General features: G+C 43.9%; 5 protein-coding genes and 1 pseudogene across 5 annotated transcripts in view; all 6 read right to left on the bottom strand.

Moving 5' to 3' along the window:
- Window positions 1-30,352: 30,352 nt before the first annotated feature.
- LOC129152305 (uncharacterized) lies at window positions 30,353-31,686 on the bottom strand. Its single transcript, XM_054750735.2, has 3 exons — window positions 31,563-31,686; window positions 31,426-31,484; window positions 30,353-31,348 (listed from the first exon to the last, which is right to left on the bottom strand). Exons 1-3 carry the CDS (start codon window positions 31,589-31,591, stop codon window positions 30,432-30,434), a joined length of 1,005 nt encoding a protein of 334 aa, XP_054606710.2. The 5' UTR covers window positions 31,592-31,686; the 3' UTR covers window positions 30,353-30,431.
- A 2,851-nt stretch (window positions 31,687-34,537) lies between these two features.
- Window positions 34,538-35,885, bottom strand: LOC129166938 (uncharacterized). Its single transcript, XM_054750734.2, has 3 exons — window positions 35,754-35,885; window positions 35,617-35,675; window positions 34,538-35,539 (listed from the first exon to the last, which is right to left on the bottom strand). Exons 1-3 carry the CDS (start codon window positions 35,780-35,782, stop codon window positions 34,623-34,625), a joined length of 1,005 nt encoding a protein of 334 aa, XP_054606709.2. The 5' UTR covers window positions 35,783-35,885; the 3' UTR covers window positions 34,538-34,622.
- A 149-nt stretch (window positions 35,886-36,034) lies between these two features.
- On the bottom strand, window positions 36,035-41,590 carry LOC129166978 (uncharacterized; annotated as a pseudogene).
- A 332-nt stretch (window positions 41,591-41,922) lies between these two features.
- Window positions 41,923-43,268, bottom strand: LOC107376300 (uncharacterized). The gene is made up of 3 exons (XM_015945330.3): window positions 43,139-43,268; window positions 43,002-43,060; window positions 41,923-42,924 (listed from the first exon to the last, which is right to left on the bottom strand). The coding sequence occupies exons 1-3, from the start codon at window positions 43,165-43,167 to the stop codon at window positions 42,008-42,010; spliced, it is 1,005 nt and encodes a 334-aa protein (XP_015800816.2). The 5' UTR covers window positions 43,168-43,268; the 3' UTR covers window positions 41,923-42,007.
- A 6,614-nt stretch (window positions 43,269-49,882) lies between these two features.
- On the bottom strand, window positions 49,883-52,169 carry LOC107376299 (uncharacterized). The gene is made up of 3 exons (XM_054750733.2): window positions 51,091-52,169; window positions 50,954-51,012; window positions 49,883-50,876 (listed from the first exon to the last, which is right to left on the bottom strand). The coding sequence occupies exons 1-3, from the start codon at window positions 51,117-51,119 to the stop codon at window positions 49,960-49,962; spliced, it is 1,005 nt and encodes a 334-aa protein (XP_054606708.2). The 5' UTR covers window positions 51,120-52,169; the 3' UTR covers window positions 49,883-49,959.
- A 9,099-nt stretch (window positions 52,170-61,268) lies between these two features.
- LOC107376301 (uncharacterized) overlaps window positions 61,269-70,400 on the bottom strand; it is a 12,434-nt gene continuing 3,302 nt past the window's right edge. The window contains exons 2-4 of the mRNA XM_015945331.3: window positions 62,027-62,127; window positions 61,705-61,831; window positions 61,269-61,610 (exon numbers count right to left, since the gene is read on the bottom strand). Coding sequence (XP_015800817.3) covers window positions 61,338-61,610; window positions 61,705-61,831; window positions 62,027-62,127 — 501 coding nt within the window. The 3' untranslated portion in view covers window positions 61,269-61,337. The remainder of the gene's footprint in view (window positions 61,611-61,704; window positions 61,832-62,026; window positions 62,128-70,400) is intronic.

Below are 70,400 nucleotides of genomic sequence, written 5' to 3'. Positions count from 1 at the left end.
CACCTCTTCTAGGTTGTCTGGCAGTCCTTTTTGAGATGCAGATGAAAACACACATGCTTACAGTAATTGTTACAGGACTATCATTCAAAACTACTTTCTTTACAGCATTACTGTATTGTACCACAGCACACTATGCCACACCTGGGCCAAGTCTGCGCTTCAGTTACAATACGTCTATAAGTAAAGATCTATAAAGTCATGCCCTAATGCAAGTCTCCTGTATGACTATGAAAGTGCAGAGCAAATTAGTTTGTGCTGAATAACTACATTACATTATGCTCACCTGTTTTTCCGACAAAATGTCTGAATAACACAACTTACAGTAAGTAGTTCTCCCAACATTTGGCTGCACCCTTCGACCAGCCTCGGCCATTGTGAGGCCATGGTTTATCACATGATCCACAAGTGTGGCCCTGATTTCGTCAGGAACGTGTCTATGTGGTTGGCCTCTTCTTCTCCGGTTTTGTCCTCGTCCTCCACGGATCCTCACCCCTCTTCCACAAGGCTGACGTTCTATGTTCTGCAGTTTTGTAGATTCAGTACGCACCTCATGCCAATCCTGTCTGTTGGTTTACATTATATAAATACTTGTAGAGTAGGGGTTACTGTAACACGATTCACCTGTGACTGGGTAGAAGAGGCTTTTCATTGGTTGCAAGTAAGAGAACAAACACCAATTTTCATTAGTGTGAGCTAAGGTTCACCTGCGAAAAGTAATTTATGGAGATTTCCATGGAAACTCCTTAAAAAGTGGGTTTTCAAGATGGGTGTACAAATTGTTTGACAAGATGTTCAACAATTTTGAGAGCAATGACACAAGCAATGAAATGAAGACTATTAGTTGTAAGGACAATGACTATTCAGCCGGTACAAGTATTAATAATTGTGACATTCATGATAAAAGCAAGGAGATAGTGATGAATAGCAGGTCAAAAGTGACCATTCTTTAGATATTTGTACTTACTCAACTGCTTCATGTCCAAAGGCACATGAAACCGCCACTAGGCTGATGAAAACCCCACATTCAAAATCTCAGACAATTGGAATGTTGTGAAAAGGTTGAACATATTGGGACGGCAGTAGCTCAAGAGATAGAGCGGGTTGTCTAGTAGTTGGAAGGTTGCAGGTTCAGTCCCGGCTCCCAGAGAACTCTGCTGCAGTGTCCTTGGGCAGGACGCTTAACCCTTCCTGCCTGCTGGTGGTGGTCCGAGGGACCGGTGGCACCTGTGCTCATCAGCCTCGCCCCTGTCAGCAGCTGTGGCTACACTGGAGCTCATCCTTACCAGCAGGTGAATGCATGAATGATACACTGTAGTGTATAACGTGTTGGAGTCCTCAGTCATTTATCATTTATCATTATAGGCCAATCTCTGAATTGCCTTTTCTGTCAAAAAGTCCTGAGAAAACTGCACGAGCAGCTAATGACATTCATTGACAGGTAGGGCATAATGGATGAGTTTCAGTCTGGTTTCAGGACCCATCATTGCTCAGAAACTGCTCTGTTGATGGTTCTGAATGATTTAATTTGGGCTACTGATACTGATACAAGGGATACGGTACTTTTAGACTTATCTGTGGCATTCGATACTGTTGACCATGATATTCTGATAGACAGACTAGAGCAGGGCAATTCAGTTCCGGTCTCGAAGGCCGGTACCCAGCAAGCTTTAGTGGTTTTTCTGGTCCAACACACTAGATTCAGTGGCTCAATCACCCGTGGAGCTGCTCATCAGCCTTTGCAGAAGCCTGTTGATCACCTGCTGATTGAAATCAGGTGTGTTGAAAGCATGCTGGATACTGACCCTTTAGGCCCAGAATTGAACATCCCTGGACTAGAGAAACGGGTGGGCATTAAGGGAGCAGCTCTCAAATGGGTGAGGTATTTTCTATCGGGAAGAAGCTTCATAAATATGTTTTGCAGGGTTTACATCTGCATGTGCAGACCTGTGATAGGGGGTACCACAAGGGTGTGTTCTTGGCGCTCTTTTTTCTCCCTCTACCTTTTTCCTCTTGGAGCCCTTTTTTACAAACACGACATCAAATTTCATTTGTATGCTGATGATTGTCAGGTGTTCCTGCCCAAGGCACAAGGCTCCACTACCTCGATTCAGCCATTTTTAGATTGCATTATGGATGTGAAATCTTGGATGGCCTTAAATTACCTAATGAGAATAAGACTGAGGTTATTATGTTTAGGTCAAATGACAGTTGGCCCCTATGAGAAATTGGCTGTGACGAACTTGGGAATTATTATAGACACTGCGCTGAAGTTTGATATCCAAGTGAATAATATTGTGAAGACGGTATTACTGAAATAAATGACTTTTTCACATATTCACATTATACTTAATTTCATCGGCATTTGTTGGTTGATTGGCTGGTCGATCGAGTTGGTTGGTTGGATAGTTGGAAAGACGGTGCTACAAGATATCAAAAAGACCTGTTTTTACCACCTTTGCCACATTGGTAAGATCAAGACGTTCTTGTCTAAGCAATTATTAGAAGCTGTCATTCATGCCTTCATCATCTCCAGGCTAGACAATTATGATTCAGTCTATGCTGGTATGAGTCAAAAGGCTATTGCAAGACTCCAGAGGGTCCAGAACAGTGCAGCTCGTTAACTGATGGATACACCAACATGTCACCCCAGTTTTGGCATTCTTCCTCTGGCTTCTGGTCTAATTCAGAATGAACTTTAAAACCTTACTCCTTGCATATAAGACTCTGACCAGCATTGCTCCATCATGTGACTATCTCCTATCTGGGTTGCTCTACCCACCCGGCTGATGACATCACATCCTCTAAGCTCAAACCTCGAGAGCATCGCGTATCGAATATTAGGCAGGATCCATGCCTCGCATACTTTAATTCACACTTGAAATCTCATCATTTGTCTTTAGCTTTTGGTTACATTAAACTTGAATTTACCATCTTAAATGCGTTTCTAAGTCTTATTGTATTGTGTTTAATTTTATTTTAGCACTACTGTTGTGTATGTGACTGTCCTGATAAGTGTCCAGTGCTTTGGTCTCCCAGTCAGGCGTGTAAAAAATAAAAGAATGAAAGAAAACAGTCTTTTATATAGCGCCTCCCAAGATAAAAATCACAAGAATGAAAATCTAAAAAATAAAAGATTTTTTTTGAGAAAAATATAAAAGTAACTTGACATGAAAATTCTACACTCTAATCAGCTAATGGATCCAAAACACCTGCAAAGGGTCCCTGAGCCTTTAGATGGTCTCTCAGTCTGAGCTGAGTTACTGACATAAATGACTTTTTCACATATTCTCATTCTTTATAGTTTCACCTGTAGTTGGTTTTTGTTGGCTGATTGAGCAAGCTAATTGGTTGGCTGGCTGGGTAGATAATTGGAAAGAGGGTGCTACAAGATATCAAAAAGCTGAACAGTTTAGTGAAAATTGTGACTGATTTTTCTCTATGGACATTTTAAAGTTAGCAGTTTAAGAGAAAAAGTCACTGAACGATATCTCTATTAGAGGAAAAAGGTTATAATAAAAAGTCTAAAAGTTTTGCATTGCATGCTCTAAAAAACAGAGCCAGTTGCTGATTGACTGAATGAATTCCTTTTCAGATTTCTAAAATATACAAACTTCTTTTGACTTTTCATGTGGTCAAACATTAGAGGGGAACTGCACTTTGGGCTTATTTTTAGCACCCCTGGTGTTCGTTTTAGCACATAGTGGCTCAAGAAACTGATTTACGTAATAATATGAAAACGTGGCTCAGTTTGGTTTAAGTTTTCCTTTGTTCCTTGTTGGATAAGAAGAACTTATTCTAAAGGACTTGTTGAAACTTGTTGAGTTACAACATTAGGCATGAATTTTTATTTTTATGTTACATGTTTCTTCTTTATTGCAACAGGGTTGACGTCATTTCAAAAGACAGAAACAAAACAAACCCTACTGAGCATGTGCAGACTGCGTGCTGATGCACCCTATTAAAGGTTCCCATAGCTGTGTGTGTGTGTGTGTGTGTGTGTGTGTGTGTGTGTGTGTGTGTGTGTGTGTGTGTGTGTGTGTGTGTGTGTGTGTGTGTGTGTGTGTGTGTGGTTGATGGCTGCTTATTCTGAGCCAGGATCCTCTGGAGGTTTCTTCCTGTTAAAATGGGTCGGATTGGGGGGTGAAACCACCAAATGGTTCGCGAGCGCGGCTGTTTCCGCAGCTCACCACTCCCCCAGGGGATGGGTCAAATGTGGAGAACAAATTTCACACACCTGTGTGTGTTACAACTAATGGGACTTTAACTTTAAATTTAAAAGGGCCTTTTCCTCTCCACTGTCGCTACATGCTTGCTTATGAGGATTGCTGTAAAGACTCTGACATAACAAGTCAGTGCCTCGATGCAATCTGCTGGACTCTTTATATAGGACATTTTTAGTTAATTGGTTCAGTGAACTGAACTTAATGGGAACATTTACTTTGTGAAGTGCCTTTTTAGGATTAAAATAAATTAATTGAAAACTTAATTGGCTTGTTTTGGTCTTGCTTGTCAAGGGTTTGAGGTTTTTAACTTGGAATTTGCAGATCTGGATAAAAATTAAGTTACATTTGAAAAGATTTACAGGTTTTTACATGCAATTTACAATCATAAGTAATGTAATAGTTGTTGTTATTAAATGATTGTTTTTGTTGGAAGTGTTGGCCACACCAGTTTTTAATAAATATAAATGAATGTAGTTAAATTAATTATTAATCATCCAGACCATGAAAAAAGCTATGAAAACTTAATATGATGATTTTTTTCCCTATAATAACAACAATACGTAAAATATTAATAAAAATGCTGCATTTGTTGGCCTGCATGATTCATTCATATTCAGAGATAGAAATCTGCTGTTCTGCTTATCAAAGAGTTAAAGTAGCGGTAGTACTTGTTAGGGGTTGTATGAACTAGTCGACTAGTCGACTTCACCGCTCTAAAGTGACTTTTTATGCTTGTCATCGACTAGTCGCTGTCACGTGATAATGACAAGATGCAGTCCTCAGAAAAGACAGCAGGTGATGAGCCCCTGTGCGTCGGGAGGCGGAGGCGACGCACTGTGCCAGAGCGTCGGTACTGACACCCGCCGTAAAACGGACATTTAACCAAATTGTGACGTTTACCCTCTTGCAATTTTACCTTCCCCTCACCCCCATCCTAACCTTAACCAGCTTGCGCATGCAAAGCTCTGATCGTTGACACGCTCCTGACATCTGCGTCCTGAGCACGGCCACAGTAACATTATCAAATCAGGTGTCGCCACCTCAAAAACAAATTTAACACGCGATCGTTCATGTCGGCTCATTTCCTTTTATGTTTTCTGTCTTTTATTCTTTTATTTGTGCCTGATGTGTTTCGCTGCTGTGGATCAGGGCGCATCACCTGTTTTGTCCTCCAGTGACTCACCTCACTGATGCGGCTGGCGAGCAGCGCGCACCCTGCTGTTTTAGCGGTCGGTAGATTTTTTAGAACTGCAGTTCAAAGGTAACTCATAAGGTGAATATATATGAACGCAGGTAGCAGTTTTTCTTTAGGATTGAGAGGAGATGCAGGAAGATAATAAACAGACAGGACAGAAAAATAGTCAAATAAAAACAAGCTAGTTTTTGTACCTGGTGGTTGCAACAAACAGACACCATTGAAGGTAATCAGAAGTGAGGAACAGAAAATGAAATCATTATTTTAATGTTTAGAGCAGCAGGAACTCCGAGAGGCTGCAGGCGCATCAGTGAGTTTGCGGCCGCTGCGCAGGGGGAGGGGGGAGAGGGCTGAAGCAGAAACTACCGTTGTTAAAAGAGACGTTTAACTTAGAAAATGTGGGTGGATGCAATTTTAATTGTCAAAAACTCCAGCGAACCTACCGACCCCCCCCCGCCGCTTCAAGTGTATGACGTCATCAACGACTAGTCGAAGTCGCCACGATTTTCATTACTTGACTGTCGACTTAAAAAAAATTAAGTCATGCACCTTCTAGTACTTGTTCATAGTGTTTATTTATTTATTGTTTTATTATTGTTACAATAATATCAATTCTTTTTTATTATGTTGCATTTTATGGATTTTATGTAGTTTTTTTGCATTTGATTAACCAGTTAACCAGTCTTTTAACTACCAGTACACCCTGCTGGTGCGTCCTACATGGATGTAAATCATCGTTATTTGGCTGAACACAGGTGACATTAAATGGCTCATGTGCACCCTCACAAACCTCGACCTGTGTCCGTGCGTGCGCGCATTTTTTCTGGCACCAGTAAAGAGCGTTTAAAATCAAATCCAGCTGACTGCATGGAAAAAGACAGGATATGATTACCAATCCAACATGAGCCCCTGTGTCACGGCCGGAAACCCCAGTCAACCCCAGTCCCCCCCCCCCCCACACACACACACACACCTGCCACCTCTCTCTTTTCATTTTTTAAATTTCAATTGTGAATTTCAATTGTGTGATCAAACTGCGCTTGCCCTTTCTCCCTCACAAAAGAGCAAAAGGCAGTTTGTGCGCAATAAGTCCACGCTATGAATCTGTTCTTCCAGCTGCTCTTTATCTTTGCTCCGGCCCTGGAAGTTGCGGAGTGACTGACCGGTTCCTGGAGCTTCACACCGGGGAGAATCTGAACGCTGCTGCAGGGATTCTATCCAGCTGGGGCTGAGGATGAGCGGCCGTCATCGGGGAGCCGTGAGTCTAAACCGGGTTTTAGGTGATGGTGATGGTGATGGTGATGATGATGATGATGATGATGATGATTATGATGATGATAATGGTACTGATGGTGATGAAGATGGTGGTGGTGATGATGATGGTGATGATAATGATGGTGATGATGATGATGATGATGAAGATGGTGGTGATGACTATGATGGTGATGATGGTGATGATAATGATGATGAGGATGATGATGATGATGGTGATGATGATGATGATGATGGTCATTGTGGTGATGATGATGATGGTGATGATTGTGATGATGATGATGATGATGATGATGATGATGATGATGATGATGAAGATGGTGGTGATGATGATGATGAATATGGTGGTGATGACGATGATGGTGATGATGATGATGGTGATGATGATGATGATGATGGCCATTGTGGTGATGATGATGTTGATGATGATGATGATGAAGATGATGATGAAGATGATGATGATGATGATGATGATGATGATGATGATGATGATGATGATGATGATGATGATGGGACTGATGGTGATGATGATGGTGATTGTGGTGGTGATGATGATGATGATGATGATGATGATGATGATGATGATGATGATCATGGTGATGATGATGATGATGATGATGGTACTGATGATGATGATGATGATGAGGGTACTGATGGTGATGAAGATGGTGGTGGTGATGATGATGGTGATGATGATGATGATGATGAAAATGGTGGTGATGACAATGATGGTGATGATGGTGATGATAATGATGATGGTGATGATGATGATGATGATTATGATGATGATGGTCATTGTGGTGATGATGATGATGAAGATGGTGGTGATGACAATGATGGTGATGATGATGATGATGGTGATGATGATGATGATGATGATGGTGATGATGATGATTATGATTATGATGATGATGATGATGATGATGATGATGATGATGATCAGCACTTTAAAAATGTTTAAATGTGTGTCGATTGGAATTAATAAACTGCAATCAAACTATCTGAAATGTCTTATAATAAGTGGAGGTTGTAGTGTTACGTCATACATACGTTTATGTTTCAAACATCTGAGGAGAGAAAGAAAGAAAGAAAGAAAGAAAGAAATTTGTTTCTGATGAGGCTGAATATTTTACATGAAAAGCTGCAGCTGCTAAGATTATTTACATTTTATGTATTTATAGGATATTTATTATTTCTTAAAAGTTAAACAGACATAACACCAACCCTCTAAACTGTATCATATTTAATTCACGTATTTTTGAGTGCATTTGGTTCACCTTTAATAACACCTCTTTAATATTTTCTTAAGAAGTTTAACATCCGATCAAGTATTCTGCCCTCTGGTGAAAATGTAAATATAGAAAGTCCCACTTTATCTTTTTTTATAAATAGTTAAATAATAAAAAAAGTAATTTAATATTTCTTACATCAGTTAATAAAATAAAATAAATGATTTCAGGCTTCAAAAGGTTAAAGCGTTGGCATTTCTCGCAGAAACCAGAGTTTTAAGCTAACTCATTATGGAATTAGAACCAATTTGACTAAATTTTATCGATCATATGGAAAATATGAATGATCTCACATAATGATTGAAGATTTAGGCTCGTTGCTGAATCCATAAGTTGTGAAAGACCATCAGCTTCCACCCATCAAAGAGCCAGCTCAGTGACTGGGTCAGAACCACTTGACCTTAAACTAAAATGACTTCAGAAGAATGTGGATCAGATTGAAACCTCAGATGAAAACTAAGCAGGTATCAGGGAAGCGACCATTTCAGATTAAAGCCAATAAGAAAACTAGACAGACTTCAGGTGTCAGAAAACACGTGATGCTGAAGTTAGCTTCAGATCCAGGATTTAGCCAAAGGAACTTTTTACCATCAGCAACATTTTTCATCAACTGAAGTTCAAAAACACAACGATTAATTTTCAAGTGTAACGGAACGGAATGACTCTTATTTTTCCCATCTTTGCTCAAGACTAGTCTGCATGAGATGGTCTCAAGGTCTCATGTATTCCTTCTAACCTGCTTATTTTCAGCTCAACAGAAGAACGAAGAATGAACTCTTTTCTTTTAATTAATCAAAGAACTCTATTTTAATAAAGCAAATCCATCCAAGTGTTAGTCAATAAATAAGATGTGACCGACCTGTGAAATCAAAATATTAATTACTTTATTATGATCCTATAGAATATGATAAGTAATATGACTTTAAGTGTTCCAACAGGACTCATTTCACGTAGCGTTAAAAAGACATGACACATTACTTTCACTGATCCAATCAGAATCTGACAGATCTGACGGAGGCGTGGTTTTGGTGGTGTTTGGTAATTTCTCATTCGACAATAAACCAAAACATCCGAAGTATAAAAATTTGCCACGTCATCTCTAACGCCAGTTCAAAGCGTTCCAGAGAAAGTGACGGAGTGGCCGATCCTGATCTCTACTCTTTAACCGAAAGAACGACAAGCTGAAAAATCCAGTCGCTATTCCAATAGCGGCAGCAGTTCCTTTCAGAATAAAAGCTCAACCATCCGGACCCAAGGCTTGGGTCTCACCAGACGCCAACAGAATAGAATAGACTTTATTGTAATTGCTCATGGCAATTAAATTACAGATGGTCCGCCATCAACAGTGCACAAGACAATAAATGTCAAAAACCATAAAGGACTAAAAACAATTTTAAAACATTTAGCAAACAACAAGAAAGTACAACCAGTGATTCAGATCTGCTAAAACAACAATTTAAAAGGATTTAAAACAGATTAGTCCACATTACTGATGGGGATGTGGGGGGTTGAATGGTGCTGAATGTTCTGATGGCCCAAGGGAAGAAGCTGTTGGGAAGTCTGGTGGTGTGTGATTTAACTGACCTGAAGCGGCGCCCTGAGGGCAACAGTTCAAACAGGCAGTGGGCAGGGTGGGTGGGTGGGGTCACGGAGGATAGCAGCGGTTCTCTTCAGGCAGCGGGTTCTGGAGATGGCCTCCAGGGATGGCAGGGTGCAGCCAGTAATCTTCTGGGCAGTGTTTATTGTCCTCTGAACAACCTTCCTGTCCTCAGCAGTGGAGCCTGCATACCACACACTCAGGGAGTAGGTGAAGGTGCTCTCCACGGAGCAGTGGTAGAAAGCCAGCAGCAGTTTCTGATCCAGGCCACACCTTCTCAAGACCCGGAGAAAGTGCAGCCGCTGCTGAGCCTTTTTCACCAGAGCTCTGGTGTTGGCAGACCAGGACAGGTCAGCAGAGATGATGGTGCCGAGGAACCTGATGGAGGGGACACGGTCCACACGCTCTCCATTTATGAGGAGAGGGGCGTGTGTGTGACGGTGTCTTCTGAAATCCAGAATGAGCTCTTTTGTTTTTTTATATTCAGAGTGAGGTTGTTATCTGAGCACCACCTTGACAGATTACTGACCTCTGCCCTGTACTCTGCCTCGTCTCCGTCTGTGATGAGGCCGACCACAGTGGTGTCATCAGCAAACTTAAAGATGGCAGTGGATGGGTGGGATGCGGTACAGTCCGATGTGTACAGAGTGTACAGTAGGGGGCTCAGCACACAGCCCTGAGGAGAGCCAGTACTGAGCAGGATGGAGGAGGAGAGATGGGAGCCAAGTTTAACATGCTGTGGTTGATTTGTGAGAAAGTCTTTTATCCAGTGGCAGGTGGAGGGAGGGATCTGAAGGCTCAGCAGTTTTGAGATAAGAATGTCTGGGATGATGGTATTGAAAGCCAGGGCTGTGCAGAGACCTTTGAAGGGGCGGGTGCTCTTATTTAAAAAGGGGCACACAGAATAATATTTTCTAACACCATGACATAACCACAGTATACCCGGCTGAATAACAAATCATATTTATTAGAAATTCAAAATGGAAGTGAATCATTATATACACCATAAGGACAATGTAAAGCAAAAGTAACTTGTTTTGGTAAATGGTCTGTATTTGTATAATGCCTTCTTAGGGTTCTACAACCCCCCCAAGGCACATTACAACACAATCAGTCATTCACACAACCACATTAACACACTGATGGTGATGAGCTATGATGTAGCCATAGCTGCTCTGGAGCGCACTGACGGAGGTGAAGCTGCTGAGCACAGGCGCCACCAGTCCCTCCGACCACCACCAGCAGGCAAAGCAGGTTAAGTGTCTTGCCCAAGGACACAACAGCATCAATCTCTGATTACAGTCAGGATCAAACCTGTGCGCTCTGGCGTCAGGAAGGGAAGGTGGTCACGTGACTCACGCCAGCTATATAACTTTATTAAACAGAAATTTTATGAATTATTATTTTTGTTATTGTTGAGGGGGCACAGACAGAAAATTATTAAAAAAAATAAAAACAATAAAATAAAAAATATATTTAAAAATCATTAAACCTCAAAAAGGGCACTTTGGGCACATGGGACAAAAGGGGCAGGGTCTCAAGCACCCTCCGCCCCACCCCTCTGCACGTGCCTGTTGAAAGCTGAACTGAAGTCAACAAAGAGCATCCTGACGTAGCTTCCTCTGGTCTCTAGGTGGCTCAGTGTTGTGTGCAGCGTCAGGGCGATGGCATCCTCTGTTGATCTGTTTCCCCGGTAGGCAAACTGAAGGGGGTGGAAGGAGGTGGGGAGACAGGCTTGGATGTGATTGGAGATAGGTCGCTCCAGACACTTTGTGATTACAGGTGTGAGGGCAACCGGTCGATAGTCATTTAAGCTGTCTATGGAAGATTTTTTGGGGATGGGAATAACTGTTGCAGACTTGAGGCAGCTCGGGACTGAAGCATGAGACAGGGAGAGGTTAAATGACTTGGTGAGGATACCTGCCAGCTCATTGGCACACTCCTTGACCACGATTCCTGGTATGCCGTCTGGTCCGGCAGCTTTCCTGGGGTTTACTGCTCTCAAGGTTCTTCTCACCTCATGTTCCTGGAGGATGAGAGAGGGAGGAGTGGGGTTGCTCACGTTGTGGGGGGGTTACAAAAGTGGGTGGGCAGTGGTTTCAAAACAAGCAAAGAAGTTGTTTAGCTCCTCTGCCCGTGTTCTGCTGCTGCCAGTATTGGACAGAGTGTGGCCTCTGTAGTTGGTCAGAGTCTGAATCCCCTTCCACATCTTCCGGGGACTGTTGTTGTGATAGAGGTCTTCTATTTTCCTCCTGTAGACTCTCTTTGCCTGGCGAATGCCCTTCCTCAGACTAGTTCTGGCTGTGTGGTACAAGTTGCTGTTACCTGACTTGAAGGCCACATTGCAGGCTCTGATTAGAGCCTGGACCTCTGATGTCATCCAGGGGACTTCCTATTTGGGAAGATCCGAATCGGTTTGGTCGCTGTGACATTTTCTACACAGGTTCTGATGTAGGATAGCACCGTCTCTGTGTGTGCCTCCAGGTCCTGTTGTTCAAACACTCTCCAGTCTGTGCGGGCAAAGCAGTCCTGTAGCTGAGGGAGGGCTACAGTGTATTTTTACCCCGGGTTGCAAACTTGACATGTTGGTGGAGTTTGGGGAAAACAGTCTTTAAGCATGCTTTGTTTAAGTCCCCAGATATTATGTGTACTCCATCTGGATGAGCCTGCAGCTGTTTGGTTAAAAAGTGATGAAGCTGGGTGAGTGCAGCGCTAACATTAGCATTTGGTGGGATATAAACAGCAGTAGCAATGACTAGCGTTAGCTCCCGTGGCAGATAGAATGGTCTGCACTGGACAGACAGAGCCTCCAAGTCAGATGAGCAAAAGGTATTTATTACTCTGCTGTTTCGGCACCAGTCTTCATGCACATAAACGCAGAGTCCTCCTCCTCTGGTCTTACCAGAGCTTTTATCCCGATCGAGGCGATGGAGCACATAGCCGGTTAGCTCAACGCTGGCGTCTGGAATGTGCGGGTGGAGCCAGGATTCCGTAATAATCAGCAAACAACAATCACAAATGGTGCGGTTGTAAGCAAGCTGTGATTGCAGATCATCCATTGTTTTGGCAAGAGACTGGGCATTTAGGAGCAGAATGGATGGTAGCGGCGGGCGGTGTGGTTTCCTTCTTAGTTGTGCTAGTAGGCCTGCTCGGCAGCCTCGCTTCTGTTTCCTGTCTCTACGCCGTCTGCGACGCCTTGCAGAGCCGACAACAGTCCACGGAGCTCCGGCTGGTCTGACTATCTCTGGTGGAATATCGTATGTCCAGGTGAATTCAGCTGTTACTTTAGCTGAGATTTGATGGCCAATATCTCCTGGGGTGAGTATTTAATAAGTCCATGGCAGAAGTGGGCTGATAAAACAAGACAAACTAAAAGACAAACAATTGTGCCTAGTTGCTGGTAGCCACGAGCCGCTGCGTCCGTGCGCGCCGCCATTTCCGTCAATAACTTGTCGTGTACCTGGAAGTAACTCAAGACGGGTTTGATCGGAACCGCGGCTTTTCCTACCGGCTCGGTTCCAGAGAGGGTCCACTGGACCTCAATATTCCTGATCTACAGGGGACTTCCTGAAGGGTAGGTAGACCGACATGATGGTGTCTCATGTGTTTCTGAACCTCCGAACAAAAGCTTAATGTGAAAACAACACCTTCAGTTCCCGTCAGAACAATTGCTTCTTCGGATTTGTTGGTTCTGATTTAAAATCACACGTCATCCATTTTAGTTACACCATACATTTAGTTTTAAAGTCAGTCTAGTTTAATTTGTTAGTAATAAAATTCTTAACTTTTAAACTTGACTCTCTCTCTTCTGTTGTCTCTGAGTGAATACGGAGCGGTTATCTAATCCCTGCAATAAAAAGATCCAATCTTCTGGTTTAAATAATCTCACAGATCTGTAAGGTGGATTCCACGCCTTATAGCTCATTAAATAACTGTAATCTAATTCATTACACAAAATAAAAGAAGTCTCCATTCACCTTTGTGCTGGTTTAAATCATATTTCTATTTTTAAGCAGAGAATCACGACATGAAAGTCAATCCTCCCTCTCTCTCTCTCTCTCTCTCTCTCTCTCTCTCTCTCTCTCTCTCTCTCTCTCTCTCTCTCTCTCTCTCTCTCTCTCTCTCGATGCACCTGTGCAGGAGAACACTGGTGTGTGCCTTAACCCCCCCACCCCCCCACCCGCAGGAGGATCTGATCCAGCATTAACTGCACCTTTTAAGTCCTCACTAATCAATTCTGTCTTATTTTATGGAGTAATTAGCTTGACTTCCTTGTGGCAGTGATAAACAGAAGAAGAAGAACCAGATACCGATGGGTACGTTTTCCCTACCCTAGAGCAAGGACAGAGGGTGGAGTCAGCCGAGTGAGAAATCTGGAAAAAATCCAACAATTCTCTCTTTTTGTTTGTTTTTATTTTGGTTGTCGAGTTGCAACGATGCTGTTTATATTGTGTGTGTGTGTGTGTGTGTGTGTGTGTGTGTGTGTGTGTGTGTGTGTGTGTGTGTGTGTGTGTGTGTGTGTGTGTGTGTGTGTGTGTGTGTTGCTTTAATAAATAGCCCATTGTGTGTTCTGTGTCATGTATCCTCTGACCATCCAAAGGAAAGAGTCGAGTTACCTCTGTTGTGTGTGAGGGGGAACATCTACAGGAAATTGAGCCTCTGCACTCTCCCCCTGAACACACACTCACAGGTGGGGGTGTGGGGGGTTGGGGCAGACGACGAGGGTTTTGGGCTCTGACCGAATTTGTTGTTTTTGAGACTCTTTATAGATAAATTTATTGGATTTCATCAGTTTTACTTTATGTTAGAGTTGAATCAAAAGCAGTTACCTGGATTCTTCCACCTGCAGGTTCTGCAGGCAGCTCAGCTCAGCTGCTGCAAACGACATCTGTCAGCTGGGAAGCCTCAGCATCAACTTCATCCTGAATAAATTAGCATATTAATTCAGATGTGATGAGAGATGAGGCATTCTGGTCCAAACAACCAAAAGTCAAAAAGCATGTTTGTGTGTAATATGAGCTAAATATTTTATTGTGCATTGAATGAATTTTGTTGCAACCCTTACAAGTGATCATTTAAATAACTGGTCACTAAAGCGTATTGGCCTTAGCATAAGAAGAACTCAGTCCAGTTTACATTGAGTCATTTGCAACACCTTTTCCGAGCGCTGACAGGTAACACAAACTTCTGCGTGAGAAATCCGGAGGTTCTAGGGGCAAAAAATGTATCGCACCTCAAGCGATCTCCGGCTTTTGCTGGAGCGGTTTGCAGCCGAGTGTGAAGCAGCCGGGATGAGAATCAGCTTCCCTAAATCTTAGACTACGGTCATGAGTCGGAAAAGGGTAGAATGCCTTCTCCGTGGGGTTAGGCTTAGGGTTTAAAGAGGAACTAGGCAGCTTTGGCTTGCTTTTAGCACCCCCTAGTGTCCATTTGTAGACCCAAAGCTAACAGCTGAAATGTCTCCCAGCCTTCATTAGTGTCTACAGGAGTGTTTCATCACCAAATCAAACACATCAGCTGTGTTCCTGATCTGAAACGTGCAGGAAACAAGCTGGAACCAGACTGCAGCGCCAGGTATGTCAGCTCAGATCCCAACCGAGCAGACCGCCAGTCTGAAGTTGCGAGTGGAATATTCTGGCCACAGGGGGGGAAAGGGGCTGTGTGGCCTTTCATTAACCCCGTAAAGGGTCATTTTAGCACATAGTGGCTCAAGAAAAGTGTTTAAAAATATGAACATTTAGCAAAGTATCCCTTTAAGTATCTCGGGGTCTTGTTCATGAGTTAGGGAAAGATGGAGAGTGAGATCGACAGGCTGAGCCAGAGGGGGAAGCTCTCGCTTTACCGTTTGATCTACGTTCCTACCCTCACTTACGGTCACGAGCTTTGGGTAGTGACCAAAAATACAAGATCATTGACACAAGCGGCTAAAATTAGTTTTCTCTGCAGAGTGGCTGGGCTCTCCCTTAGATAGGGTGAGAAGCTCTGTCCTCTGGGGCTCAGAGTATCTTCTGCTCCTCCACATCAAGAGGAGCCAGTTGAGGTGGCTCGGGGATCTTGATAGGATGCCTCCTGGACGCCTCCCTGATGAGGTTTTCCTGGCACGTCCAACCGGGAGGAGACCTAAAAGAAGACCCAGGACACACCTGGAGGCACTATATCTCTCGTCTGGTCAGGGAATGCCTTGGGATTCCCCGGAGGAGCTGGCTCAAGTGGCTGGGGGGAGGGAAGTCTGGGCCTCTCGGCTGAGGCTGCTTCCCCTGCAACCCGACCCTGGATAAGCGGCCGAAAATGGATGCATGGATGCACCTTAAGCCCCTCTCCCTGCTTCCGTGATTACAGCTGGAAGCAATGCCTCTGGTTAATGAACATGCACCTCAAGCTGGCCAATGGAGCACCTTGTTTTCCGATTATTATTCTCACGTCTCACGCTCCAACATAATATTAGAGTGGAAATTTTTAATATCGTGTGTATTAATGGAGAATCAAATCAACAGGTCCCATCCAAATTACAAACTCCATCCCAAAAATCAGAGATTGTGATTTCTTGCACACACACACACACACACACACACACACACACACACACACACACACACACACACACAAAATCATCGGCGCGTTCCTACAGTAACTTATCATTTCACTATGAAAGCAGAAATAAGCTCATTCTTTTCAGTCCACCTTTTGATTTAAACTCATCTTTAATTATCTCACACATTTGTGGACAAAGTAGATTTTCTTAATAAAATTCTGCTTTTCAAAGACTTTTGTCAGCGCTGAGCCGGGTCTAAATCCCCCACTGGAACGGCTTTATTAACCAAATTTGTATTTTATAACCTTTTAATTAAAAACCACGACACATGGACATACATTAACACATGATTTGCAATAGTGTGAAGTTGCTTTTGCTATTTTTAACTGTACTTATTTATTTCTGCTCTTTTCAGTCAGCTTGTTATTAAACCAACTAATCAGAATTAGATAGAAACTCATGTGTTTTTTTTTTATTTTGAGCACAGTTGCAGAAACTGTTGACAGAGAGCCATTATGTGTTAACACAACAGCGGCTAAATATGAAGAGCTGCACATTCATCCAGTGTACAGAGCCTCACTTGTACACAGTTAACTGTAGCTGCAGATGCACTGAGCTGCACACTGACCAACATTACATCCTTTCATATCAACCCGCTCCTAAAGCTGTGGGATTCTGCAGCTGTGTTCAGCCAAAAGAGACGACTAAATCAGGAGCCTCGGTGGTCCATTTTGTTCCACTTCTCCTAACTCAGACTCGTTGTTTTGGCTCTGAGCATCTCCATCCGCCATGATTGTTTTGTTGATATGTATTATTCCTTCTGGTAAACTGACCTCCTCCATGCTACCAGATTTCATGGTGAGACTTTTAGCTTCTCCCAAACTGAGCGGACATGTTTGGAAAAACGATAATTGGACGGAATGGGAGGCGAGGGACGTGGAGATTGAGTCATTTGATGGAAAATGTCGAAAATGATGTTGAAGAATTCAGCCGGGAAACAAGAGCGTCCTTTGTTGAGCCGGGTCCTGCTGCATGTCTGGCTGATGCTGTTTGAGAGTTTATCACCGAGCCACGATGTGCTCCTCTAGGGAATAAAAAAGCCTTGTTTTCAACTCCCTCCTTCATCAAAATGATCATCAAATCATTATTACAGCTCCAAATCGTTGCTGGGAGCTGAAAACAGCATGTTCTCGGGGAGTGATCTTCTTTAAGTTTTGGAAATGACTATTTTAGAATAAATGAGTGGAGGTTTATTTTGATGCACGCAATCAAAAGCAGCTTAGACTGAAGCTAGTGCTTATCCATGCTTGACCCGGATGACTTGTAGGTATTCATAAATAAATCAATTATTTTCATCACAAAATGCCATAAAGAAGGGACTAACATGCTCTAAATTAATCAGAGCACAGTCCTAAATCTAATAGGTCATGTGGCTAATCCATAAACACGATTTTCTTAAAAAAATTAAAATTTCAACAGAGTTAGGACTAAAGAACATGAACTATGGACTATGAAATGCATAAAAGAAACGAATAATACGAAAATATGTAAACTTTATTTTCAAAAGTCATTTTTTTAACATTACATGCTGATTTTATTTATTAAACATTCATGATAAATAATCGATTTTCATACAAAACCCTGAGGAATCAATTTCAAAGGCATAGATCATGAAATAACCTTATGAACGTGTAAAGCAGTCATTACAACGCTTAACACTCGTGCAGATTTGATTCTGCTAGCTTATTTTCATGCTAATTTCAATTATGCATAATAAATTTATCTTAAAGGACAATCAGAGAAACCTTTGACCTCATCAGCTTCTTGGTTTTGCTTCATCAAGAGAGTAAACAGAGAATAAAGAAAGCAAAAGCTAATCAAACCACTAACGTGCAATAAAGGAATCGGAGTTGGGGAGTTGGACAAAAAACAGTTTCAGGAGGATTCGAACTGATTTAGAAGTTTGCAAGATGTTTGCATGTGATGGCCGTGCAGCATTCATACAAATGTGGAATTTTTCCTGTTAGAAAAGTATCTTAATGAAGTCTGATCTGGTCTCTTAGAGTTGTTTCACGTTTGTCAAACTGAAATGCAATTTGATATTAGAGCTAAAGGAGTGAGAGGCACTGGCCTTGTGCGAGAAATCCAGGATCTGTGCAAACATTGCAGAAACATTTTCCTTTTGTTTTTAACTTTCTAGCACATTCTGTGCTATAGCCCTATCAGACTGGTAACCATTGGAGCTTGGTATCCTGCCTTTTGTTCAGGCTGAGTGAGGTTTCAAGTAAAATCAGCAGCAGTGTTGCCAGACGGAGTCAAAGCGTTTACAAATCCAAAATCTGTTCTTTTCAATGCATTTGCTGTGGTCTCTGGTGTAAACGGATGCCTTGTGAGTTGATCTCTGTGGGTAGAAGGATCTGGCGCTCCTGTTTCAGGAAGAAAAAGTTAGCCAGAGAAGAGGGGGGCAGAACACAGCTGGATTCGGAGTCTTATTTCCTGATGTTTGGACATCTTGCCTCTGATTGGCTAAGAGCAAAACAACTCTGCCAATGAATCAATTTGTTCTCTGGCATGGATGTTTTATCTCCACAAATAACACAAACCTGAAGAAGTTCTGACATGTTGTGGAGTTGCTAATGCGAGTGGTTAGCTTCTACTAGCTGAGGTGTGCTCTACTCTCTCCTGGATGCTAAATCAGCAACAGCCTGATGGGTGAGTCCATGAATGCTAATTTTCTGTGTGACGTAGATCTGAATGTATTTCCCATTCCGAGCATTTCCAAGTCTATTTCCTATCGACAGAAAACACAGGTAACGTGGGTAGAAGACTACTTCGTGTCAAACTGATCGTATAATCCTGAAACGATACGTCCCACCACGCTCCTCTGATCAGGGCCTGCTACCCTGCAAACAGTCAACGTCGCATGGACGTGCAGATCATGTCTTTATTGAGTCCGTCGGTCCAGACCACGTCTGTAGGACATCCAAACGAGGTCTCTGCACAGTGGGTAGTTGTCCCTCCTGCTAGGTGTCAGACTCGTGGAGACCGGGCTTTTTCATTTCTAGCCCCATCACTCTGGAACCAGCTCCCACAGTCAAGTAGGCAGTCTACTTCTTCAAGAGTCACCTAAAAAAAACCTTTTTTTGTTTAGCATTTCCTGAACATGCTTGAAGTTGGCTTACTTTTTATGTAGTTTTGATTTTTTTTTTTTTTTTGCTTTTAATTCTGCAGTTTTGTGTTCAATGTTTTAATCTCTTTTATCATGATTCTATTTTGTTCTTCAGCGCCTTGGCCTCCCGTAATGTGTGAGGAAGGTGCCATGTAAATAAAGCCTTGATTGATTGATTGATTGATTGATTGATTGATTGATTGATTGATTGATTGATTGATTGATTGATTGATTGATTGATTGATTGGTTGGTTGGTTGGTTGGTTGGTTGGTTGGTTGGTTGGTTGGTTGATTGGTTGGTTGGTTGGTTGGTTGGTTGGTTGGTTGGTTGGTTGATTCATTGATTGATACTGATTTTCCCTGTGGGTGTGTTCGTTTGTCTGCTAGCAAAATATCCCATGAACCACTCGTGGATTTTAGTGAAACCAACTGATTTACCATTTGCCAACACAAAAATGGCCGCAGTTTTATTTTCAATTCAATTCAAGTTTATTTATAAAGCGCCAAATCACGACAAGAGTCGTCTCAAGGCACTTCACATAATAAACATTCCAATTCAGGTCAGTTCATTAAGCCAATCAGAAATAATGTTTCCTATATAAGGAACCCAGCAAATTGCATCAAGTCACTGACTGGTGTCAGTGACTTTACAGCAATCCTCATACTAAGCAAGCATATAGCGATAGTGGAGAGGAAAACTCCCTTTTAACAGGAAGAAACCTCTAGAGCATCCTGGCTCAGTATAAGATGTTATATGTTATATGTAATATGTTAAGATGATGTAGATGTTGAGCTACATTTTTAGTGGCAGAGTCTGGGTCCAAACACTGACTGCTGGGCTTGCAGTGACTTATATGAGATCCCTCATAATTAGTTTCAAGATTTACCCCAATATGGCTTTAACTCCATAATTTCCCAACAAAGAAAGATCTTTGTCTAAAGCTCTGGCGTGACATGCAGTGGGCGACATGCATTCATTCAAGGGAATGCCAGACCTTTAATTTTTGATTGAGCAGATAAGCCGATCTGCATAATTCACTCCCTCCGCAGCTCATTAACCTCATCACACGAGACCCTGACTTTCCTCAACCAGTCGATGAGTATTTCCATGCCAGTAATGCATACCACCATCCTGCGTGTTGATTGACTCTCAAAAGGAACTCAGTTGTCCAGAGATGTCCTGCTTTTCTGTTTGCAGCAGAAAATACTGGATAGTGTGAGCGGTGAGTTTGAGCAGCAAGAAGGGGTGACATTTTCAAGAAGAGAATGAGGATTGAAAAAAAGAAGTCATTTTAGAATCATGAGTTTTTCTCAGAACATTGAATTAAGCAGCGTGAACGGGTGGGAGCCTCCGGGGTCTGGGGGTGGCTGGTGGCAGCGCTGCCTGAATCAAAGGGGTCGTTGTTTGATGCTGGGAGTCAGAGATGAAAGGGAAGAAGGGAGATGGCAAGTTTGTGGAGCATCGGTCCTATCGCCTCTTCAGCCCGCAGCCCGCCCTAAATCTGCTCATGTGAGCCAGGGTTCAAACACGGGGCCCACAGCTGCACACACACACACACACACACACACACACACACACACACACACACACACACACACACACACACACACACACACACACACACACACACACACACACACACACACACTGATGCTGTTCACATTCACCTGAAGGTGTTCACTGGTAAACAACAACTGGTTACTGAGATGAGATGAAGACACTCGTTTATTGGCTATAACAAATAATTTATCCAGTGGCAGGGCGCACATAATGGATAAGTAGGCAGAGTTCCTCGGGGATCAAATAATCAAACATCAAATGAAATCAAAGCGACAGTCACCAGCTCATTCCTCCAGTCCCCAGCGGTCCAAGTCCTTCAGCAGTAGACCCATCGGTCCCTGATGTTTACTTCTAGGAGAAAAGTGGCCTCTTTGCTGCCCTACTTGAGACCAGAACGTCCTCCAAAAATCTCCTCCTTACCTAGGATCCTAATGCTGTCCCACCTGTTTACCTCCAAGGAAGCTTTAAAGGGAGCATGTTGTGCGAACCTCACCTTTTGCATCCTTTTGTGCTGCCGTGGTGTGCCTTCAAACGTGATCCATCTATTCATCTTCTGTCAAAGAGTCCTCGTTCATGATGTCACAGTAGGGGAAAGAAGAATAGAGCCACCTCTCGTGTGCAAGAGAGAGCTGCTGCTGGAGGAGGAGCAGCGGCTCTACTCTAAGCCCCTCCCAGATAACAGAGCTTTCCTTTCAACATTTGTTTTTCAAGTCCAGCGTAAACAACAGAAGGATGGAAGCAGCTGAGGTTGTTTAGGCATCTTGTTAGTATGCCCCCTGGATGCTCACTGGGAAACGTGTTTCAGGTATGGAAGTGAGGAAAGTTCATTTATACAGCACTCATCACAGCTTCACAAAGTTCAACAACACAAATCCTAAAGTCATGAAATGATCATTAACACAAACAGCTAAATGTCATAATACTAAGTATGTCCTTCCAGTAGGAGGCCCTGGGGCTAAAAGCAGGACAACCTAGAGGAACAATAGGCCCAATTCCACTATCGGAACTTTTGGGTAATTTTACCGGACCTTTGCAGAATGCGTGTCTCCGCTTTATCATACTGACACAGAAGGACCATTTTCCATGCCATTTCAGGAACCACCTGAGTAGCCGAACAGGGGTTTGCACTTGGAACGGCCCTGTAGAGTCACTGAGTGTGTTTACATGCAGCCAGTAACCCTTTTAAAACCCGAATATTCACAATAACCCGGTTCCGCACGGCCATGTAAACACCGCCAAAAACCCGGATATGCTCATAACCGGGTTTTTTAAAAACCCGGTTACTACACCTGGGGTAACCCTTTTCTAACCCGAATGTTTGGTCGTGTAAACGCATATCGGGATATTCCCATCAAAGCGTGTGTTCTGCGCATGCTCTGTTCGCAAGGAATCTTGGTCTTTTGAGTAGCGAGACGTCTTGTATGCGCCAGAACACCGGAGGTAAACCACAAGTTGGGAGCAACATGGCGAGTCGCGGCACAGCACCACACTTTTGGAGTGACGAGGAAACCTCTGTCTTCATCGGTCTGGCGAAAAGTATGAACATTATGTCTTTTATTGACGGCCGAAAGTACAGAGACAGAGAAATATGACGGATATTGCATCTGGACGTAGTCCATACGTCCTGACGCTACCCCAACGCCCACATTTAAATCAGGTTATGCAAGTTAGGGGTAACTCTTTCTATTTATGCTTGTAAACGGGTTATTCTGATCAACTCAGAAACCCGAATACCAACCTTAACCCGATCATAACCCGGATATTGGCTGCATGTAAACGTAGTCACTGAGCGGGACATGAGGTTAACTCTAGCTGATTGGTTGTAACTCAGGACAAAATTACGTTGGTAGATGTGGCCAAACAACCAAGAGGTGCTGGTGATGCTGAACGGAAGGAAAAACACCATCAGCACTGTTTTAAAATCGCCATTTCTAAACTCCCAATGTGGAATTCCCTGTCACTGCCGTAATTCACAGATTTGTGGTCTCACAGCAGTAAAACGCCACATTTGAATTCACTTGGTCCCCTGAATACATCCAATCACGGTGTACTTTTACAGGATAAAACTTCTAATGATGTCCTTGGATGCTTTTGGGCTCTGATCAGTGACATCACTCACTGTCGAAGCAGTTAGCAAATCCTGAAATTTCATATAGAGACAGAATGGCTGAGAGGACAGAACCATCGTCACGTTTTTCCAACCCTGAAATTTTCCGACGCTCCTATGGAAACACGCCTTTTTGTGTCTAGGCCAGCATTGGGAACGTGTTGGGGACCCAAGGAGCTGGTGAAGGTAGCTGGGGAGAGGGCAGGCTGGGGCTGGTGCCTCCACGACCCAGACCCAGATAAGTGGAAGACGACCAGTACTGTACTGTAAAAACATACAAAGCAGTAATAAAAAAACAACAAACAGCCATATTCCAAACATCTTAGTGAAGATGGACACCATTGGCAGGACTGGAATGATGAAACGTTCAATTTCTGACTAGGTGGAACTAAAAGCTTTTATTTCATGAAGTTAATGACTACGTTTACATGCAGCCAATATCCGGGTTATGATCGGGTTAAGGTCGGTATTCGGGTTTCTGAGTTGATCAGAATAACCCGTTTACAAGCACAAATAGAAAGAGTTACCCCTAACTTGCATAACCCGATTTAAATGCGGACGTTGGGGTAGCGTCAGGACGTATGGACTACATCCAGGCGCAATATGCCTCATTTCCGGTTCTTGTTCCGGTATCCGTGAAAACAACATGTTTCCCAGTTCGGAAGAGATAGCGACCACGTTTGTTTGCGCTTTAGTTTCTTCGTCACTCAAAGTGTGGTGCTGTGCCGCGACTCGCCATTTTGCTCCCAACTTGTTGTTTACTTCCGGTGTTCTGGCGCATACAAGATGTCTCGCTACTCAAAAGACCAAGATTCCTTGTGAACAGAGCATGCGCAGAACACACGCTTTGATGGGGATATCCCGATATGCGTTTACACGACCAAACATTCGGGTTAGAAAAGGGTTACCCCAGGTGTAGTAACCGGGTTTTTAAAAACCCGGTTATGAGCATATCCGGGTTTTTGGCGGTGTTTACATGGACCTGCGGAACTGGGTTATTGTGAATATTCGGGTTTTAAAAGGGTTACTGGCTGCATGTAAACGCACTGAATGAAGATAACGGTCAGCAGGACACGCACCCCCATGTCTAAATATTAACCGACCATCTGAACTGAGGGCCTTTTGTGCTTTTCTGCAGGTGCTTCCTGAGGAGATGAAGAGCACAACCGGGTCACATCACTGAAATCTGCAACTGCAAACCTTTGTCCATAGTAGAGGTCAACCAATATTGTGTTTTCTGCTGCTGATACCGATGCCGATAATTAGGGCACCGGACGGCCGATGTGCAACATTTTCCACCTTATTTTCAGGCTAAAATGTCACCAATAACATCAACTGATGCACAAAATTTCTGAAGCTGAATCAGTTTTTGAACTCTGAATTTAACCAACTGTTAAACCTGTTAAAGTCGGACACCTAAATAAAATTAATTTAGAGTATTAATTATGAAGATTTAATTAGTGGATGAAAAAAATACATTCAAATTAAATTCTGCAACAGTGTCGGGCTGTCCGAGAAAGCGCCTGACTCTAAATCGGCTTTACTAATTGGCCGATGTATAAAAAAGCGGTAAACATCGTCCGATATATCGGTCTACCTCTTGTCCATAGTAGTGGCGGAAGTATTTCGTCAGTTTCTAAGCGTGTAGATAAAATCCATGTGGTTTGTGAGTTTGCATGACGGTACAAAGGTGCGTTTGTTCAGACAGCATCAAGCTAACTTTCACAAGATTTCACTTGCAGACAGAAGAGACCAGCACCCATCTAAACATAGAAATACATCAATAAAATCAACAAAAGCATTCATGAAAAAGTGTTGCCTAAAATACTTAAAACAACAAGACGTCACAAAATGAAACGTTCTACAATAAACAGAAACCTCCTGGAAGAAAGAGACTCAGAAGGGGAAGAAATGAGAGCGACAGGAATGAGCTTGATGAGAAGAAAAAGGTCAGACTCAGAGACCAGCGGTGCATTAGTGCCTTGAGGAAAGATGGACAAAAGAAATGAGGATTGGAGGAGTGTAAATCCCAGGAGAGAAATGGGGAAAAGACTCGTTTTGATGGATACTCAATGACACAGACAGAAACACGCATCCCATAATTAGCATGCTAACAGGCAGTAAAATGTCCCACACAAAGGCTCACTGTTGGGCCTCTATCGCTCACTTTGGAGACAATGCACAATGGGAGTCAGTGGGAGCCCCAGGATCACCCCGCGAGGCAGTGTGGCCCAGCACGGCCTCTCGTATTTTACCCTTCCACCCATCACACTCCTCCACTCACCCACTGACTCGCAAATGAAAAGCTGATAGCCTCCAGGCTCGAGGTTACGGAGTTGCCTGCCCCTTTTATCCTCATTTCCATCTTTTCATCTCTTCTCCCACCAGCGGAAGAGGCCGTTGGTCTGCTGAAGTTCGGAGGTCCAACACGCAGGCTGCATTAGCATTTATGTGCACAGGAACTTCCTGAGACTCACCATTAGAGAAATATCAAGACTGGACTTTACGGGTCCTCGGGGCAAGACTTTGTTTTTGTTCACAAGGAGATTTTAAATCTTCGGGCGACGCCATTTTTAGTTGAAGTGTAACTTTGTTTCGTCACATGTTTTCAAACAAACCAAACGTGTTTCAGAGCTTGTTTAAGATGTGTGTGTGTGTGTGTGTGTGTCCCCAGCTTTTCACATAGTTGCACAATTTCTTCCAACAAAAGAAAAGTCCGTATAATTTACAGGAACTCTGAAATTTAGAGTACAATATTGGAGTCCCCACGTTTCAGACTTCCGGAAGACTTCAAGTTTTAATTTGAAATTATTTGTTCTAATTCTTCCTGATGTTGTTTGTTGTTGTGTGTAAAGGGCAAAATAAAGCATTTAACTTTAATTTAAACAAGCTTGTGTTCAAAGGTAGCATAGCTCAATGCTGCCGCTTGGTGGTAATTACGGTGCATTGCAATTTCCCACATTACACCAGCACGGATTTCCACCAAATATTAAAATAAAACTGAATACAGTACGTAATACCTGGATTAAGGTATACTTATTCACTGCTGCTTTTTTTCTTCCTTGTGTGATTTGGTGTTAAACTAACACGGATAAAGGGCAAAATAACCGTTTAAAATGTGTTTTAACTGCTGCTGGAGCTTGGTGCTGCCACCTGCTGGACATTATTGAACGTTGCAGATTCCTTCAGTACAACAGCAGTGATTTCCATCAAACAAGAAATAAGAGATTAATTCAGAACATACAACCTGGTTTCTAGTAAATTTTATCCATGTTAAAATATTTAAAACTTAAATAAATAGCTCATGTGATTTGGTGTTAACGCAACAAGGACAAAATTCAAAATACAGCTATCCACTAAAGCAGGGATTCCCAAAGTGTGGTGTGCGCACACCCCGGGGGTGCTAGGGGATGCGCGAGGTGAAAAGTGTAATGGCTGCGGAGCTCAGAGAAGTCTGTCAAAAGTCACCGTTAGCGTAGCCAGAAACTCATTTGTGGGTGGGCCTAAGAAAAAGTAAGTGGGCCCAATAAACGTAATTGAAAACAAGTATATTTTGCTTGTGTGTGTGTGTGTGTGTCCTCCGCACATGCCCTAGCTCAGGGGTCAGCAATCTGCGGCTCTGGAGCCGCATGCGGCTCTTCCATCCATCTGATGCGGCTCTCTGTGCTTGTAAAATAATGAATGGATATTTAAATAAAATGCTTTATATTTTACTGCATTAATTTTACACCTGTAAGCTAATTCTAAATGTAAAGATTGTCTGCGTAAACCTGAACAGTTCCAACCCGGTCTACTGTGTGACCGGGTTGACGCGTCACGCTTGTGGGTAATCATATAGGCGCTTTCTGAGCTGAAGACGATGTCAGATTCTGGGACTCTCCTCAGACGCCACATTGGAGACAAGAACAAGCACAATTCAGCCAAAGTTTCATCATCAGGGAACATTTTCTAAGTGACAAGTCTCGCTTCAGTCGGAGGAATCTTCCCGCATGTGCTCTGCAGTGTTGGGCAAGTTACTTCAAAACTGTAATGCATTATTTATTACTTGTTACCCTCATTTTAATGTAATTGATTACATTATAATATTACTGATTTTAAAATGTAAGGCATTACACTACTTTTGCATTACTTTAAGTTACTTTTACCAAAACAATTCCAATATGAATTAGGTCATGTGATGCTCAGTGAACTCATGACACATCCAGAGGAAGGTGATGTGGTGTCTGAGCATTGCTGTTAAAAACAGTCAGATATAATAATAGTTCTTTATTAAATAAATGCAACAACAAACTACTCTCAGCATGCTGCCATCTTATATTAACTGAGCAGGGAGTGAGGTGGTGGGGGATCCAACCCTACTTTGCCTTGGTCCCCAAATGCCTTGATACGGCCCTGGATGTGGGACTGACTTCTGGGGTGATCTGATTCTATCACATGTATAAATATTAAATGCTTATATATTATTGCTTTTCACTGGTAAAAATGTGTATTGGGTATAAATCTGCCTACTTTTTTTCTTTTCAAGCACTTTGTTTTGTTTTCTTGATTTTATTTGAATAATTTCCTGCTCTTTCTCTCTCTAACCTTCCTGCATGCTGCATGTTTTCACCGTCTTCCAGAAAAACAGTTTCCTAGATTCCCTACTTTCTAACCAATCAGCCAAGGGATCTACCGAACGCAAAAAAAAAAAAAAAAAAAAAAAAAAAAGCTTAATATGCGCTGCACTTCTGCAGCAATGAGTTGAAATCACCGGGCGAGGGCACAGATTATGAACTCAGCTGAGGCAAAGCACGTCAGAAAAGTACAGAAAGTACAGAGAATATGGGCTGATATGAACGATCGCAAGTGAATTATTTTGTTTTGGTGGAGCGATTTTGTGAATAAAACAGCGGCCGCGCACAGGACGCAGCTGGAGTATTTGAGCCATTACCGCTGCGTCTTCTCTGCTCATAGAATGCCTGCAAAGTGGAGTTCATAAATGACGTCATATATGTAGATACCGGATCTTTATTTTGAGCTTTCTGCAATTTAAATTTTTAAGAAACCCGCATCTTGATTCTGGGTTTAAAAATGCGTTGTAATTACCGCGTTACTGACAATTGTACCGAGTTAAATATTACCATTTTCTTTCCCTGTAATGCCTTACATTACCACATTACAGCTAAAAGCAATGCATTACAGTAATTAATTACTTTTGTACCGTGTTACTCCCAACACTGGTGCTCTGGTTCTGCAACGTGCTCCAAGCCCCTCTCCACATCTTCAGCTCGCTGTGCACCGTACATACGCGCTGACAGCGAGCTGCGCTGAGCAGTGTTCAGCTCAGATGTTCAGAAGGAAATCTTTTCTTGAGTGATTTAGCTACATCTGCGATTTGCAAAACGAATGAAGTGTCAGTTCGTCTGCATGCGTCGGGGTAATTCTTTCTATTCTTTCTCTGTCAAAATAAACGGTCAAATACGGGAACTGTCCGGTCAACACAAGCCCTGCTTTTAACTGTTCTGTTTTCTTGTGAAAATAGATAAAATTAAACTTGATTAACACCAGAGCCAGGCGCACTGCGCCCAGTGGCGTGTCCAGATCTTTTAAAATGGGGTGGCCCAGGTGAGGCACAACTTTGTGCATGGGTGGCACCAATGGTTATGCTTTTTTTTTTTTACCCCCAAGCCTTTTGTGGACAATGAAAAAATGATTTAAAGGTAAATTTGTGTGGTGGCACCTGGGGTGGCCAATCAGGTTCCAGGGGTGGCATGTGCTACCCCAGGCCACTCCCTGGACATGCCCCTGACTGCGCCGTTATCTCCGTCGCTGTAAATGAGGGGAAAACAAAATGATCGGATCCTTTTCTGACCTTCCCCACCTACAAAGTTTAATTACAACAATCAAATGTGACAGAGCCTGGATTTGTATTCTGAACAGTCTAAACATGTTTTAAAAAGAAACGTATGACAAAAGTGGCACCTGCTCAGTAAAACCACCAACAGGGTGAAAAATATCAAAATATTGTCGGCAGAGACGGGCTACAGCTTCTGGATCCATTTTATATAAATCGTTTTATTGATTATCTTCTCATGAAAGATAGCTTTGACGTACACGAGCGACCGGTACCGGCTGCTGTCACCTGTTGTGAGCAGCGCTCTGCTGTCTGAGGGTAGGCCCCGCCCACAACGCCGCGGCTGCTGCGGTGTTTTCTTTACTGTGGGAAACGGGTAATAATGGCTCTTTGATGGAAACAGGTTGCCGACCCCTGGTTTAGCGTGACGTCTGAAATATATACATATATATATATATATATATATATATATATATATATATATATATATACATATATAGCCATGTCCTGATGTGGGGCTGGGGGGTGCGTCAACATGGTCGGGACATAGAAGGGGGTGCGCGGCTTAATAAGTTTGGGAACTACTGCACTAAAGCTAGCATGGCCTAGTGCTGCCCCCTGTTGGAAGTTTTGGTGCGTAGCAAAACAATACATCAAAATAGCTAGAATACACAAATCTGCTTTTTAGTAACTGCTTGTCATGTTTAAACAACTATTTGAAGCGCAAAACATCCACATGTGACTTATTAACACATCAGGGGTCATATTCAAAAAAAAGCAAATACATTTATAAAATGTTTTAAAGCTAGCACAGCTGAGTGCTGCCACCTGGTGGACATTAAAGTGCATCACGGCTTATCAAAGATTTCCATCATATATTAATGTTCATTTCCAATGCATAAAAGCTTATTTTTGAAATTCAAACTTTGTCTGTGTAATTAGTTTTGTGAGCAGAAAAACTGAACAGTTTAAGCTTTGAAGCTTTGTTTTGCAAATTATGTGTGTTGGGTTATTTGTAACAAAATAAGTCTGGGTTTAGTTCCAACAGGACAGTTTGATGGGACATTTACCACAAAAGCTGTGCCAGCAGATCACTTCTGCTCAGCTTTCCTTTTCTCATAAGACTGAACTCTCCACATCATTCCCTCTGCCTCTTGCAGGGAGAAACCAGGACACGCATTTCCCTGTGGAAATGTTGTCTTGGCTATGATTGGCACAAAGCTGTCCACTGGATGTCTCGGTTTACACACAATGACAAGTATTGCACCACCAACCCTCAATTCTGCTCCTCCACAAGCACAGTTCTTTGCTGGAGTGTGTCAGAAACAACTGATACAAGCACAATTGCTACTTTAACATGTTTTCCTTCCTCAAGAAACCATTGTAGCTTCTGCTCTTTAAATCCTAGAAAGCTGCTGCCTATTAACTAGGTTTCCCTTTTGCCCAGCTCAGTTAGAACCAATTTGCATCACTTACAGCATTTCTTCCAGACAGCCGTTAAGAACCCAACTCTGGTCCTCCATAAATACATTTTAATTAGCCGTTTAAGTAGCTTTTCAACATGGGACACAAAGTTATAAAAATTTCTTTATTTTCAATCACATTTCTATAAAACAATTAAAAATTCACCAAGCCAGCAATTTTAGAACCAAGTTACAGTTTGTGCTGTGTGAGCCTGCTCCACTTGGTCTCCAGATGACCATTTGGGAAGTTGGGATAAGCCACCATCAACTGAGGAGCAGGTTTAGAGATCTGCTGCAGCATCTGGCCTTCTGCTTGCTTCTGGTTGTCAGGCTCCTTCACTCGTCTGATAGCAAAGCCACCATACTGGCTGGGGATCTCGTAGACCGTAGCAGAATCCTGAGGAACACCCATCCTAACGCTCCTGGGGACAGCAAGGCCCAGGGAGGTGCGACCGGGTGCAGAGGCGTGCAGCCAACTCCTTGCCTCGGAACCTTGATTTGGTGCAACATTCCTTAGAAATGAACTCCCAGCCCTTCGTCCTGGAGATGCACTGTTGGAGTAGACCCTTTTCGCAGGACCACGAGCATATGTTTGCATCTTCACAGACCCACGAGATCCAGGAGCAACTGGGCCAAATAGGAAAGCTGGTGAGCCCATTTCACTGAACTTGGTCGGTTTCTCAGCTGCAGACAGAGAAGCGGGACTGGAGTAGCGTTCCCTGGAAGTACTCAGAGATGTAGAGTAAGAACGTGGCGAACCCCTCACATCAGCCCAAGCCCTCTTCCTTCCAAGATGCTTAGGTTCAGCTTGGGCATTGGCCCGGAGGGAAGCTGGGCGTCGCCCACTGGTTCTGGGCACCAAGTGACTCTTGACCAGCCTTGCTGAACCCTGAGCTGGCTGGGAGAGGACTTCCAGGTAGCTGCTAGTGGAGAGTCCTTTGCTAGAACCTTGATTAACTGAAGGCCCAACATTGGAGACGTGGTTTTTGAGCAAATTTGGGGAAACAAGGATTCGTCTGACTTTGTTCTGGGGATTACTGAACTTTCTTGGTTCCTCATCCAGTCGCTGGAGGCCAGCATATGTGTTGCCATGTTGGAAGCGCTGGGCTGCAGGAGGAGGGACAGCATTACAAGGAGCAGTGATAGAAGGCTAGCCAGTGTTTTACCACCAGTAGTACTCCTACCTTCATTTGGCAATGAACACCACACATGCTCTGCCTGAACCAAGACAATTAGCAAGAGCCTGTTCAGGAAACAAGACAGTCAACATTAGAACTACTGAGAAAAACCACAGACACACACTAAAGCAGCAAGACCTTACCCCAAACCAAGTCCACAAGCCTTTCCCATGGTTCTGCAGCCTGGTCAACAGAAGAGCAGCTGAATGAAATAGGAACGTCCTGGTTTGGTATTTATTGGAACCTTTGACCAATCACTGCTTAATGAGCTGATTGTCTGCAGGTGCAGCTCAGGTGGAGCCTGGGTGGAGCCTCTGATGTTTATGAGCTAGAGAACAGAAGACCTCTGCAACTGTCCATTCATTTCAATTCAACCTCACTACTGACCAGTTTAAAGGCTGAATGCAGACCAGATGTTTTAATCACAACAGCTTCTGTAAAGAATATCCATGTTGGAATTTGAATACACCTTCCAGTGCTACTTGGACATGTCATCTAGGGATGAGCCAGTACACCACTCTGTATCTGTTCCACCATCTAAATTATCTGTATCTGTACTCAAAGTGGGCGTGGCCTAAGCAGGAAGTGGGTGTGGTTTACATCAATGCATTATTTAAAATCTGAAATTGATATGGATTGATCAGGAGTTGCTATGTTTATTGTTTATTAGAAAACTGTTTACAGAGCAGCCTCAGAATTGAGATTAAATATTTTGATCACAATAGTAAAGGAACTATTACAGAACAAGTTTTTCAGTGAAGTCAGAACATTAATGTTTAAGTGCATGAATTAATACATACAGAGAGAGAGAGAGAGAGAGAGAGAGAGAGAGAGAGAGAGAGAGAGAGAGAGAGAGAGAGAGAGAGAGAGAGAGAGAGAGAGAGAGAGAGAGAGAGAGAGAGAAACCCGACTGGAGCGGAGGCAGTGACTGACGCAGCATGAGCCATTTTCAGCTCTGTCTTGTCAAATGCATCACGTACGTTATGACAAAAGTAACTTTAAAAAGAAGCAAACTGAAGAAACGTGAGCAACAATGAAGCAAGCACAGAGAGATCCGTTACTGTGTGTGTTACAAAATAAAAGTCTGGGTTTAGTGCCATCAGGACAGTGTGATAGGACATTTACCACAAAAGCTGTGCCAGCAGACCACTTCTGCTTTCCTGCTGCTCATCTTTCCTTTTCTCCTAAGACTGAGAACTCTCCACATCATTCCCTCTGCCTCTTGCAGGGAGAAACCAGGACACATATCTCCCTGTGGAAATGGGCTGTCTTGGCTTTATGATTGGCACAAAGCTGTCCACTGGATGTCTCAGTTTACACACAATGACAAGTAATGCACCACCAACCTTCTGAAATAATTCTGCTCCTCTACAAGCACGGTTCTTTGCTGGAGTTTGACAGAAACCAGCAGAGGTGGAAAGTACCGAATTACATTTACTCACGTTACTGTAATTGAGAAGCATTTTTGTATATTTATACTTTTTAGGTCATTTTTAGAAGTTGTACTTTTAATTTTACTTGAGTAAGTTTTAAAAAAGAATTGTAATTTGCTACATTTTAGATCATATCCGTTACTGAGTAACAATAAAATAGGCTGCTTCAGCCCCTGTCATCCACTCGCTGTTCACCTCCTCTACTATGGATTGGAACCCGCACCTTCGCGCACCGGTGTGACGTCATCAGAAATCTGCTCGGTTCGGTAGCCGGACTCCGTGTTTGCAACGTGTTTCCCTACCGCTCCGCACGGATCGTGGCAAAATAACGTTTAGCGCTCCTACAAGCGGATTCTCAGCGTTCTGCTCATAAAACAGAAGACCTGCAGGCCTCTGTGAGTTAAAACATCCTGATACTGTTCAGGTGTAAACATTGAGCTCCATCCCTGTGTTTGAACTCAGAAGATGCTCCTTGATGCCACAGATATGTGATGATGTAGCTTGTTTCTTTATTTTACTCCAGAATAAGAGATTAAATTATTACTAAAGCAGTTCAATGTAGTTAAATTAGTCATGACGTGTGTGCGTGTGTGTGTGTGTTACACATATAGGACTGCATGAGACAGCGTGGTTTCATCAAATCCATGCAGTCCTATATCTTGGCTGAAGTAATGGCTCAGGAAAATAACATACATTTCATACATAATGACGTCTCTGCAGTGTTTATGATAATGTTTTATCTTATCTTTGGTCTGGGAGGTGTAACATATCATGATACAAGCCTTTTAAAACATGTTAAAGTGTTACAAGAGGAGATAAAAGCATGAATTTAAAGTTCATGTTTGGAGGCTCACGCTGGTGAGGAGACCCCATTAGTTCTAGTAACACCTGGGCTCCCAAGGCCTGTTCTGACAGGATGGACATAACGGGAACCTTAAGGATTCCAGTTGGATGATTGGATTATTTAGGATTGGAATGAACAAACTGATTTCAGTGGTGAAGGGTTAAATAAGTGAGTGAACCCACTACCAAGGATGAACTTTAAAAATCAACTGCTTTAAGTAAGCATGAAGGTCAGAGAGGAGCTCTAGGATGGACACGAACAAAGGAACTGTTGTAGAAGTAGGGCAGAGCCAACGCTAGCAGCTGTCATACGATCCATCTGATATTTATTTGGCTTTTGCGACAGGTTAGAGCACAGTCATGGTAAGAGTTTGACAAGACTGCATTGAGATTCCTCACATGCTGATGGCTTCTTAAATTAAGTTTTCTAAAGAATTCACAATTTCCTAGAAAAAACCTCATCCAATGTGCATGTCCTGGTCTCACTGACTAGAAATCCTTCCAAACTGTACACGAGCATGTCATTTTGCACTGACGGGTATTTTAGATGCTGACAATTTTACTTTTGAGTAAAAAAAAAAAAAAAAAAAAGTATTGGTAGGAAATCTTAGTTCTTTCCACTTCTGGAAACCAGCGATAAAGCACAATTGCTACATTTAGAGGCATTAATAGCATGTTTAAAGCTTAACATTTATGCCGTTTTAGTCTAAATCCCAGAATGCTGTTGCTTCTTCCACGTTTAGCCCAGCTCACAATTACAGCCAATTTCCACTTATTGCAAATTTTACAGCATTTCTTCCAGACATCCGTTTTAGCGTTTTAAGTAGCCTTTCAACATGGGACAAAGTTATAAAAATTTCTTTATTTTTAATCACATTTCTATAAAAACAAGTAAAAATTCACCAAGCCAGTAATTTTAGAACCAAGTTACAGTTTGTGCTGTGTGAGCCTGCTCCACTTGGTCTCCAGATGACCATTTGGGAAGTTGGGATAAGCCACCATCAACTGAGGAGCAGGTTTAGAGATCTGCTGCAGCATCTGGCCTTCTGCTTGCTTCTGGTTGTCAGGCTCCTTCACTCGTCTGATAGCAAAGCCACCATACTGGCTGGGGATCTCGTAGACCGTAGCAGAATCCTGAGGAACACCCATCCTAACGCTCCTGGGGACAGCAAGGCCCAGGGAGGTGCGACCGGGTGCAGAGGCGTGCAGCCAACTCCTTGCCTCGGAACCTTGATTTGGTGCAACATTCCTTAGAAATGAACTCCCAGCCCTTCGTCCTGGAGATGCACTGTTGGAGTAGACCCTTTTCGCAGGACCACGAGCATATGTTTGCATCTTCACAGACCCACGAGATCCAGGAGCAACTGGGCCAAATAGGAAAGCTGGTGAGCCCATTTCACTGAACTTGGTCGGTTTCTCAGCTGCAGACAGAGAAGCGGGACTGGAGTAGCGTTCCCTGGAAGTACTCAGAGATGTAGAGTAAGAACGTGGCGAACCCCTCACATCAGCCCAAGCCCTCTTCCTTCCAAGATGCTTAGGTTCAGCTTGGGCATTGGCCCGGAGTGAAGCTGGGCGTCGCCCACTGGTTCTGGGCACCAAGTGACTCTTGACCAGCCTTGCTGAACCCTGAGCTGGCTGGGAGAGGACTTCCAGGTAGCTGCTAGTGGAGAGTCCTTTGCTAGAACCTTGTTTAACTGAAGGCCCAACATTGGAGACGTGGTTTTTGAGCAAATTTGGGGAAACAAGGATTCGTCTGACTTTGTTCTGGGGATTACTGAACTTTCTTGGTTCCTCATCCAGTCGCTGGAGGCCAGCATATGTGTTGCCATGTTGGAAGCGCTGGGCTGCAGGAAGAGGGACAGCATTACAAGGAGCAGTGATAGAAGGCTAGCCAGTGTTTTACCACCAGTAGTACTCCTACCTTCATTTGGCAATGAACACCACACATGCTCTGCCTGAACCAAGACAATTAGCAAGAGCCTGTTCAGGAAACAAGACAGTCAACATTAGAACTACTGAGAAAAACCACAGACACACACTAAAGCAGCAAGACCTTACCCCAAACCAAGTCCACAAGCCTTTCCCATGGTTCTGCAGCCTGGTCAACAGAAGAGCAGCTGAATGAATTAGGAACGTCCTTGTTTGGTATTTATTGGAACCTTTGACCAATCTCTGCTTAATGAGCTGATTGTCTGCAGGTGCAGCTCAGGTGGAGCCTGGGTGGAGCCTCTGATGTTTATGAGCTAGAGAACAGAAGACCTCTGCAACTGTCCATTCATTTCAATTCAACCTCACCACTGACCAGTTTAAAGGCTGAAAGCAGACCAGATGTTTTAATCACAACAGCTTCTGTAAAGAATATCCATGTTGGAATTTGAATACACCTTCCAGTGCTACTTGGACATGTCATCTAGGGATGAGCCAGTACACCACTCTGTATCTGTTCCACCATCTAAATTATCTGTATCTGTACTCGAAGTGGGCGTGGCCTGAGCCAGAAGTGGGTGTGGTTTACATCAATACATTATTTAAATTACCGGTAAATATGAAATTGATATGGATTGATCAGGAGTTGCTATGTTTATTGTTTATTAGAAAACTGTTTACAGAGCAGCCTCAGAATTGAGATTAAATGTTTTTGATCACAACAGTAAAGGAACTATTACAGAACAAGTTTTTCAGTAAAATCAGAACATTAATGTTTAAGTGCATGAATTAATACATACAGAGAGAGACAGAGAGAGAGAGAGAGAGAGAGAGAGAGAGAGAGAGAGAGAGAGAGAGAGAGAGAGAGAGAGAGACCCGACCGGAGCGGAGGCAGTGACCAACTCAGCACGAGCCGTTTTCAGCTCTGTCGTGTCAAATGCATCACGTACGTTATGAAAATAGTAAATTTAAATATTCAACCGAAAACGAGGCGAGCTGAAGAAAACCTAGGGAGCTCTGAAGAAACGTGAGCAACAGTGAAGCAAGCAGAGATCCGTTACTGTGTGTGTGTGCGTGCGTGCGTGCGTGCGCGTGCGTGCGTGCGTGCGTGCGTGTGTGTGTGTGTGTGTGTGTAGATGGGCTGGACTTGAGCTCCCGGCTGCAGAGTTCTGTGTGTAGAGAGGGGTGGACGCGCAATGTGACTGGCCAATCACAGAGCGTGAAGACAGTCAGTTACCCAATGAGGATTTTCCTTCAGCAGGATTACAGACATTTACGAGTTTTACTCGTTTCATGCTCGTATTCGTCAAAAATCCTTTATCCGTACCAGATACTCGTCTGAAATGAGTATCCAGCTCATCCCCAACGTCATCAGTGAAGAACCCAGGGTCATAGGGTGTTTCAGGTCTTTAATCTTCATACACTTCAGCCACTGCGAGGCCCTCTCTGCGGCCTCGAGGATGGCTATGGTGGCTTTCTTCAGTTTCAGTCCTCTTACTCCAACAAGTTAGACGGTTTGCAGCACTGAGTGGCCAGCAAAGCCTGGGCACCCACCCCCGACAGGCTCACAACGAACTTTCCAGCTGTTGTTCTAGCACTCAGAGCTCAGCTCTGCATACGTGGCCCTCTTTCACTCGTGGGCCTCTTCGATGCAGTCTTCCCAAGGGACTGTCAGTTCTAGGATGACCGCTTGCTTGGTGGACTCAGATGTTATCACCATGTCTGGGTGGAGAGACGTAGCTGTGATGTTTTCTGAGAACTTGAGCTGTCTACCTACATCAACTTGAAACTGCCAATCACGAGCGGTAGAGAGAAGCCCCCCCTCGGAGCTGGGCCGGTGGTATTGTGCCTTCTGCCCTGCTTTAACAAAGGTGATAGCTTGTTGGGGAGCTGCCTGGGTCTCGCTGTGCTGGATTGAGTCCGCCAAAGCTTTAAGCACCTGGTCGTGGCGCCAGCGGTACCCTCCCCTAGCGCTTTGAGCAAGATGTGCTCCAGGGTGCCTCTCTTCTGGCGCAGCTTACACTCGGGAGTGTCAGCCAGTCCCCAGGTGTGTAGGTCGGCTGGGCTTGGGAGGATGTCATAGACAGACTGGACAAGGAATCTGATCTGAACAGGCTTGGCTTTCCAAAGCTCTGTCCAGGAGATTCTGCGGGACTCTGCATGTTCCCACCTGGTCCACGCTCCTTGTTTGGACATGCCGGCCATTTTGGTGCAGCGTTCTTCTTCCACCTCAGCTCGTATCTCATCCTGAATCTGGCTGTGCCTCTCTTTTCCACGAGCCAGATTGTAGCATGGCGTAGGAACACAACCAAGACCTGCTCGTCCCGTAGCCACTGATCCCACCAGTCTTTTGTACCTTAGCCGCGCTTCAGCTTTACTGATCGCCTCTTGCGCCCGCCACTTCCTCCCAGTCTTCACAAGGATTCCTGCCGCTGCAACTTTTGTGTCTCTGGAGTCCCTGTACATAAGCACCTCTCTCGAGCGGGTAACCTTGAACTCCTCCGTTAACCCGCTCAAAGGAAGATGCAGCTTGGTGGAATGGCCGTACAGGGCAACACTGCTCAGGGACCGAGGGAGCCCAAGCCATCCCCTGAGGAACTGGCTGATGGACTTCTCTAGAGCCTCGACAGTTGAGATTGGTACTTCGTAGACTAACAAGGGCCAGAGGATTCTTGGCAAGACTCCGTGCTGGTAGATCCAGGCTTTAAATTCCCCAGGAAGGCCAGATTTATCAATAGTGGAAACCCAGGTCATCAGGTCTTACTTAGCTTGTTTTATTGCAGCTGAGTCCTTCAGGCAGCTGTTAAAGACTTTACCCAGGCTCTTGACAGTTACTGACGGAATCACAATTTCTCCCAGGACAAAGCGAAAACAGTCGAAACTTTATCCTTCTTCAGGACCAGACACCTGCACTTCGCGGGCTTGAAGCTCATTTTTGCCCAGGAGGTGAGCCGATCAAGTCCCTGGAGGAGCCGCCTGCACCCTGGGACAGATGTGGTCATTACTGTCAAGCCATCCATGAAGGCTCTTATGGGGGGCTGGTGAGTGCCAGACCTTGACTTGGGTCCTCCACAGTCCACCTCGGCCGACTTGACAATCATGTTCATGGCCAGTGACAAGAGGGAAACAGTCATTGTGCAGCCAGTGATTATCCCCTTTTCCAATTGGTGCCAGGAGAATGTTACTTGCCCTGATGAGACTCGCACACTGAAGTTATTTTGGTAGTCCATAATGAGATTGCGGAACTTGACAGGAACATGATGTCTTACCAGTGCGGTTTCAACCAGCTTGTGTGGAATAGATCCATAAGGATTGGCCATGTCCATCCAGATAACTGACAGATCTCCTTAGCCTCCCGGATCCGCTGTGTCACCACCCCTGTGTGCTCCAGACACCCAGGTACTCCTGGAACTCCTCCCTTTTGGACTGAGGTGTCAATGTAGTTTTTCAAACGCTGGCACACGATCTTGAAGATCGGATAAAGGACAAGATAACCGTTTAAAATGTGTTTCAACTGCTTCAGGAGCTTGGAGCTGCCACCTGGTGGACATTAGAGAACGTTGCAGATTCCTTCAGTACAACAGCAGTGATTTCCATCAAACAAGAAGTAAGAGATTAATTCAGAACATACAACCTGGTTTCTAGTACATTTTTTACACATTAAAACATTTAAAACTTAAATAAATAGCTCATGTGATTTGGTGTTAACGCAACAAGGACAAAATTCAAAATAAAGCTATCCACTAAAGCTAGCGTGGCCTAGTGCTGCCCCCTGTTGGAGGTTATGGTGCGTAGCAAAACAATACATCAAAAAAGCTGAATACACAAATCTGCTTTTTAGTAACTGCGTGTCATGTTTAAACAATTATATAAAGCTAAAAAATTCCACATGTGATTTATTAACACAACAGGGATCATTTTCAAAATAAAGCTATCAAACAATACATTTATAAAATATTTTAAAGCTAGCACAGCTGAGTGCTGCCACCTGGTGGGCATTAAAGTGCATCACAGCTCATCACATCGCAACAGAGAGATTTCCATCAGATATTAATGTTCATTTTCCAATTAATAAAAGCTTATTTTGAAATAATTCAAACTACGTAATTTGTTTTGTGAGCAGAAAAACTGAATAGATATTTTTAGCCTTGAAGCTGACGAACACTTCACACACTGTGTGTGTGTGTGTGTGTGTGTGTGTTGGGGTTGTTTCTGTTACAAAATAAAAGTCTGGGTTTAGTGCCATCAGGACAGTGTGATAGGACATTTACCACAAAAGCTGTGCCAGCAGACCACTTCTGCTTTCCTGCTGCTCATCTTTCCTTTTCTCCTAAGACTGAGAACTCTCCACATCATTCCCTCTGCCTCTTGCAGGGAGAAACCAGGACACATATCTCCCTGTGGAAATGCTGTCTTGGCTTTATGATTGGCACAAAGCTGTCCACTGGATGTCTCAGTTTACACACAATGACAAGTAATGCACCACCAACCTTCTGAAATAATTCTGCTCCTCTACAAGCACGGTTCTTTGCTGGAGTTTGACAGAAACCAGCAGAAGTGGAAAGTAACGAATTACATTTACTCACGTTACTGTAATTGAGAAGCATTTTTGTATATTTATACTTTTTAGGTCATTTTTTAAAGTTGTACTTTTAATTTTACTTGAGTAAGTTTTAAAAAAGAATTGTAATTTGCTACATTTTAGATCATATCCGTTACTGAGTAACAATAAAATAGGCTGCTTCAGCCCCTGTCATCCACTCGCTGTTCACCTCCTCTACTATGGATTGGAACCCGCACCTTCGCGCACCGGTGTGACGTCATCAGAAATCTGCTCGGTTCGGTAGCCGGACTCCGTGTTTGCAACGTGTTTCCCTACCGCTCCGCACGGATCGTGGCAAAATAACGTTTAGCGCTCCTACAAGCGGATTCTCAGCGTTCTGCTCATAAAACAGAAGACCTGCAGGCCTCTGTGAGTTAAAACATCCTGATACTGTTCAGGTGTAAACATTGAGCTCCATCCCTGTGTTTGAACTCAGAAGATGCTTCTTGATGCCACAGATATGTGATGATTTAGCTTGTTTCTTTATTTTAGTCCAGAATAAGAGATTAAATTATTACTAAAGCAGTTCAATGTAGTTAAATTAGTCATGACGTGTGTGTGTTACACATATAGGACTGCATGAGACAGCGTGGTTTCATCAAATCCATGCATTCCTATATCTTGGCTGAAGTAATGTCTCAGGAAAATAACATACTTCATACATAATGACGTCTCTGCAGTGTTTATGATAATGTTTTATCTTATCTTTGGTCTGGGAGGTGTAACATATCATGATACAAGCCTTTTAAAACATGATAAAGTGTTACAAGAGGAGATGAATGCATGAATCTAAAGTTCATGTTTGGAGGTTCATGCTGGTGAGGAGACACCGTTAGTTCTAGTAACACCTGGGCTCCCAAGGCCTGTTCTGACAGGATGGACGTTACGGGACCCTTAAGGATTCCAGTTGGATGATTGGAGGATTGGAATGGACAAACTGATTTCAGTGGTGAAGGGTTAAATAAGTGAGTGAACCCACCACCAAGGATGAACTCTGCTAGCTTTAAAAATCAGCTGCTCTAAATAAGCATGAAGGTCAGAGAGGAGCTCTAGGATGGACACGGATAAAGGAACTGTTGTAGAGGTAAAGTAGGGCAGAGCCAACGTTAGCAGCTGTCATACGATCCATCTGAAATTTATTTGGCTTTTGTGACAGGTTAGAGCAGTCATGGTAAGAGTTTGACAAGACATTTAGATACCTCACATGCTGATTGCATCTTAAAATCAGTTTTTTCTAACGAATCACCACAATTGAAACCTTCATTCCTAGATAAGCCTCATCCAATGTGCATGTCCTGTTCTCACGGAGTAGAAATCCTTCCAAACTGTACATGAGCATGTTGTGATTTTGCACTGATGTAGCCATCTTATACGCTGAAAAATTACGATTTTACTTTTCAGGAAAAATCTACAAGTATTGGTAGGAAATATTCTTTCAAACTCTGGAAACCAGCGATTAAAGCACAATTGCTACTTTACATTTAGAGGCAGCATGTTTAAAGGTGATTAAGATTTAAGTCATTTCAGTCTAAATCCCAGAACGCTGTTGCCTCTTTAAAGTATAGCCCAGCTCAGTTAGAGCCCGTTTTCACTTACTGCAAATTTTACAGCATTTATTCCAGACATCTGTAAGAACCCAAATCAAGTCTTCCATAAATGTTTAAATTAGCTGTTTCTAACTGGCTTCAACACGGGACATAAAGTTGTAAAAATATTCTTTATTTTTAATCACATTTCTATAAAAACAAGTAAAAAAAACCAAGCCAGCAATTTTAGAACCAAGTTACAGTTTGTGCTGTGTGAGCCTGCTCCACTTGGTCTCCAGATGACCATTTGGGAAGTTGGGATAAGCCACCATCAACTGAGGAGCAGGTTTAGAGATCTGCTGCAGCATCTGGCCTTCTGCTTGCTTCTGGTTGTCAGGCTCCTTCACTCGTCTGATAGCAAAGCCACCATACTGGCTGGGGATCTCGTAGACCGTAGCAGAATCCTGAGGAACACCCATCCTAACGCTCCTGGGGACAGCAAGGCCCAGGGAGGTGCGACCGGGTGCAGAGGCGTGCAGCCAACTCCTTGCCTCGGAACCTTGATTTGGTGCAACATTCCTTAGAAATGAACTCCCAGCCCTTCGTCCTGGAGATGCACTGTTGGAGTAGACCCTTTTCGCAGGACCACGAGCATATGTTTGCATCTTCACAGACCCACGAGATCCAGGAGCAACTGGGCCAAATAGGAAAGCTGGTGAGCCCATTTCACTGAACTTGGTCGGTTTCTCAGCTGCAGACAGAGAAGCGGGACTGGAGTAGCGTTCCCTGGAAGTACTCAGAGATGTAGAGTAAGAACGTGGCGAACCCCTCACATCAGCCCAAGCCCTCTTCCTTCCAAGATGCTTAGGTTCAGCTTGGGTATTGGCCCGGAGGGAAGCTGGGCGTCGCCCACTGGTTCTGGGCACCAAGTGACTCTTGACCAGCCTTGCTGAACCCTGAGCTGGCTGGGAGAGGACTTCCAGGTAGCTGCTAGTGGAGAGTCCTTTGCTAGAACCTTGTTTAACTGAAGGCCCAACGTTGGAGACGTGGTTTTTGAGCAAATTTGGGGAAACAAGGATTCGTCTGACTTTGTTCTGGGGATTACTGAACTTTCTTGGTTCCTCATCCAGTCGCTGGAGGCCAGCATATGTGTTGCCATGTTGGAAGCGCTGGGCTGCAGGAAGAGGGACAGCATTACAAGGAGCAGTGATAGAAGGCTAGCCAGTGTTTTACCACCAGTAGTACTCCTACCTTCATTTGGCAATGAACACCACACATGCTCTGCCTGAACCAAGACAATTAGCAAGAGCCTGTTCAGGAAACAAGACAGTCAACATTAGAACTACTGAGAAAAACCACAGACACACACTAAAGCAGCAAGACCTTACCCCAAACCAAGTCCACAAGCCTTTCCCATGGTTCTGCAGCCTGGTCAACAGAAGAGCAGCTGAATGAATTAGGAACGGCCTTGTTTGGTATTTATTGGAACCTTTGACCAATCACTGCTTAATGAGCTGATTGTCTGCAGGTGCAGCTCAGGTGGAGCCTGGGTGGAGCCTCTGATGTTTATGAGCTAGAGAACAGAAGACCTCTGCAACTGTCCATTCATTTCAATTCAACCTCACCACTGACCAGTTTAAAGGCTGAATGCAGACCAGATGTTTTACTCACAACAGCTTCTGTAAAGAATATCAATGCAGTGTTTCCCCTAGGAGTTTTTCCAGCTGTGGTGGTGGTTCTTTGCACAAGAATAAATTTTGTTTTAAACTCTCAGTGACACACTTTGCAGCGGGGGATTTGGCATTTAATTTTTCTTGCTGTCTGGAAAAACATCTCCTTCTGCCCCCTTTATTTGGTCCTAACTTGGCTGGCCCTATTAAACACGTTCTACACCCCTGCTTAGTAGACTTAATGAAGTATTTGTAAGCCAGTATAAAAATGACTGAAACACACATTTACATATTTGGCATTATTGACCAATATCTTTGATTTAATGTATTTGTTAAGAACATCAAGATGCATTACAGTAAACATTATAATAAAGTACATGTTTCTAGTGCAGAGAGGAGACAACCCATAGAAGCACTGATGTGATCTCATTTCAGAGAAAAATAGAACAGGTCAGATGCACCTAATAAATAAAATTACTAACATAAACTCAGGAATCTGTTTCTTTGCTTCATTGTTGTGGTGCTGAAAACGTCACTAATGCGGATGAAAGGAGATACACAGATGAATGCACCTCTTATTTATTATTTAGAAATTAGTGGATGTGGTTTACATCAATACACTATTTTAAATCTGAAGCTGATATGGGTTGATCAGGAGTTGTTATGTGTATTGTTTATTAGAAAACTATTTACAGAGCAGCCTCAGAACTGAGATTAAATATGTTTGATCACAATAGTCAAGAAACTATTACAGAACAAGTTTTTCAGTAAAATCAGAACATTAATATTTAAGTGCATGAATTAATGCATCTGAACTCATGCAGTAGGAAATATGAAATACTAGAACCAGACACTTTTTTTTATTTTAATTTGACTGAACTGAGTTTTTCCTAACGTTGTTGGCATTTTCCCCACACACAGTTAAACAAAACAATGTTGATTAAGGTGTGTGTGTGTGTGTGTGTGTGTGTGTGTGTGTGTGTGTGTGTGTGTGTGTGTGTGTGTGTGTGAGAGAGAGAGAGAGAGAGAGAGAGAGAGAGAGAGAGAGAGAGAGAGAGAGAGAGAGAGAGAGAGAGAGAGAGAGGAGAGAGAGAGTTAAAACAATTTTGAAAAAAAACCGACCGGAGTGGAGGCAGTGACCAACTCAGCACGAGCCGTTTTCAGCTCTGTCGTGTCAAATGCATCACGTACGTTACGAAAAAAGTAAATTTCAATATTCAACCAAAAAATAGGCGAGCTGAAGAAAACCTAGGGAGCTCTGAAGAAACATGAGCAACAGTGAAGCAAGCACAGAGAGATCCGTTACTGTGTGTGTGTGTGTGTGTGTGTGTGTGTGTGTGTGTGTGTGTGTGTGTGTGTGTGTGTGTGTGTGTGTGTGTGTGTGTGTGTGTGTGTGTGTGTGTGTGCGTGCGCGCGTGGGCAGAACTGAGCTTCCGGCTGCAGAGTTTTGTGTAGAGGGAGGGGCGGGCGCTCTATGTGACTGGCCAATCACAGAGCGTGAAGGCAGTCAGTTACCCTATGAGGATTTTCCTACAGCACGATTACAGATATTTACGAGTTTTACTCGTTTCATGCTCGTATTCGTTAAATACGTTAAATGCTTTATCCGTACCGGATACTCGTTTCAGACGAGTATCCGGCTCATCCCTAGCTGTAACCACCCTGCCCTGCCTCCTCCTCCTTGCTGCCTGCCGGCTGTGATCACAAGCAACAACAGAGTAGTTCCCGCTGCTTCTTCGGAAAACAGCTCAAAAAAATAATTTGTTTTTTATCTATAAAACGGGATCTTGTAGGCATGGCGCTGGGATTTCAGCCGTGGCGGGCCGCCACGGCTACGCCTATGACAGGGAAACACTGCAATGTTAGAATTTGAATACACCTTCCAGTGCTACTTGGACACGTCATCAGTGAAGAGCCCGGGGTCATAGGGTGTTTCGGGTCTTTAATCTTCATACACCCTCATCCGGGTGACCCAGCTGGGGGTGATCAGTCCCCAGCTTATGTCCAAGTGGCCTATTGCTCCACGGATCCCCCCTGCAGATCCACAGCCACCGCAAGGCCCTCTCTGCGGCCTCGAGGATGGTTCTGGTGGCTATCTTCAGTTGCAATGCTTAATGATAAATGACCCGCACTTGTATAGTGCCTCTCAGAGGAAGGACTCCAAAGCGCTTTACACTAAAGTGTATCATTCATCCATTCACACACACATTCACACACTGACGGTGATGAGCTACGATGTAGCCACAGCTGCCCTGGGGTGCACTGAATGAGACGAGGCTGCTGAGCACAGGCGCCACCGGTCCCTCCGACCACCACCAGCAGGCAAGGTGGATTAAGTGTCTTGCCCAAGGATGCAACAGCAGAATTCTCTGTCTGGAGCCGGGATCGAACCTGCAACCTTTCGATTACTGGAACTGTTGAGCTACTGCTGCCCCATGTCCTCTTACTCCACGGAGTTTGAGGGTTCGCAGCAGTGAGTGGCCAGCAAAGCCTCGGCACCCAACCTTGACAGGCTCACAGCGAACTTTCCAGCCGTTGTTCCGGCACTCCAAGCTCAGCTCTGCATACTTGGCCCTCTTTTGCTCGTTGGCCTCTTCGATATGGTCTTCCCAAGGGACTGCTGCAGCTAGAATTCTGATGAGAATTAAAAAGAGAGATCATATCTCTCCTGTCTTAGTTTCCCTACATTGGCTGCTTGTTAAATTCAGAATAGATTTTAAGATCCTCCTTCTCACATACAAAGCTCTTAATAATCAAGCTCTACAATACATCAGTGATCTGATTGTTCCATATGTTCCTAACCGAGCACTTCGCTCTCAGACTGCAGGTTCACTGGTGGTTCCCAGAATATCTGGCAGATCTTTTATCTATCAGGCTCCTCTCTTGTGGAACCAGCTCTCAGCTTTAGTCCGTGAGGCAGACACCTTGTCTACTTTTAAGAATAGGCTTGAAACATTTTTATTTGATAGGGCCTATGGTTAAAATCTGATGTTAGCCTAGATCTGGACAAGTGGGGGAGTAGAGGGAGGTGGAGTGTACAGTCGGTAAAGGCGGCTCTCCCTTGCCCTGCCTCCAACATGCCTCCATGTAAAAGGCTAGGTTATCCAGAGTTATCTCTGTAGTTATGCTGCTATAGGCTTAGAATGCTGGAGGACACACTGACCACTTTCCACACTCTACTGCTTTCTTCTACAATCTGCTCTTTAACTGTATTATTTCCTGCTATTTCAGCTGTTAACTTTATTTTTTCTCTAAGTGTTTTTCTCCCCAGAAGAAGCTACAATGATGTTCTGCTGAGCTGTGGTGGCCTCATGGAGGGGGTCATCGTCTTGAACACTGCTGCTAACCGTTTAAACATTTTACCTCTGGAACCTGGCGTTAACTAGCTGGTGGAATGCTGAGATCCAGCATTCTACCAGCCCTCGCCCCCTCAGGAGGGGAGGCCCCCCAGTGCTCCGAGTCTTTCACCTCCTTCTCCCTAATTACACTAAATGACTTAACCTCAATAATCAGTCAGATGAAACTCTCATCATGCTCTTCAGATATCTTAACTCCCTCTGTTTTAGTCGGGTCCCTTGCCTCTATCAGTCCATCTCTGTTGACTATAATCAACAGCTCACTGAGCCAAGGCTGTGTTCCATCTTACTTTAAAAATGCAGTAGTGACTCCTCTCTTAAAGAAACCCAACCTTGACGCCAGCTCCGCCAGTAACTTTAGGCCCATTTCTAAGCTACCTTTCATCAGCAAAGTACTTGAGAAGGTTGTTGAAACCCAACTCAGATCCTGGTTTTCCAAGTCAAAGATCTCTGACCCCTTCCAATCTGGCTTTCTGAAGCAGCACTCAACTGAGACTGCTCTAGTAAGGGTGCATAATGACCTCCTGATGGCTGCTGAAATGCTCTGTCATGGTCCTGCTAGACCTCAGTGCAGCTTTTGACACTGTAGACCACAATGTTCTACTAAACAGGTTAAAGGCCCTGGCTGGGATTTCAGGTTCTGCTCTAGACTGGCTCTCTTATCTCACTAACAGAACATTCACAGCGAAGTCAGAAACCTTCTCCTCAGACACTGCCTCTCTAACTTGCGGGGTCCCACAAGGTTCAGTTCTAGGGCCTCTACTATTCGCTTTCTATATTCTTCCCCTAGCTGGCATCATTCAATCTTTCCCAGACATCTCCTACCACATCTACGCTGATGATATTCCGCTCTATATGTCCTTTATGCCACACCAGTTGGACAGGCTGGCCACACTTGTACTCTGCCTGACCCAGATCAGTAACTGGCTGTCCAGCAACTTTCTTGTCCTCAATGCTAACAAGACAGAGACCCTGATCGCTGCACCCCCGGAACTTCAGCCAAAAATCGAGCAAGAAATTGCCTCTTTTTGCCCATCAGCCAAGGCCAACATTAGAAACCTAGGAGTTGTTTTTGATCCAGCTTTAAGTTTAGACTCACATGTCAAAACCATCTCCCGCTCTTGTTTCTTTCAACTGAGAAACATTTCAAAAGTCCATAAACTGGTTTCTACTGCAGATCTGGAAAAATCATCCATGCCTTTGTGTCATCACGCTTAGACTACTGTAACGCTCCTTTTACTGGTCTCAGCAAAACCTCCCTCTCACGCCTTCAAGCCATCCAAAATGCAGCAGCCAGACTCCTAACCAAATCCAGCAGACGAGCTCTCATCACTCCAGTTTTACAGTCCCTCCACTGGCTCCCGGTAGAATATAGAATACAGTTTAAAGTTTTAGTCCTGACCTATAGAGCTCTTAGCAACAAGGCTCCAAGCTACCTATCTGAACTTTCATCCCCACACATCACCTCTCGGAACCTCAGATCCACATCTGAAAACCTCCTGGCTGTTCCTCGAACCAGACTGAAAACCAAAGGGGACAGGGCCTTTCAGACTATTGCACCCAGACTTTGGAACAGTCTGCCTTCAAATCTCCGTCTCTCTAACACTGTAGAGATCTTTAAAAATCATCTAAAAACTCACCTTTTCATCCAGGCGTTCCCTCCCTAAATGTTTCAAAAAGATGGCTTTGTTCGGGTTCACACCTTCACTTTGTTTATACTCATGAGTTAATTTTCTATTTTATCACTGCTATTATTTTTCTGATGTTTTTATTGGTTAGTGGTATTTGCCCTGATCTTTATCATGTTGTACAGCTCTTTGTGATTTATATCTGTGAAAGGCGCTATATAAATTAACTTTTACTTACTTTTACTTACTTTCCTTGACATTGGATGTGCTACTACTAGTTTACCGTTTAATTATAGATTCACTAGGATAAATACAATAAAGTTTATCTCACACCAAATAGAATACTTACGAAGAAATCACAATGTAACCATAGAAACATGAATCGGTATGTGTGTCTGCTCTGTCTTCTCGATCCCCAGTGAGTCGTGGTGGATGGCTGCTTATACTGAGCCAGGATCCTCTGGAGTTTCTGTTAAAAAGGACGTTTCCTCTCCACTGTCGCTAAATGCTTGCCTAGTATGAGGATTGCTGTAAAGACTCTAGTTGACTCTAGTCAGTGACTCGATACAACCTGCTGGGTTCCTTATATAAACTTTATTTCCTGATTGGCTTAATGAACTGACCTGGACTCGTCATGATTTGGCGCTTTATAAACTTGAATTAAATCACTGTCCTGATTGAACTAAACCCAGACTTTTATTTTGTAACAAATAACCCCAACACACACACACATATATAAACAATTTACATGAATGTTTGAAGACATTTACCGCAAAGCTGTGCCAGCAGATCACTTCTGCTTTCCTGCTGCTCATCCTTTTCTCACAAGACCGACAACTCTTCAGTCATTCCCTCTGCCAGGGAGAAACCAGGACAAATATCTCCCTGTGGAAATGCCGTCTTGGCTTTATGATTGGCACACAGCGGTCCACTGGATGTCTCAGTTTACACATTGTGACAATGCACCAACTCTGCTCCTCTACAAGCAGTTCTTTGCCAGAGTTTGAACCAGGATTCAAGCACAATTGCTGCTTTACTCACTTGACCACTGTTATGTTTTGAGGCATTAACTGGTTTTAGTTGGACCATTGTAGCGTGTGAAGCTGCTTTTTTGTTATGCTGCCTCTTTACCAAGTTCCTTTTGCCCAGCTCACATTTAGAGCCTATTAAAGTTTTACTTCATGCATCCTTTTTGCAAATTTTACAGCCATAGTTGCAGGTTTCTTTGTAACCCTACCATCCATGTGTGTGACCCCACATGGCTAATTGACAATTGAGCAGGGTTGATGGTTTATCCCTTGGGTTCATGTGGCAGGGGTGAGGAGTGAGCACCACCTCACCACGTGGATCTCAGGGATAAACCAATCCTGCTCAAAGGTCAACTTCACACAAAGTCAGTGTGAGGGTTAAGAACCCAAATCAGGTCTTCCATAAATGCCTTTGTTTTAATTAGCTGTACAAGTAGCTTTAACATGGGACAAAGTTATAAAAATATTATTTTAATCACATTTCAATAAAAATAAAAATTCACCAAGCCAGCAATTTTAGAACCAAGTTACAGTTTGTGCTGTGTGAGCCTGCTCCACTTGGTCTCCAGATGACCATTTGGGAAGTTGGGATAAGCCACCATCAACTGAGGAGCAGGTTTAGAGATCTGCTGCAGCATCTGGCCTTCTGCTTGCTTCTGGTTGTCAGGCTCCTTCACTCGTCTGATAGCAAAGCCACCATACTGGCTGGGGATCTCGTAGACCATAGCAGAATCCTGAGGAACACCCATCCTAACGCTCCTGGGGACAGCAAGGCCCAGGGAGGTGCGACTGGGTGAAGAGGCGTGCAGCCAACTCCTTGCCTCGGAAGCTTGATTTGGCGCAACATTCCTTAGAAATGAACTCCCAGCCCTTCGTCCTGGAGATGCACTGTTGGAGTAGACCCTTTTCGCAGGACCACGAGCATATGTTTGCATCTTCACAGACCCACGAGATCCAGGAGCAACTGGGCCAAATAGGAAAGCTGGTGAGCCCATTTCACTGAACTTGGTCGGTTTCTCAGCTGCAGACAGAGAAGCGGGACTGGAGTAGCGTTCCCTGGAAGTACTCAGAGATGTAGAGTAAGAACGTGGCGAACCCCTCACATCAGCCCAAGCCCTCTTCCTTCCAAGATGCTTAGGTTCAGCTTGGGCATTGGCCCGGAGTGAAGCTGGGCGTCGCCCACTGGTTCTGGGCACCAAGTGACTCTTGACCAGCCTTGCTGAACCCTGAGCTGGCTGGGAGAGGACTTCCAGGTAGCTGCTAGTGGAGAGTCCTTTGCTAGAACCTTGTTTAACTGAAGGCCCAACATTGGAGACGTGGTTTTTGAGCAAATTTGGGGAAACAAGGATTCGTCTGACTTTGTTCTGGGGATTACTGAACTTTCTTGGTTCCTCATCCAGTCGCTGGAGGCCAGCATATGTGTTGCCATGTTGGAAGCGCTGGGCTGCAGGAGGAGGGACAGCATTACAAGGAGCAGTGATAGAAGGCTAGCCAGTGTTTTACCACCAGAAGTACTCCTACCTTCATTTGGCAATGAACACCACACATGCTCTGCCTGAACCAAGACAATTAGCAAGAGCCTGTTCAGGAAACAAGACAGTCAACATTAGAACTACTGAGAAAAACCACAGACACACACTAAAGCAGCAAGACCTTACCCCAAACCAAGTCCACAAGCCTTTCCCATGGTTCTGCAGCCTGGTCAAGAGAAGAGCAGCTGAATGAATTGGGAACGTCCTGGTTTGGTATTTATTGGAACCTTTGACCAATCTCTGCTTAATGAGCTGATTGTCTGCAGGTGCAGCTCAGGTGGAGCCTGGGTGGAGCCTCTGATGTTTATGAGCTAGAGAACAGAAGACCTCTGCAACTGTCCATTCATTTCAATTCAACCTCACTACTGACCAGTTTAAAGGCTGAATGCAGACCAGATGTTTTAATCACAACAGCTTCTGTAAAGAATATCAATGCTAAAACAGCTGGACATGACTGAAACACGGGAAGATGAAGGGAAGGTGGTTTCACAGAATGTAGAAGAAATTTGGAGAAGTGTTGTGCTGGTGATGGAAAACCTGGCAGTGCAGTTGATGAGGCGGCGAAATGTTTTATTTAGGACATTTAGGTCCATTTGTACATCTTAAAATTACTTATTAGAGACATTTTTAATGAAATGTTATTACATTTTGCCCAGCTGTGTGCATTCATAAGTAAAGGCTGTTTAAACAAGCATGCATGTTTGGAGACATCTCTCTTCGTCTGTTTAAATGTGCATCATTTTATTACATTTTCAGTCAAAGCTGATTCATGATATTTTTCACTAGTTTCCATTCATCTAGAAGAGGAATAGAGTTGGGTAAGTTTGGGCAGTTTTATTATATTTCATATTTCTTGTAAGGCACACAGAGTATTTACTTGTTTGAATAAGGTAACCTCAATGCTTGAGAGCCAACAGTGTGATGAATGCAACAAGATTTATTACAAGTTCACATTTTATGTTGAAAAACAGAACAGAATTATTATTATTATAGCGCTACGTTCACATTTTCATCACAAAACAGCTGTTCTGTTGGTGTTTTCAGTTATAATTCACAAGAGAGCCTCTCTAGCCAATCAGAGGCGAGAAAGGCAGGACTTAGGGGGCATTCCGCCCTCTGGCGGACACATGCTGTTACTGCAGCTGTCTTAAAGACATAACTGATAACTTCCTGTAAAATCCTTCAATTAAAACATACCACTTAAATCTATTTCAATGATCCGTGTTCAACAAGATTAAATAAATGAGGTCCAGCCATCGAAATATACATATAGACTCCAGCAGCACCAGCAAAACTGCTGTTACGCAGCAGGAATGCTGGTGTTTGTTATTTTGTATTCACAGGTGCGCTGTGGAACGTGACACTATTAATGCACCCCTAAGTAACCCAAAGCATGTGGAAGGGCCTGAGCAGTCCGCTCTGAGCTTCTGTCTTCAGCTTTTAATTAAATGTAAACATCATTCTGTGGCAGTGGCTCACAGCAGCTGCAGCTTTTTTTTTTGGCTAAATCATTAATAAATGTGGATTTTAAACTTTTAAAAGTCAGTTCTAATAAGATTTATGTCTTAATCTTTGTTGTATTTAAACTTCATTTGCATTCAAGACCCATATAATCAACATACTGTCCTCTTTAGGGTGTGAAAACTACTTTGCAGGAAATAGGCTGGGTGTGATTTTAACAGCTTACTCTGGTCACACGGTAAGATTAGTTTTAAATAACATAGGTGATCCCCCCCCCCCCCCGGTATGTAATATGAGCGCTAAAAAGTTTTTGTGACAAATGGTTTACAGCATTAAAACATATGATCACGTGACCTGCATGAACACATCATTTGCTCAGCAAAAAACAATGTCTCCTGCGCGTCTGCACCCCTGGAGCCAAACCAGAAAACAACACAGGAAAAGGTGAAAATCCGCATAAAATACGTGGAGAAAAAAGAGCTGGTGGCTGATGCTGACTTCCGTCGTTGCCATGGAAACATGTCTGGTGATATCGAGGGAAAAAACTCGTGGCCACGCAACACATGGTGCTGCCGGAACAAATCAGCTTATCGACGGGATGTCACGAGTAACCATGACAACCGAGATGGAAATCCAGGTACCTGGCCGTGACGTAGCCACAAAAAACATCCGCTGCAGCGCGCAGCTACAGCGGTGTGCTTTGGAGCAGTAGAGCGATCAGCAAAAATAAATAAACAAATAAATAAAACATTTTAAAATTGGAGACTTAATAATAATCATTGTGTTGTCACCGAGTTGTGTCAGAACTGTTTAAGGAAACCCCAACAGGTGAGCCTTTATAAAGAGACTCTCAAGATAAAAATTAACACACCAATAAGTCGTTTGAAGACATGTAAAGTAAGCCAGTCACTACACAAGCAACAAGAGAGGGGAGCATTCACACTTTATTTACAATCACCCTCTGTCCATGGTGCTGAAAGAAAAGATGGATGATCCGCATCTTTAGATGATTTGATTATTAAATAAAGCAACTGGTTATTATTCTTTAAAAGAAATGTCAGTGACCTTATGATGAAACCTAATATTAGCTAAGGTAACGATTTTTGAGCTTTTGAGGTGGAGATGCTTTCAGGAAAGCCGCGCTCTGGTACATCCCTCACACAAGTCAAGCGAACGCAATAAGCATTGTGGGGCCACGCAATAACTCGAGGAGACGCAGGTGTTATTGTGTGAGGGATGTGTTTCAGAGCTCAGCTTCCCTGAAGCTGAAATTCTGGTTGGGAATCTTGGTGTGACCTTTGACCCAGCTCTCACTCTAGATTCTTATGTCAGTTCTGTTCGCTCTTCCTTCTTCCATCTCAGGAACATCGCTGAGTCCCATTCTGTCCCGATCTGAACTTGAGACTTCTCCACACCTTCATCTCCTCACGCTTAGACTACTGTAACTCTCTTTTCACGTGTCTGAGCAGAACCTCCCTGAACCATCTACAGGTGGTTCAGAACGCCTGTGCTCGGCTTCTGACCAAGTCCTCCAAACACACCCACATCACCCCGCTTCTCCTCCAGCTTCACTGGCTGCCAGTCAACTTCAGGGTTCATTTCAAGATCCTGGTTCTGGTCTATAGGGCCTTACATGGACAACCACCATCTTACATTGGTGATCTTCTTAGTCCCTACACCCCCAGCAGGTCCCTGAGGTCCAGTGATCAAAGCCTACTGGCTGTGCAGCACCAGGCTAAAGACCAAAGGTGACAGATCTTCTGCTGCTGTGGCCACCAGACTCTGGACCTCTCTCCCCCTGAGCCTGAGATCAGTGGACTCAGTGGTCTCCTTTAAAAAGCAGCTGAAGACTCACCTGTTCAGGCTTTGGTGTGACCTTCATCACCACCCTCTCCTTGTTCTGACCTTTTTACCAATTCCGTCTCTCCCGGGATCCACCGATTGCACTCTTTCCTATTGATTTTCTCTTTCCCTTTTCTTACATTTTTATTTAAAAAAAATTCTAATTTTACCGTATTTTTTATCAACTCCCTGAAGAGGAAGTTCTTTTTTGGGGTCTTTTGAAAGTAAGACATGTTGATCCCCGACTGAAAATGTTTGCGCAGGTTAAACTTATCACACAGTTAACTGTTGTTAGCACTGGAACACTCACACAGCACCTTAATTAACAGACTTGGTGACTCGGTGGGGATCTCTGAAGCTGTTCTAGACTGCTTTAGATCGTACCTTTCTAACAGAAGTTACAGTGTCTGTAGAAACCAGATCATGTCAGATTCTACCTATCTGTTCTGTGGGGTACCCCAAGGCTCTGTTTTGTGTCCACTGTTGTTTCTGCTGTACATACACCCTCTTGGACAGATACTTGATTCTTCTCATAATGTCTCTTATCACCTATATGCAGATGACATTCAGCTGTACTGCTCCTTTAAGGATTCTGAGTTCTACAAACTGTCTGAATTACTAGAGTGTCTATCAGCTATCACCAGCTGGCTAGAAGATACTGTAACTTCCTCCAGTTAAACTCTGAAAAGACTGATTGTCTGGTTATTGCCCCTGAGAGCATGGTTCCCCTGATTAGTCTAAAACTTGGTCATTTATCCTCTGCCGTCAAGACAAACTTAAGGAAATAGGGTGTTTTTGACCTATCAATGCCTCTTGAAGGTCACTCAAAAACGTTGGTCCAAAACTGTTCTTATCATTTAAGAAATATCTCCAAACTCAGAAGGTTGGTGTCAAAACATGAACTTGAAATCGATATCCATGCCTTTATCTCCTCCCATCTAGATCACTGGAACACACTCTTCACATGTTTTAACAAAAAAGCCATTGACCACCTTCATTTGGTCCAGAACTCTGCAGCGAGGCTCCTAACTGGAGCAAACAGAAGAGCACACATCACTCCTATTCTGATGTCTCTGCACTGGTTACCCGTTAACTTTAGAGTTCATTTTAGAGTCCTGACTAGAACTTTCAGGGCTCTACATGGCCAAGCCCCTCCCTATATTACCTAATTGTTAAAGCCTTATGCCCCAACCTGAGCCCTCAGGTCCACACTCCAGAACCCTCTAGAAGTTCCAAAGACCAGATATAAAAGTTGAAGTGATCGCTCCTTCCAGACTGTTGCACCCCGACTCTGGAATCCTTCATCCTTACGCAGCGTTGACAATCTGGACACTTATAAAAAAACAGCTAAAGACCCTTTTATTTAAAGCTGCTTTTAACTAAACCTTTTATTTTCTTATTTTTAACCCAAATTTTTAAACTTTCACCTGTTTATGAACATTTATAATTTTAAGACCTTATTTTTTCTGATGTTAATCTAATTTTGTTTTGAGAGCATTTTGATTTTATGATGTTAATCTGTTAATGATTTTATGACTGTTTTATTTTGATCTATGTGAAGCACTTTGAGATTCTATGTCTGGGATAAGTGCTATAGAAATAAAATTTACTTACAATAATAGAGGAAACGCAATAATTATTGCATGGCCACGCAATTTCTTTCTTTCGGGGACCTTCGTGCCCGGTGGTAATTTCAAACTTATTCCTTGGGCGAAAATTACCGAAGGTGGCGTTGGTTTTAAATAAACTTTGTCAGTCGGTACGTAATATGCCACAAATAAGTTTTATTTAATTCATCACATCACCCAATAATGCAGGCCTTTTACTTTCAGCACCACGGACAGAGGAACACAGTGTGAGTCCTCTCCTCTTGTTGCTTGTGTAGTCACGGGCTTACTTTCACAAGGCTTCAAAAGACTCATTGGTGTATTTTAATCTTGAGAGGCGCTTTAAAAAAAGATCGTTTCTTCTTCATCTTTCTTATGTCATGCGCAATAGTGGATCAACTGCACAGCAGCTGACAGGCAGAGCCTCACCTGCCAGGTTTTCCTTAAACAGGAGTTCTGAAACAACACCGGTCCGTTCCATACGGGATTAGCCGACAGGCGGGCTGATATTTGTCATGAAAAATATTTCCTGTCTAAAGCCCTTTTGGGTTCAACGTTTTCATTAAATGTTCCTGTTAGATCTGGAAAAGACGACCTCTCCCTGCACATAGTATCAATCTTTATTACCATCTCCATCCGACCACTTTTTAATACGTTATATAGATTTGCTGATCGCTCTGCTGCTCCAAAGCAAATAACAGTAAGAACATTGTAAGTTTTGGATTTTAATGGTGTTTCTATACCACATCATTTATAACCATTTTAATCTACGATCACCATTCTGGTAGGTATTCTGCCCGAAATACAAACATGGATGTGCCCAAGGGATTGACTCTCCTTCATTAGCACCTTTGGAGAAGGCTGTGGTCACCAACCTGGGGGTGAAGTTGGATGCTGAGCTCACACTGGACAGCCAGGTCAATGGAACAATCAGATCCTGCCATTTCCATCTCAGGAGAATAGCTACCATTAAGCCGTTTCTTTCACATAAACATCAGGAAACTGTCATCCACACCTTCATTACCACCAGACTGGACTACTGCAACTCGCTTTATGCAGGCATCAAGCAGGCCTCCGTAGCGAAACTACAGAAGGTCCAAAATGCGGCAGCCAGGCTGCTGACTGGCACCAGGCAATCTGAACACATCACGCCTGTCTTGGCGTCCCTTCACTGGCTTCCAGTCTCTTTTAGAAATTTGTTTAAAGTTCTGGTGTTTGTTTTTAAATGTTTAAATGAGTTGGCTCCACGTTATCTGTCAGATCTGATCCATCCATATGTTCCCGCAAGGAATCTTCGGGCAGCACAACAAGGACTGTTGGTCGTTCCTAAACACAGACTACGAACTCGAGGGGGTCGTGCTTTCTCGGTGCTGGGGCCGAGGCTCTGGAATGAGCTACCTACATGTTGTAACGTGAGGAAATATGGGTTTTCTATCACAAAGGTGGTGTTGGACTCAGCTGTGTCAAAGCTGGGTCGCTGAGAACTTTCACCCACAGATTAAGACCTGAACGCCAGCGAGTCTGGGAGGAAACCATAACATCTGCCACCTGCAGTCTACCAGAAGATGTGTTTACATGAGTTGTACCCAGACCAAGTCAAAACATAAAGTTTAAACTTCTTTTTCTTGATTTTAATGTTAAAGTAACCATTATCATTTTGCTCATTATAAATGTGATTAATCAAATGAATGACTATTTAGCTTTGGGGTAATTATAATGGTTTAATGAATCCATTCTTAAATAATGTTGAGAATGTTTGTTACTGACCTTCACACACACTCAAGCACAAACATTCACACACATCCACACACACCTGCTCACAGTAAACTCCAGACACATTTGATGACGCACGTTTGCTTTGAGAAGAGAAAGGTTTTTGGTAAGTTTTCAGTCTTATGATTCAGTTCGTGTTGGACAACGAGAGAGAACAGACCTGAAAACCAAAGGGGGGGCAGAGCCTGTTGGCTCGTTCTTCCCCCCTTTCACGCTGTTTCTGCCACGCCAGGCAGAATAGCTGAATCGCAACTTCTAACGCAGACTCATTACCGAGTCTTTTGATTTCTGAGTGAATTAACTTAAGAAAGCGCGTCGACAAAACGCTTTACCATCAACGTGTACCGAGGACAACTCTGGACCGGGTCGCAGCGCATCTTTGTCTTCTCTGCCAGCCAAGGTGCCCTGGATGAAACATCCTAAGGTGACGCCCCGGATCCGAAAGAGGGTCCAAAAGAATTCGGTGAGACAGAACACGGTGTTTAGCGTTTTGATGCATCTTTTCCAACTAAGAGCCTAAGTTTATTCAAACCATCACTTTTCACTCAGACACCTGGTTCTTCCTGAAGCAAAATCAGATGCACTCACGCACCCATCCCAGCTCATATCACTCTCACCATCACAACATTCTCAATCTTCATAAATTCATCAGAAGGTCTATTTGAGCCAGAACAGCATATCAACTGTTAAAGAGATTGTCCCACAAAGTTACTAATGTTGATTGTATTTCCTGTTTGTCAATTTCAAAATCATTAGTTTAATTTGAAGAATTAAAACTTTTAAACGTCAAACTGGTTTCCTCATTGAACTGAAACACAGACACTCAGATATTATCGGCAGTTTATGGATGAAAACAACCTTTGAGTCTTCTGAACAATATAAAATTTGGTTATTGATTTATTAAAATTAATATTCCGAATTAATACGTAGCATGGTTCCTCTTTCATAAAAGAGCATAAATCCATAACGCTACAATGTGTTAAACAGGCCACCACGCTCGGCAAGTTTAAGAGCCAGCTGAAAACACACTTTTATTCTTTAGCTTTTATTCAAGAAGAGCCTCGTTAACGGATGACTTTGCACTTTTTTCCTGCCCCACCTGGATTTTATCTGCATGGTTTTGTTGGTTTTTAAATTGTTTTATATGTTTTTATTTATTTTTTATATTTATTTTTGCTGTGCAGTGCTTTGTTTGGTCCTTGGGCCATGTGAAGGCTCTATATTAATAAAGTTTAGTAGTAGAAGTAGTAATGCCAGTAGCATCTATGAAACTGTTATTCATAGTACAAAACACGTAATCGCTCCATGTGGTGTATGCAGTTAGGTGTTGGGATGCTGTTTTTTCCATGGGAAGCTGCTGGTGCTTAAAACATTCTTAAACATGCTCTTTATTCAGCTTTAAAAGACTTTTAGGACCGCATTTGCTCCTCCTGTTTGCTACGGCATCACGATGAGAGTAAACGTGATGCAGCTCCTACGTAACGGGGACGGCGGGCATAACCAAGCTGGGGAAATTCCCGGTGAGCCGGTCTGAGGTCGGTGTTTTTAGTCATTTTTTTGTTTTTTTCGGGCCTGTACTCAGTGAATCTGTTGATCACCCGCTGCTTGATGAGAGGATTTCTCCTGCCAGTGTGGAAGGAACAGGTGAGCTGCTGCCAACACGCTTTAGTTCAGAAACACTTTCTCTGCCCAGAAGACTGTAGGTGCCTGTTGTTTAAAGGGACTTCACGGAGTTTTGAATTTTTATGCTCGCGATTGCCCCCTCAGGCCAAAAGCGTAACGGCAGCTTCAATAGTAGGCACGTGCACGAGGCGCGCACGCTGTACGTGCACACTCCTTAACGAAAATAACAGCTGAGACAGTCCCTTGTGTGTGTGTGTGTGTGTGTGTGCATGCGTGTATGTGTGTGTCCTTCCCGGAGGACAGGACAGGAGAACTAATTAATTAAATAATTTGGTTCTGTAGCTTTCTCTTCAGCACAGCCGACAAAGGTTTAAGATGGGTCAGTCCTCCTGCATGCTCAGATCATTCCCTTCCCTTGCTTGAAAAATTGTTCCAAAATGAAAGTTGAACCCACATCTTTTTTATCTGTGAATTCAATGCCGTTCGGCGAGTCTCAAATAAAAATTTGGGCATCTTACTGTAAAAAAATATACCATTAATTTAAAAAAGAAACTCTACATAAACTATGTTCACATCCAGAATCGATCACGGGTTTTCTGCACGAGTCAGACGTCTTAGGCCGGGGACACACTGGCCGCGGAAGCGCCGCGAAAATGGGACCGCCTTCATTCGGCGCCCTTGTTAAGCTATTCTATAGACCACATGGGCCGCCGAAGCGCCGCGAATCGCCTCGCGCCGGCGCGCGCCGGCGCGCGCCGGCGCTCCAGCCCGCGCCGTGCAGCGATCATTTCGGCGTTGGCTCTATTTTTTTCGCGAGCCGCGGGTGAATCGCGTCAATTCTGGCAGGAAGTCAAACGTAGACATAAGAGGCAGGCCGGTAAAGTTAACAAAATAAAGCATTTCAAAATAAAATTCCGCAATAGTCAAATGTGTTCGTAAACAGACACTGCAGAAAAACCACACGAACACGCACACACATACACACACATCGAACTTGTGTGCGTGTGTGACCACGTGAAGGGGGGAGTGGTTTTGGGTGTCTTTTCACCGGAGCAAACAGGACAGAGAGGCAGAAAGTCTGAGGCAAGCAGTTAGGATGGATGACTTTAAATTAATTATGGAAGTTGAGAAACACAAGGAGCTGTACGACCCCCGAAAAACATGATTGTTTACGTACCCATGTCGGAAGAAACTGCTAGGATACAGCTGCAGAATTGGAGCGGGTTCCAAGAGATTCAACTGGCAGAAACAACTCATACCATAGGTTCACACACACACACGCGCGCGCGCACGCGCACAAACACTCAAACGTAGGAAAAGAGCTGAGAAAAGGCAGAGAGGAAATGGAGGACACCAAGTGTTTAAAAGAAAAACTACAGCTGAGCCGAGGCGCACCTCGACTGGGGCGCGTCTGATCTGAACTGAGGAGCGGCGAGCAGCGGCCGAATTTCGTGAGCGATTCGCTTCTCGGCGCTTCCGCGGCCGGTGTGTCCCCGGCGTTACTAGTTGAGTTAAAGCACCAGGGACGTCCTTTGTATCTGTAACATTTATATCCTTGATGACAGCTGAAACAACGTTCAAAGAACGGTTCGGAGCGAAAATGGCTATTTTGTTGCTAATTTGCGGGAAATATCTAGAAGAAAGTTCTACAGAAAGTAGCCAAGGGTCCTCAGAAATGTAGCTAGCTTTGTCACTAGGCGTTAGGAACAGCGACAAAAACTAAAGCTACTGCTACGGGCGATGCCTGAGCGTGAACGCGCATGAAGCAGCCTGCTCGACCCGAGCATCTCTCTTTTTCTGTGATTTTACAGAAAAACAGGCAATCACAGTGAAAATGCCAGGGCTCATTCTACAGGACCAGGGCATTGCAGGAGAATGTATGAAGAAGACATTTATTATTTCTATACATGTTTTGGCTGTCAGACTTCCATAACGCCCCTTTAAAATGATGTGCATTTGGAGCACTTTAGTTGAAGCTAAACAAGTGACAGAGGCCAGTTTGATTCCAAGGACATTTTTAATGAATGAGAAAACGTGATGTTTGAAAACAAAGCTAGACTTGTGACGTTAATTAAACGTATTGCTGCCATAGTAATAGTCATGCTCTTTAGGAGCAGTTTGTGGAATGGTTAAAAACATCAGTGCTACACTGTTTGGACAGTTTTTCCTTAGGTTCTCCAAAAACCTACAATACGTTTCTGAGCCCCTCTTCACTCTTGGGCATGGAGGACATTTCCCAGGCTCATTTTCAGCTGTCCTGCCATCAGTGGAACAGTCAGGCTTTAGCTTCTTGGACTTTGGTGAGAAGAAGTCGATCTCAGCCACTGGAGCAGCAGGCACCTAAAAACAACCCATGACATAACCAAAGGGGAAAAATATAAATACATTCTATTTAATGTCCCACATTTGGTTTGATGTGAAAGTTTCAGGTTACCTCTTTTTCATTGGATGGCATCAGCACCCTGCACTGCGCTGATGTGCAGGAACCTGCATCTCGCGCTCGTACCTCAGCCTCGATGGAGAAAAGGACTGCCGCCACATGAGAACATGATTCTGAGAGGCTGTGAACACAATATAATATGAATTTTATAAACCTCAAATGCAATCTTCGATTACATTGTACAACAGTTAAATACACATACTGTTTGTAAAATAATTAGATGCACTGATTAGGCAGTATATAGTTTGAAAGGAAACATGCGGAAAATGCAATAACCGCTCCCACATGAACACCGTCGCCTACGGAAATCACTTACCTGGCCGTGCAGTTGCAATGAGCTGCAATGACTTCTCCATCCTCCTTGGCAATAATCCAGGTTTTCAGAGGGGCTTCACCGGATCTCTGAGAGCGGTTTACCTTCCAACATAAACAGCCGTCAGGCTTATGACGTCTTTAAGATGAGTAAGCAGATGTTGGTTCCCCTTTAGAAAAGGGCAATTCCAACCTGAGTTTCCACTCCCTGAGCATTTTTAATCTGCTCCTAATTAAAAAACTACATCTATACTCTTCAGACTTGGAAAAGGTTGATCTAGACTAGGGCTGCAACAACGAATCGATAAATTCGATGAAAATCGATTACTAAAAGCGTTGGCAACGAATTGCGTCATCGATTCGTTGTGTTGCGCAACTCTTCCAAAAGCCCCCCACCCCCCCGGCCGCCGTTGCGCACAGACCGGAAGCAAGTCAGATCAGCGCGAGGGAGAGCCGGCAGGTGTTCGGAAGAGGAACATGGCAGAAGCAGCCAGACCCAAAAAAGTAAAAACTTCTAAAGTTTGGGAGCATTTTCAGTTAAATCAGGCGAAGACATTCGTTACCTGCAATGTTTGTAGGTCAGACTTAGCATGGCACGGGAGTACTTCAGTGATTATGCGAATCATCAGCGAGGAAGGAGAGAGCTCTATGTCCGGGTAAGTTAAAAACTTTTCAAAAGTGATTCACCCAAGCCCCGGATTATTACACAGGCTAGACATGCCCTAAGCTCGTAAAAAAAGTCTATAAAATCGTAAGCGCGACGCTATTAGATAAACGCGGGGGGGAGGGGGAGGAGACTCGCGCTGCTGCGAACCGGTTCCGCCGTCACATTCCCGCAGAAACTGGTTGATCACACCGGGGCCAGACTACTAGCACCACAATGTCCTCAGAAGCGAAAACGCTTTTAAAAGGGAGGGAGGAGTCCTAACTGTTGCTGCAGGCGTGTTGTGTGAGAGTGCAGTGTTACGGCCGCAGCCGTTTTGAAGCCCAGAGGTGTGCTCCGCGCCGTTCCCTGTGCAGCAGCGCAGCACCACGGACAGCTACGCTCTGGGATGTTGTCCTTACTCCAGCACCATGGAGAGCGCCGGAGCGGCAGGCACAAGCAGCTGGGACTTTTTATCTCATCAGCCGGCCCTTCAAAAGCGGCCAGCTGGAGCTCATCAGGGGAGAGAAATGTTTGGAGTTGCAGAGGCAACGTTTGTTCTCTCCCCGTTGGCAGTTAACAGGTTGTTGTTGGCTTTTTGTAAAGAAGCAGCTTTAGAACCTTTCGTGTTTTGGGATAGTTGCATTTAAGCGGTAATTTTGGTTTTGGTGTGTCTGCTAGACCATCTTGTGGTTTAAATTACCAGGTGGGGATTATTCCCCTTTTGAAGTCTCAGTTTCCTGAGCTATTTTTGTTGTTTGGGTAACCTAAGTTAATTCAGCATTTGGTTTTGTCTGTTAGACAAACCTTGGTTAATTTAAGGGTGGGATTTTCCCCTTTTGCTGTTTCATTCCCTTTTTAAATAAAGGAGATTAATTTTAAGAGTGGTTGGTCCTCTGGACATTTTTAGTTATTCGTTTAAACTCAGTTTGGTAAGGGTTTTTGGCCCTTCTTTTGGTACTTTCTTTTTGTAATAAAATCCTTGAAAGGAAACTTTGAGTTTGGTCTTGCTTGGACAAGCCTTTTTCTCCCCAACGAGGGTCACTTTTTGTTAGACTGGTCCATCTTATGTTTATTCCCCTCACCTTCCTAGCTGAGCCCATAGAGGGGTGTAACATAAATGGGGGCTCGTCCGGGATTTCACTGATTTATAGCTGTTTTATTACACGGTTATAGCCTGTTTTAGATCAGTTAAGCCCGTGCCAAACGTTTGGACTAGTTTTAACATTTGCTCTTTGTTGGTTTTGTGAAGACACAAAACCCACGCTGTTTTGTGTTGTGTCATTTTGTTTTGTGCTTAAACATGGCTCAGTTTTGTGTGGAGACATTTATGGAGGCTCCATCCCGTGAGGTGCTGGAGCGTTGCCGCAAGGCTGACCTTCTGCAGATAGCTGTCAACCTTGCTCTTGACATCCCAAACCCTGTGCTGAAAAAAGACTTGAAATTGCTCATTGTGGAGCATTTGGAGGACATGGGGATTTTAAAGACTGAGAATGAGTCTGGTGCAAAGACGGAACCAGAAGGATCTCCTGCAGATCCTGATGAATGTGACGATCCTGAAGTCCCTGCTGCTGCGGAGGATCATGAGGGTGAGACGATGGAGACAGGAAAAACTCCTCTAACCGTACGAAAGTCTGTTCCGACCTCCCCAGGTTCGCCGACGGAAGGATCTCGAGACGCACGACTGCAGGTGCGGCTGGCACGTCTGGACATGGAAAGAGAGGAGAGAGCCCAGGCTAAAAGACTCCAGATGGAACTGGAGGTTCGGAGGATGGAGATTGAAGCTGACACAGCTGTGAGAATAAGGAAATTGGAACTGGAAGCCCAGCTTTCCAACCCTGGACTTCATATCACGCCCACCAAAGCTCCGCAACCCGCCACAACCCCGGCCTTTGACATTAGTAAGTGCATTTCCTTAATGCCTACATTTAGAGAGACCGAGGTTGACAGCTATTTTGTAGCTTTTGAAAGAATTGCGGAGACGTTGCAGTGGCCGCGCGGGGTGTGGTCTCTGCTGCTCCAGTGCAAGCTGAGCGGCAGAGCTTTAGAAGTTCTGTCTGCGCTCCCTGTCACAGATAGTCTGGACTATGACCGAGTGAAAACTGTTATACTACAAGCGTATGAGTTAATCCCTGAAGCTTATCGTCAAAAATTCAGACAAGCTAAGAAAAGTGCTGGACAAACACATGTGGAATTTGCACGTGAAATAAGCATGCTGTTTGATAAATGGTGTGCGTCCACAAAAATTAAAACTTTGAGTGACCTCCGAGAGCTTATCCTTTTGGAGGATTTTAAACGTAAGCTGCCTGAGAGACTGGTAACCTACTTAAACGAACAAAAAGTCAGCACTTTATCAGCTGCGTCCCTTTTAGCGGACGAATTCACACTCACTCACAGAGAGATTGTGAGGAGAGATGAGAGAAAAGACGTTCAGCCCGTTTTGATGAAGAAATCCATAAAAAGAAGCTCTCAAAACGGAAATCCTGAAACCCGTACCTGTTACTATTGTCACAGAACGGGACACGTTCTTAAGGATTGTTTTATGTTGCAGAAAAAGAACGGGAAGCCCACTGCAGCTCCTAAGGAAGTTGCATTCCTTAAAAAAGTCGCCTGTGGTTAACCCCTTGTGCGCCGCCGGGGAGCCTGATGCTTGTTTTGCACCCTTTATTCTTTCGGGGGAGATCTCGTTGACTCCTGGTGATGCAGACAAGCAAAACGTTCGCATTTTGAGAGACACAGGTGCGTCTCAAACGTTAATACTGAGCAGCGCACTCCCATTTTCAGCCAGTAGTTCACGCGGGTACGCTGTTTTGTTACAGGGAATTGAAATGAAATCCCTGCCTGCCCAGGTGCACCGCGTTCACCTGGAATGCCAGCTTGTTAGCGGCTGCTTTGATGTTGCCATTTGTGACCATTTACCGGTAAACGGGGTTGATGTGTTGTTGGGGAATGATGTTGCTGGAGGTAAAGTGCTACCTCTTTTAGAAGTAGTTCCTCAACCTCAAGCCGAACATGTAAATTGTGCCTCTGATTCACATTTTTACCCAGCTTGTGCTGTCACCCGTTCGCAAACGCAGAATAATGCGGACATCCAGTTAAGTGACTCGGTGCTGATGAGACTCCTCAGTGATGACTCCGAACAGACAGCCCATGATGAACTTGGATTTGTTCCGTCATCAGACGCAGAAGAGCAGAGAGAAAAGGCTGATGCTGATCCTCAGCAAGGAGAACCTTTTCCACTTACGGCAGAAACCCTTTCTGCTGCACAGAAGAGTGATATTACTCTGAAACCTTATTTTGAACAGGTGACCACTTCAGATAAAACAGACAAAACTACAACACATTATTTATTAGATAATGATGTGCTGGTGCGTTGTTGGCCTCAGCCCGCGGCTGAGGGCATGGAATGGGGGTTGGTGAAACAAATAATTGTTCCATCCTCTTACAGAGAACATGTGGTCTCCTTGGCACACGAGAGTGACTGGTCTGGCCATTTGGGTGTCAACAAAACTTATAAACTGTTGTTGCAGCATTTCTTTTGGCCAGGGATGAAGAAAGAGGTGTCTCTCTTCTGTCGGCGTTGTCATGTCTGTCAGATGACAGGAAAGCCGAACCAGCCCATTCCTCCTGCCCCGTTACAGCCCATTCCTGTGAGTACGCCTTTTGACCATGTCATCTTAGACTGTGTGGGACCTTTACCTCCTTCTAGAACAGGAAAGCGATTTTTGTTAACCCTTATGTGTTCAGCTACAAGGTTTCCGGAGGCCATACCGCTGAACTCCATCACCACCAGGTCTATAATCAGAGCTCTAACCCATTTCTTCTCCATCTTTGGGTTACCAAAGGTAATACAGACCGACCAAGGGACAAACTTCAAATCTAAACTGTTCAAACAGGTAACAAAAACCTTAGGAATCACACATGTCATGTCATCCGCGTATCATCCTCAGAGTCAAGGCGCTTTGGAAAGATGGCACCAAACTTTAAAGGCAATGCTGACAAAGTATTGCTTAAGTAAAAGCAAAACGTGGGAAGAAGGATTGCCTTTTGTGTTGTTTGCTGCTCGTGAGGCTGTGCAGGATTCTCTTGGTTTTAGTCCTGCCCAGCTTGTGTTTGGACACACTCCTCGTGGTCCCCTGAAAGCTCTAAAAGAGAGATTTCTTTTTTCTGATCCGCCTGACAGAAAAGTGCGGGAGTATGTCCAACTCTTCCAGAAAAGATTAAAGGAAGCAAACTCTATTGCTAAAACTCACTTGGACAAAGCTAAACTGAAGATGAAGGTTCAGTAGGATAAGACGGCAACCAGACGTAACTTTGCAGTTGGAGACAAGGTACTGGTTCTAACTCCTTTGTCCAATTCGGCTCTCAGCACCAAATTTGAGGGACCATTTGAGATCCTGAGTAAGCTCGGGGACACAAATTATGTGCTACACACACCTGCCAGGAGACAGAAAAGCAGGGTTTGTCATGTTAACATGTTGAAGCGCTATGAGGATGGTTCCCCTCTGTCTAAACCTGTAACAACTTGTGTTTTAGTACCAGATGCTGCTAACAAACCTATGGTACCACAGGAAGCTGGTGAAGTCGGAGAAGACTTCCCCTCTAGTTGTAGTCCTCGGTTAAATAACTCCGAGGCACTTAAGGAACTGGAAGGACAGATAACACATTTGTCACCTGAAATGGCTGGAGACTTGGTGAAGTTAATTCACTCTAGGAAGAGTCTGTTTGTTGATGTGCCCACTCAGACCACTGTGTTAGCACATCATGTTGAGGTGAGTGAAGCCAAGCCCATTAGACAGCATCCGTACCGTGCTAGTCCCGAGAAAAGACTGATTATGAAAGAAGAAACGGAGTACTTATTGAAAAATGGCTTTGCTATTCCCAGCAGGAGCCCCTGGAGTTCACCCTGTCTGGTGGAGAGGAAACCAGATGGAACCGCTCGGTTTATAACCGATTACAGGAAGTTAAATGCGGTTACCATCTCAGACTCATATCCTCTACCCCGTATAGATGATTGCGTTGACAGTGTGGGACCTTCCAAGTTTGTGACTAAGTTGGACCTGTTAAAGGGATATTGGCAGGTACCTTTAACAGAAGAAGCTTCTCTTATGTCAGCTTTTGTTACCCCAGATGCCTTTTTACAGTACACTGTGTTACCCTTTGGCATGAAAAATGCACCTGCCACCTTCCAAAGGTTAATTAACACTTACTTCTGGCCTCTCACATTGTAGTGCTTACCTCGACGATATTGTTGTTTATACAGACACCTGGGAAGAACACCTCAACACTCTCACTCAGTTATTTGATCGTCTGGTGCAGGCCAACCTGACCCTGAACTTGGCCAAATGTGACTTTGTTAAGGCTACCGTCACTTACTTAGGTAAAGAAGTTGGGCAGGGGAAAGTAAAGGTCCTGCATGAAAAGGTGAAGGCTATGATGTCGTTTCCTCCTCCCTCTACTCGCCGAGAACTGAGACGGTTCCTGGGCATGGTTGGATACTATAGGGGGTTTTGTCGAAACTTTTCTGCCGTTGTTCTTCCTCTCACAGATCAGCTAAGTCCCAAAAGGAAGTTTGAATGGACTTCGGAGTGCCAAGCCTCTTTTGAGGCTGCCAAGCTGCTGCTGTGCTCTGCTCCTGTCCTGGCTGCACCCGATCTGACCAGGCCGTTCAAGCTGGAAGTTGATGCCAGCGCTATAGCCGCTGGAAGTGTGCTGATCCAGGAAGATTCAGCTGGTATTGCTCATCCGGTCTGTTATTTTTCTAAGAAGTTCAACCGACACCAACTGCACTATTCCACCATTGAAAAGGAAACGTTGGCTCTACTCCTTTCATTGCAGCATTTCCACGTTTACGTGGGTTCCAGTTGTTCTCCTACAATAGTGTATACAGACCATAACCCTTTGACTTTCCTCAGTAGGCTGTATAACCAGAACCAGCGGCTCATGCGGTGGGCGCTCATCCTACAGGAATATGCCATCGAGGTTCGACACAAGAAGGGGACTAACAACATCTTTGCTGATGGGTTGTCCAGAAGTTTTGGTAACCTGTAGCGTCCAATAACCACTACATATCATAGATGCATACAATTTGTTTTAACTCCTCCTTCCAGGGCCCCTTGTAGGCACAAGGGCTTCACCCTCTTTAGGGTGTTGCCGTTTGTTGTTTTCTCTAGGGTTGCGGCAAGAGGCTAGTGTTGTCTGTGTCCTGCAGACATCTCGGGAGCACCCCAGGGTGATGGGGGACGGGCTTGCCAATGGGCCACCCCTCGTCGTCGCTGGTTTGTATGTGTACACCCACACATGTGCTTAATCTGCCCGCCTTAACCCGCATGAAGAGCAAGGGTTGAGTTAGAGAAGCTCCCCCATAGGTAGTTAGCGGGATGCCCTGGTTGTGTGTAAATGGAGGATACTGTTGAGTTTTAAATGCATCTTGCGTTTTAAGAAAAAAGATGGTGGTGTCTTAGGTATGGTTTTAGATTCTTTATCTCACCCCCTCCTTTTTTCTTTTAAGGGTGGGGATGTTACGGCCGCAGCCGTTTTGAAGCCCAGAGGTGTGCTCCGCGCCGTTCCCTGTGCAGCAGCGCAGCACCACGGACAGCTACGCTCTGGGATGTTGTCCTTACTCCAGCACCATGGAGAGCGCCGGAGCGGCAGGCACAAGCAGCTGGGACTTTTTATCTCATCAGCCGGCCCTTCAAAAGCGGCCAGCTGGAGCTCATCAGGGGAGAGAAATGTTTGGAGTTGCAGAGGCAACGTTTGTTCTCTCCCCGTTGGCAGTTAACAGGTTGTTGTTGGCTTTTTGTAAAGAAGCAGCTTTAGAACCTTTCGTGTTTTGGGATAGTTGCATTTAAGCGGTAATTTTGGTTTTGGTGTGTCTGCTAGACCATCTTGTGGTTTAAATTACCAGGTGGGGATTATTCCCCTTTTGAAGTCTCAGTTTCCTGAGCTATTTTTGTTGTTTGGGTAACCTAAGTTAATTCAGCATTTGGTTTTGTCTGTTAGACAAACCTTGGTTAATTTAAGGGTGGGATTTTCCCCTTTTGCTGTTTCATTCCCTTTTTAAATAAAGGAGATTAATTTTAAGAGTGGTTGGTCCTCTGGACATTTTTAGTTATTCGTTTAAACTCAGTTTGGTAAGGGTTTTTGGCCCTTCTTTTGGTACTTTCTTTTTGTAATAAAATCCTTGAAAGGAAACTTTGAGTTTGGTCTTGCTTGGACAAGCCTTTTTCTCCCCAACGAGGGTCACTTTTTGTTAGACTGGTCCATCTTATGTTTATTCCCCTCACCTTCCTAGCTGAGCCCATAGAGGGGTGTAACAGCAGTTATATACTGGTTAATATATTTTTGGGTTCAGTTGCTTTCATGTGGCCTAATGTGAGTCTATTTGGGATCATTGGAATGATCAGCAGCATTTCTTGATGTGACTTTATGGCAGTTGCCCAGGGCATCATCACAAGGAGGATGGCATTCATTTACTTTTGTTTTATTTGTTATTTTTTCAGTCATTTTTGGAAATAGTGATTAATTTTGATTAAATCACAGCCTATGTTTAATTACATTTAAAAATTAGTTGTTTGACATCCCCAATTATAATAAATGTCTACACATGAGATCAAACAAAACAGATGAGAGTTCCCCTTAAAGAGCAAGTCACCCCCAAATAAACATTTTTTTTTTGCTGATAAACTAAATAAACGAGTGTCTAATCGTGCTGCAGACACGTGTCGTCAATAAT

Source organism: Nothobranchius furzeri, chromosome 12 (assembly GCF_043380555.1).
Source record: "Nothobranchius furzeri strain GRZ-AD chromosome 12, NfurGRZ-RIMD1, whole genome shotgun sequence".
NCBI lineage: Eukaryota > Metazoa > Chordata > Actinopteri > Cyprinodontiformes > Nothobranchiidae > Nothobranchius > Nothobranchius furzeri.
This window is presented reverse-complemented; position numbering and strand designations above follow the sequence as displayed.

What these genes read in the sequence shown, in the direction of transcription:
- LOC129166938 (XM_054750734.2), bottom strand. Translation starts at nt 35,782, where the DNA reads ATGGGAAAGGCTTGTGGACTTGGTTTGGG. An exon ending in GCTTGTGGACTTGGTTTGGG is followed by an intron (nt 35,676 to 35,753) that starts GTAAGGTCTTGC and finishes TTTCCTGAACAG; the next exon opens with GCTCTTGCTAATTGTCTTGG. An exon ending in GTGTTCATTGCCAAATGAAG is followed by an intron (nt 35,540 to 35,616) that starts GTAGGAGTACTA and finishes CTCTTCCTGCAG; the next exon opens with CCCAGCGCTTCCAACATGGC.
- LOC107376300 (XM_015945330.3), bottom strand. Translation starts at nt 43,167, where the DNA reads ATGGGAAAGGCTTGTGGACTTGGTTTGGG. An exon ending in GCTTGTGGACTTGGTTTGGG is followed by an intron (nt 43,061 to 43,138) that starts GTAAGGTCTTGC and finishes TTTCCTGAACAG; the next exon opens with GCTCTTGCTAATTGTCTTGG. An exon ending in GTGTTCATTGCCAAATGAAG is followed by an intron (nt 42,925 to 43,001) that starts GTAGGAGTACTA and finishes CTCTTCCTGCAG; the next exon opens with CCCAGCGCTTCCAACATGGC.
- LOC107376299 (XM_054750733.2), bottom strand. Translation starts at nt 51,119, where the DNA reads ATGGGAAAGGCTTGTGGACTTGGTTTGGG. An exon ending in GCTTGTGGACTTGGTTTGGG is followed by an intron (nt 51,013 to 51,090) that starts GTAAGGTCTTGC and finishes TTTCCTGAACAG; the next exon opens with GCTCTTGCTAATTGTCTTGG. An exon ending in GTGTTCATTGCCAAATGAAG is followed by an intron (nt 50,877 to 50,953) that starts GTAGGAGTACTT and finishes CTCCTCCTGCAG; the next exon opens with CCCAGCGCTTCCAACATGGC.
- LOC129152305 (XM_054750735.2), bottom strand. Translation starts at nt 31,591, where the DNA reads ATGGGAAAGGCTTGTGGACTTGGTTTGGG. An exon ending in GCTTGTGGACTTGGTTTGGG is followed by an intron (nt 31,485 to 31,562) that starts GTAAGGTCTTGC and finishes TTTCCTGAACAG; the next exon opens with GCTCTTGCTAATTGTCTTGG. An exon ending in GTGTTCATTGCCAAATGAAG is followed by an intron (nt 31,349 to 31,425) that starts GTAGGAGTACTA and finishes CTCCTCCTGCAG; the next exon opens with CCCAGCGCTTCCAACATGGC.